General features: G+C 49.9%; 3 protein-coding genes and 1 pseudogene across 7 annotated transcripts in view; all 4 read right to left on the reverse strand.

Moving 5' to 3' along the window:
- LOC103629928 (uncharacterized) overlaps nt 1–834 on the reverse strand; it is a 12,741-nt gene extending 11,907 nt beyond the window's left edge. For 2 of the 3 annotated variants that reach the window (XR_004850284.1, XM_035960133.1), the window contains exons 1-2: nt 571–834; nt 416–469 (exon numbers count right to left, since the gene is read on the reverse strand). The gene's annotated coding sequence lies outside the window, so the exon portion shown is untranslated. The remainder of the gene's footprint in view (nt 1–415; nt 470–570) is intronic. The other variant, XR_004850283.1, reaches the window with a different exon arrangement.
- Nucleotides 835–5,340: 4,506 nt separating this feature from the next.
- Nucleotides 5,341–7,085, reverse strand: LOC100382065 (UDP-glycosyltransferase 73D1). Its single transcript, NM_001174828.1, has one exon. The coding sequence runs from the start codon at nt 7,060–7,062 to the stop codon at nt 5,572–5,574; it is 1,491 nt and encodes a 496-aa protein (NP_001168299.1). The 5' UTR covers nt 7,063–7,085; the 3' UTR covers nt 5,341–5,571.
- Nucleotides 7,086–7,667: 582 nt separating this feature from the next.
- Nucleotides 7,668–13,086, reverse strand: LOC103629930 (uncharacterized; annotated as a pseudogene). Of its 2 annotated transcripts, none has more exons than XR_554715.4 (8): nt 12,890–13,086; nt 12,778–12,805; nt 12,267–12,533; nt 10,923–12,121; nt 10,610–10,706; nt 8,791–10,393; nt 8,208–8,329; nt 7,668–8,009 (listed from the first exon to the last, which is right to left on the reverse strand). The product of XR_554715.4 is annotated as an uncharacterized protein, transcript variant X2 (transcript). The 2 variants fall into 2 exon arrangements; XR_554714.4 differs by having other exon boundaries at nt 12,778–12,809.
- Nucleotides 13,087–14,423: 1,337 nt separating this feature from the next.
- Nucleotides 14,424–16,397, reverse strand: LOC103629931 (E3 ubiquitin-protein ligase AIRP2). The gene is given in 4 exon segments (XM_023300441.1): nt 14,424–14,844; nt 14,846–14,913; nt 15,011–15,182; nt 15,731–16,397. Coding segments are annotated over 4 exon segments (750 nt in total). The 5' UTR covers nt 15,820–16,397.
- Between the last annotated feature and the right edge of the window lie 55,015 nt (nt 16,398–71,412).

The raw sequence follows: 71,412 nt of genomic DNA on the forward strand, positions 1-71,412 counted from the left end.
ACGATTGGAACGCCCAAGCATGGCAATCTAGCTCCCAACATGAGCTGTGTCTCCGTTGAATGACTGAAACATTCCCCTATAAACCTCTCTCTTGTCTCAACCAACTATAACGATAGCTATAGCGGGAGATTTGGAACCTGTCCAGATCTCCCAATAGGCCAATCCCAACAGATTACATCATTAAAACGCCAGCCGCTCATAATCGACAGCACACCATCACCTCACACACGAACACTAAATATAAGGACCCGCCCACAGACTACTCCGAGAGCACGAACATAAACCCGATAGGCTATAGGGAGAGATAAAATCCCCCAACTAAACTACACCCACAGCAATCCGAGGAAGAAGAAAAAAATCAAAGCAAATGACCACCATTCCACGCTACTACTCTCAAAAAATCAAACACACCAACCTTAAGAAGAACTCCGGAGCAACGGGTCCCAAACTAAACCCCGAAGTCCGCGAGCTGCGCGATTCAACAAACGGACCAAATCAAGATCAGATGGAAGAGGAATAAAACGAACGGAGCAAAGGGGTGGAGGAAGGAACAGGGAAGCGGGGGCGTACGCGAGTGGTAAAGCCGAGGATCCGAAGTCCGTTTGCTTCCGAGCAGGGTTTGACTGGGACTCTGGGAGGGAGGAAGGTGCGCAGGACTGCAGGAGAAGAGGTGAAGGAAACGGGGGAGCGGCGGCGAAGTGGGAACCCGAGTCGACCGGAGGGCTGTAGGAAGCGGGAACCGCGGGGCGAGCGGAGAAACTGACGAGAGAAACGGGAGAAAGAGTCACGTGGGTCTGCCTTCTGCAGTTCTGCGGATCGGGCCTGTCTGAGACTGAGTGCAGAGGATCGCGTGGACTTTTGACCTTGACGGCCCACATCAGGAGCGGTGGATTCTTCTGCCTGACTTGTAGTAATAATAAGGAACTAATCTAAAATGAATTATCGTGTCCACTAAACCTTGAAATGAAATATAAGTATTTGTATCAGTATTCATGATAAAGATACTAGACGGATGTGTTTGAACCTATTTAACGCTTACTATTCATTGCATATTAGGCCGGCCGAGTCCAGGCACGGGTCAGGACCGGTTAAAAGGTAGGCATGGTAACAACCCGCTTGAAGGACTGGTTTTTCTGTTTTTAGCTATAATACTGATGATTCTGTTATTATATGAGAGCATTCTGAATTATGATATGTGTATCTGAAATTCTTTGTCTAAGTATGTATCTAGAATTATAAATATAGTTAATTGAATCTAAAATAAATTTGAATATTGTCTTTAAATTCTGAATTTTGGAGTGTTTTTTTTGTTTACAGACCCGTGTAAGAATAACTGTGTTAGGCCTAGACCGCGTCAGCCAGCCCGGCCCGACACAATACTGAACTGTGCCGGATTTGGACTGGTAAACCTCGTGCCCGGGCCAGGCCGCAGTTGGACATGTATATTTTTGAGGGACTAAAAATTAGTTCATCTATTTTAGTCTCATTTAGTCCTTAAATTGCTAAATTGTGAGGCTAAAACAGAGAATACATTTTTGTCTCTAGTCTCTTAAGTGGTGACTAAAAGGAACTAAACCATATTAATTCCACATTTTGCCCCTTCTTTATTTCAGTTGCACTAATGGCGAAAGAATGTTAAGGAGTATTTTGGTCCTCTTATGATTCATTTAATGTGTTCTTAATATTTTTAGTCTATATAACCAAACAGGATATAAACTTATCTTTATTCCCCTAACTAAATTTTAGTCTCTGACTAAAGGAACTAAATAGTCCCTCAGTTTTACTTGATATTGAAGTAGTTGGTTACATGATAAGTTGGTGAGCACAAGTAAATTCATATAGTCTTGCAACGGAAGTGTTTCGGTATAATATTTTTATAAGTCACACACCATAAGATGTGTCACTTGTCACGTCCATTGTTACCCCGTCTCCATATATTGTTGCCTTACTTTGGGTTGATTGAATGTTTAAGAGCGTATAATAGTCAAAATCGACAATATTGCACCTAGAAAACTAAACATAGTATCTATCGTAAGTATATGAATATGAATATAATATGTAAGGGGTTGTTGGCATGGCTCCAACTCCAGACTTTAGATAAGAGTTGAGTATAGCCTCTCAAACACTAGGCTCTCTCTCCTATGGCTCCAACTCTAAACTCTAGACTCGGTTTGAGTGTAGCCGGCCAAACATTCTAGCTCCACCTTTTTTGGAGGAGTCTAACTCTATGGAGTTGGAGCTCTAGTTTATTTTGAGCTTGGAGTTTGGAGCACCTATTTAACAACTTCAAAACACTCCAAAATAGACGCAAACATGGAGTTCGGTGGTATTTACCCATCAATGGCATCGATTACACAAAAGGCAATGCATTTCTAATTCCTGGCAACCCTATTCTAATCGTGTTTCTTACTGTCGTGCGCATACATGATCGAGTTTATTTGTTGCCGCATGTGACAGAGCGATGTCGGGCCCACCCCCGTTGTGGCTGCTCCCAATCGATGGCCCGCCCAGCCACCACTGCTCTTCATCGGTGGCCCTTCGTGCCCCCACCCACGCCCGCCCCCGACCGTGTGCGCCTCGCTCCAGCCGCGGCTATAGCCCGCCAGCGTCCCCACGCTCTTCCCCAACAATATGCTACTCCCCGTCGGTAACCCCCTCCTCCCGCACCACTAGCCCCATCGCGAGTTCGGACTACCCAGCCATCCTTGCCTAGCCCCAACCATGGCTGCAATTAACGATATCCCTATGTCAGCCCAGTCCTCGTTGACCATAGCCCCGAGCGGCCAAACCCTCTTCCACGCCCTAACCCCACTACGACAGCAGCCATGTCGTCTACCCCAAAATCTCCCATAATCTACACTGATTGAAGGTATAAAACGTCGCCAACAGCTCCCGAAGTCATCGACCGTGCACACCCATGCCACCTAGGGCCACGGACACCTCGCCTCAAAACGCGCCAGCAACCCCATCCCCGTCGCTAGCCATGCACGCCCGCGACAACTGAGGCCACACGTGTCCGTGCCCCTAGCCACGACGTCAGCTCAACTACCAGACCCACCCCTAGCCCCACTATGCTAGTTATGTCTATGCGTGCGGGCGCCCCCACCCCATGTGGGCTCACCCTCAACCCTGCCCCAACTCCATTGCATTGGTCGCTCGTCGTCTGCTCGAAGCCTCCTGTCGCCCGCGTTGGTTGAAGGTATACAACATCCCCTCTACTGAAATTAGAATATAAATGTTATGAATGTGATTATTAGAAGATACATTGGAAGTCACCTAGAGGAGGTGAATAGGCGAAACCTGAAAATTATAAACTTTGAACACACACTTCACCCGGGGTTAGGGTTAGAAATAAATAATAGTGAATTCAAAGTGTGGAAGATAGTTCTTCTTGCTATGAGTTGCTCAATCAATGCAGATAACTTTGGGAGCAAACTCAAAACAATATGAGCAAGAGAACATTAGAGAGAGGAGAGGGAAGAAACAAATCGAATGGTGCAGATCAACACAAGTGGACACGGCGATTTGTTTCCCGAGGTTCGGTTCCAAAGAACCTACTTCCCGTTGAGGAGGCCACAAAGGCCTGGTCTATTTCAACCATTTCCCTCTCTCAATCGGTCACTTAGACCGGTCGAGTGCTTCTTCTTAATCTCACGGGTCACTAAGACCTTGCAAGGATCACCACACAATTAGGTGTCTCTTTCTTGCTTTTTAAAACATTTGGAAAACGTTTAGAAGGAGAAGAAGAAAGCAACCAAGCAACAAGAGCAACAATTGAAACACAAATCACCCTCTCTCAAGTCACTAAACACTTTTGATCACTTGACTTGATTATGGCATTTAGAGAGGATTGAAGGCTTTGAATGTGTCTTTGGAGTGTATTCTTTGCTCTTGTATTGAGTGTTGAGAGTAGAGAGCTTGGATTACTTGAATGGTGGTGGTTGGGGGTATTTATAGCCCCAACCAACATTCTAGCCGCTAGCTGAGTTCTCTGTCGATGGGCACACCAGACAGTCCGGTGCGCATGAGACACTCTACTTTTCACTGTCCGATGCGTGCCATGTCAGCCGACCGTTGGGGTTTGGAGCTGTTGACCGTTGAAGTCGTCTGTCCTTTTGGTGCATCGGAGAGTCTGGTGGCACACTGGACAGTCCGGTGTGATCTAACATCGCAGATTGTCTTCTGACTTCTGACGCTTCAGACTGTGGCACAGTCGACCGTTGGGCGAAGATGACCGTTGCTCACCAGACAGTCCGATGAATTTTACATTTCAATTCAAGTTTGAGTTTGGTTAATCCGTCTCTATCCAGTCGCTTCACTGTGAAAAATACGATACCCAGAATACTCCCAGTGAAGGGCTAGAATCGGTCTTTGTGCGCTTGCAGAGTAAAATCCAATTGGCATAAGAACTGCCAACAATCGTGGAAAAAGGCCCTCACCGTATAGAGTGAAATGCACTAACGATCCATGAACTTGGCTCGATGTTTCACATATGTCACCCAACTTTGAAAACCAGCAATACGAGTGCTCTAACTTTACTATTCTGTGCAAAACCGGGTCTATAGCAGACCGCTTGCCAACGTGGCTGCCACGGTTGACGCACTACATACCCCTTTTTTTATCCGTGCGGGTACTGGTCGTCCTAAATTTGCATGTGTTGGTAGTCTTCCGCAATTCCTACATGGAGGAAGAACCCTAGACTCCTCCCAAATCAAATTCTTACCGAATAGCTCTCCCTCCACCAAATCAAATCTGCAACGACGCTGAGCATGGATGGAACCTCCTCCACAAGTCAACCACGATGACAGAATGCAACTATTCTTCATGTATTTATCCGCGACCAATACAACGCAAGGAAGGTGACAACACTCAGGGCCAAAACAAGCGGGAACTATAGACGGTACTTCTATATAAAGATAGAGTTATAGAAGTATCTAAAGAGATACTTTTAGTTCCACTTCACGTTTTCCAACCAAACACGTGTAGCTCCACACAACTGTGCTCTAAAAAGATGTTACAAGAGTATCTAAAGAAATGTTATATAAACTCCAGATTTTTTATGGAGCTATTGCATGATGAAATTTATGAAGCAATGTTAAACACTCCTTTAGCATAGATAAGTAATTAGCATGATCATATAGGTGTATGTATTTTTTATCAGATATGGGCTGGTGAGCCTGAGTGGCTCCAAGAGTCTCCCTATCTCATCTCCTATCACACTCTCTGTTTCAAACTATATTATATAAAAAATGCAGTAAAAAATGTTTTACACTCATGTATACATGGTCTGCTCGATATAGCCTAAACCGATATGAACTAATTCAGAAAGGCTCTTCGTGTGCCGTGGAGGTGAGAAAGGCCCCCTCCGTGTGTATATATATATTACCCCAACATATAAATATCTGTAAAATAACAAAACGTAATCTTGAAACTTCAACACGAGGGGAGAATTGCAGACCGCAGCTAGCTCATAGTGGCAGGTAGATTATGCCGCTAGCAGATTTTGAAATGGGAAAACTTTGTCTTCTCAAACATGTTGCGAGATGCTCATGAAGTGCTCCCGAAGGTAGATTATGCCGTCTTGAAGCAGTTGATCAAATCCAACACGTTCGCATGCGACGATCCGCCTTTCTCCACGGCAGTCTTGGCCTTCGCCGCAAGAGCTCGTGCCCTCCTCCTCCGCTCCTCCCCCTCGTCTCCTCCGTGCATGATGTTCCTCACCGCCTTCTCCACCACATCTCTGGCCACCACGATCTCCTTCTGCTCAAGCTGGTACATGAGCGGCTCCGTGACCCCGACGTCCACGCCGATCCCCAACACCTCCACAGCGAACTTGGCGTTTAAGAACTGGTCTGAGAAGTGTGGCCACGTGACCACCGGCAGCCCGGCCGTGATGGCCTCCATGGTCGAGTTCCAGCCGCAGTGCGTGACGAAGCTGCCGGTGGCTGCGTGCGACAGGATCAGCACCTGGGGCGCCCACCCCCTGATCAGCAGGCCGCGGCTGGCGACGCGCGCCTCGAGGTCGTGTAGGAACTCGCCCACTTCCTCGCCATATTGCTCGGCGTTCTTGACCACCCAGACGAACGGGTGCCCCGACGCCTCCAGCCCGAGGCCGAGCTCCACGACCTGCTTCGGCTGTGCGTGCGCGATGCTCCCGAAGTTAACGTACACGACGGAGTCCGCCTCCTTGCCGTCGAGCCAGCGGAGGCACTCGTCAGCGCCGATGGCGGCGGTGTTCCCTCTCGACGCCAGTGTCGCGGCGCGCTGGTGGAACAGGGACACCGGCCCGACGGTCCACACCTTCATCGCCCTGGCTTCCTGGTAGCCGGCGACGTACTCCGGCTCCATCTCGACGAAGCTGTTCGTGACGATGCCGTCGGCCTCGGTCAGCACCTGCTCGACATCGTCCGCGAACTTCTCGAACCCGGGCATCCCTCGGAAGAAGCCAGGAGCCTGAGCCCTCGACACCTCGACCCTCTTCTCCAGTCCCGGGACGACGACCAGCTCGTGGTCGTCGGCCACGCCGTCGTAAGCGTGGAACCTCTCGACGTTGTGCTGGCAGAGGAGGCAGAAGGCGCACATGCTGAAGAAACAGAGCCGCGGGACCTGGAGGCTCGCCGCGAGCTCCCTGGCCCACGGGTGGCAGAAGTCCGCCACCACACACGTCGGGTACGGCGCGCGCTCGCGGAGGTGCCTCTCCAGAGGCTCCCGGAGGCGCGCCAGGGCGCGGAAGTAGTTGGTCCAGAGATCCGGCGGCACCTTGTCAACGTCGTCGGCGCCGTCGGGCAGCCCTTCCGCGGCGAGGTCGAGCGGGAGCTCCACGAGCCGGACCGCCAGGCCAGACTTTCGGGCGAAGTCCACGGTCGGCCGGATCCGCCCGGTATTGGACGGGGTGACGACGATGCTGGCGAGGGCGCCATGGGTCGCTAGCAGCAGCGCGGTGTCGACCGCCGGGATCAGGTGCCCCTGAAACATCAGCGGGATGAACACGAAGTGCGCCTTCACGTCGCAGCCGCTGCCGTTCGCCGTCGGGCGGCCATTCGCTACGTCTTCTATTGCCATTTGGCAGATTTTGAAGCTCTTGCTAGTGTGGTGTGTCTTGGACTTTCGATGGATTGTTGTCTGTCAGTCCGATGTCTTAAATAGGAGACAAGGTTTCGCGGGCGACGAAAACAAAGGTACTGGAGGTATCGGCCGGAACGACGGTTCCAAGGCCTGATGCACATCATCGACGAGGTTGTAGCATCTGACTAGCTAGACTCAGAGAGACGGTGCCACTACATTTGTACTGATCTACTGCATAGAGATAGGGCGCTGCTTACAAGTACGTTACCAGTGACGTAAACAATGATGTTGCAACTCATTCTAGAATAAGATCAGGCAGTGTAGATCTGCCATACAAGGCGTTGTTAACGCTCTTGAAATGAAATGGCCAATAGATCACTTTAAACCAATAGCTAAAAATATCGTTTGTGTCACTTTTTTAAAAAAAAGAACAAGGGAATTGCTGAAATCTCAGTTGGCCTTTTAGAGAGCAATGACACCGTACCTCAACTCTTACGCTATAGACTAGTACGGTGCCCGTGCGTTGCTACGGTTTTTCTTTGTTCATAGGTCATTGCCCGTGCGTTACGACGGTACACAATCACAACAATGGAGAGCTATATTTTTAGAAACCATAGGAAAACATTTGTTCTTTCATGGTCACGGCATACAAAATCGAGATGGAAACGAGAAAACAATGTGAGTTTCAACTACAAAACAAACATCAGGAATAAAGGACAGTGATTATAACACTATATACAATAGTTAACAACACACGTTTGTCGAGCGAGCGTATATGCAGAGCTAGCACTCTTCTAGCAGGCGCATCCACTCCCCGCCTGCTGCTGCTTGTTGGATTGGCTGGAAGTCAGCTTTAGCTTCAGGTTCACGTCTACCATGTCCTCCTGCTTCGCTAAGAGCATCTCCGTTCCTGATAGGGCCACGACGATCTTGCGAAATAGCGACTGTAGCAACACAAATGAGAAAAAAAATCGATGAGATGAAGTGTGCGCAACAGGGTACATCAAAATAGTCTAAGTGTCTATATCGTTGCCTCATTGGAGAATATATTATGCATCAATAAAGAATAAATAGATATAAACTTCAAGATTTTCTAGTTGTTGAACTTGTATTACCTAAAGTGTGGTATTTAGATAACGTACCTCACTGTATCAGCCCAGTTACTAAAAGGGTGGTGCATTAGAGTGTTCATATTCTTGTCACCCTTGCACGTTGCAAATACACTTTCTGATCCATTCATTGTAGCCATTGTGAAACCAAAAGTCTGTCATGGAAGGAACTTTATGTCCTACTAATGTGTCATGGAAGTCAACTTGAAAATTGTAAATACAATAGTTTTTGCACTCTATATGCATGAACTACCATACTATGGCTTGATCCACTTGAAGCTGCAATCAACTGAGCACATAGAGCTACTAAGCAACAGGTAACAACAACTCTTACCCCCCACATGTGAATAAACCTCATTTTAAATAGTAGTAATACTTCTAAGCATGTTGTATGTGAAACGTTCCAAGCGAACAAATGAACTAAAATGACATTTAAAATAAAGACGATTAACATATTAGGAATATAATAATTATTTGACTACACTCCTAATACTTGGTCGATTCTCTCAATCCTCATATCCGTGATGTTTGGGTATATACGGATTGAATCAACACACAATGTGTCTTTTGTATGCGTACGATCAAACTGCATCATAGAGAGCTTGAGTTTCGTCACCTCGTCTAAACTTGATGTCCCAACTGTGTCCATTTGATGTCCCAACCATGGATATTCTCAAAACAACATCCTTTGTGGCCCATCAGCTTATGCGATCGACCCAAATGGAGTCAGAAGAATAGGTTGTATGAACCAGCAGGAAAGCAGAAATCAATCTCCAACCTACCTCTAGTCACCAAATCGGCTTAAGATAGGCAACAACGTGAAATCTAAAATATAAACATGGCACTTTAGTTATGTACCAACAACCAATTCATTAACAAAAGAAATACATTAAATGTTCACCGAAAAAGAATAACGAGTATAAGATCAGATTATTGTCTTGTTGAAGAACATAAGAAAATTCCTACTCAAATAACTGTTTTTAGTTAGACCATCTCGCTCCTTCTAATGAGTACATTTACTACGGGAAAATGAAAACCAAAACAAAGTACCTTGTGGATAGGTGGCTCCAGTACCTCCGATCATCTCTCTCTGTGTTCGATACTCTCTCCATAAACCTCCCTTGTTATTCTCGATCCAAAATTCCTACTCAAATATGAAATTAGAACTCTCCAAATATGAGATCATGATGATCCTAAATATCCATAGAATGCAATCACTCCAAAAAAAGGACGGTGATGCAATATGCAAAAAGCAAGCAGAATATGAATAGTTTAACACTGCAATCACAATCTCACATGTTGAAAAGCAATAAACTGTGATGCAGTAAATTTGGAAAAGGTATAAACTTCACCGGAAGACAAACTCTAATTTGTCCTCAGCTACCAAAGATGGCGCCTCCATCAGTAGTGTCTCCTCGATGGCCATCTGGCCCGTGGGCACGCCGATGCAGAGTCTGGTGGATCCTCGTAATCCTTACCCTTTGTAAGGTGTCCAAATCTCTAAAAATATGTGAACACACATTGGATATATTTCTACAGAAGCTACAAACACACTATAAGTTGGAAGATCTAAGCAACCATATTCTAGAAATAATAGCCCAAATAGCTAATGAATTAACTGTTCTTCAGAACAAATACATGGTATGGCACAACACACATCATCCAGAATACATAATACACTAATCAATGTCTCATGAGAGAGAGCATGTTGATAAGAATATAATGAAACTAATTAATAAACTGGTCTTGAGAAATAAATAATCCCAAAACCACTTAATCTTGTGGTAAGTTACAGCTGAAAAATAATGCAAGGAAAGTTTCCATCTAGATTACACTAATTAATGTCTTAGTAACGCTGAAATCTCATGGCTATCAACTGCCAATTTGCTCTAGGAAAGATAATAATCATTGGTGCTATTCCCAAACGCCAACTGCTCCATCAAAAATTGAGAAGGGCCCATGCCAATTGCTAAAGCAAAAGAAATGGATGCATTTGACAAGAAAGTGGCTGGACATGGCTGTTACCGTCAAGACAGGGAGCAGGTATCAGTGATGCTGGTGTCTTGTCTACCGAGGAGCGCCTTCGCTCTGAACCCGTCGCGTAGGCTTGGATCCACCACCTCCTGCTGCTGCAATGGTGGCGCTAGCTTCTTCCTCCCACCAAGGATGGGGCTAGCGGGGTCCTTCTCTCCTGTTCCCCAGTTCGACTCCTTCCACGCCTTGGGATTCACATAAACAAGCAAAAAAAAAGGCTTATTATTTAAACCAAATTTGTAGAATGAACTCATGATGATGCACCACCTCATTCTAGAATGGATTTATTATTTAAACCAAACACCCTTAGATAATGAAATGAGTATCCTTTTTATGGTTGTTCAATGAAACAACTTTCTTCCCCAATAAGTAATGAGATGGGTTTGAAGTTGGCAACTTACAAGAAGATAGATCGCTATAGTAAGCATGAAGATAAGCATAGGATAATCTGGTATGAAACAAAGAAGCCATTTTGGCTGTCCATTTGGCATGCTAGACCTGAAAAAAAGCTTGGTCACAGTGTAGAAAAGCAAAGGTATTTGAGCAGCATTTTTAGTTCAGTTGAATTAACTATTGCTATATGAGAAAAAAATATCAGAGTTGACCTTATATCCAGCATGCTATACAGTTATAGGAATATATTACCGCAAGGCTAAATGGAAGTACCTCCAATAATTAGGAAAAATATATGTAGCAGTGACACAAGAATCATACCTAAGCCAAATATGGATCTGAGAAATACAAGTCTCTAGTATAATCTTGCCAAGCCATCTGTCAGAAATAGAGATTAATACTTCGCGATCGAGTAAGCCAAGAAAACACATGAAGAATGTAGGTAGTAAACGTTAATGCTTACACGAAAAGAGCCAAAGAGGCACTCCTCAACTGCTAGGTGCAATTGCGCAGGCAGATATAAACACTGTAAGAAACATTTCAGCGGAAAATGCAAAATATTCCTGCCAAACAGTCGATTACGAACGTGTCTACATCAGAAAATGAACATGACTGGGTGATTTCCAAAACACAGCCTCAGAGCCGTGATCGCTTAATCGCGGTCGCATGTTGGCCGGTCATAGAAACAAACAGGCCTTAGAATAATAGGAATTTGCAACCATGCTTTTGCAGTGACTCCACAAGGATGACGAGTTTATGAAATAGTGCATTTCATAAAATGATCCTCTAAATATGGTGAGGTAGTAGATCACAGAAACACATGACTTTTTGTGATTTTTATAAATACACTCAAAAAAGTGTCTCGGCTGATATATCACAAGGAAAACAAAGTCCAATACAAATGATGGACATAAAACAGCCACTAAAAAATAAGAGTACATTAAAACTAAATTGGTCGTGACACAGAACTGTGTTTTGACAGGGCAACAGAGCTACTACCGATTTTAAATTAACATAAAATAGCATCAAGTTTCCCTATCAGATAGAACTCGGCAACAAAATGCACTGGCTGAGAAGCACACGACATAAAAAAATCCATACATAGGAGTGACTTACTTATCAAGCAGTTGTCAAAGATTTCCAATTTGTGCATCCACATCATCAATCTCCTTTTCTAATTCTTGGAGCATAGCACCAACCTAAATGCAGCAAAGGTCATAGCTATATGTGATTCATGTGAACAACAAACCCATGAATAATAGATAATAGAAGAGTCTTCGAGACCAAGCAGAAGCAAGGACCGATTGATCTGCAGCAGCTGCTGCTTTATGGGCGAGGGTTGCTGCTTTCTCTTTGGATTCCACTATACGTGCTCCCTTTGGATCCACCAAAAGGGATTTCTGGAAGGACTGTGGAAATCCTATCGCAATGATTGTCACATGTATCTCACCAGTGTAACGGTCATCAACGACGGCACCAAAAATTATGTTCACATATGGGTCAGCTAGGCTTGTCACAATCTGCAAGAGGTGAATACATATGGTCAAAACTATCTAAAACAACTATGTATTTGGTTCTTCTATTTGAGACACCCAACGTTTCATAACTTCTCTTAAAACACCATTGTAGAATCAATAAAGAATTTCTAAGGAATCCTACACGCACCTGGGACACCTTGTTCACTTCTTGCAAAGTGATGTCCTTCCCACCAGAGTAATATTATACACAACGCCAGTAGCTGCCTCGATGGATGACCCAATCAAAGGAGCATGTGTTGCCTGTTCAGCAACTTCTTGGGCCCGATTTTTATGTTGCAGAAGTTGACATAAAGATTACTAAACCAGACAGAGGCCATCATACCACAGTAATATACTTTTTAGCAAGCCATAATAATCTTGAACTCCAACAGCCTTAGTAGAAAGCCTGACACACCTGCAATTTGAAAATAAAATAGCATCACATATCAACCATGGTACAGAGCTTGCACAAGTAGAGAACCATTTTACAGATAGCACATGAAACCAACACAAGTTAATAAACCAGCAGAACGAGGAATGGATTGATAAGGTAAAATGCTTGAAGAATGAAGCCATTACAAGATACACAGAAACAGGATTGGCCTGAAAAATATCTGAAATGGTAATAATAGATATTTATCAAGAAGTAAAAACATCACCTTGTACATTGGATGCAACGAGTCATCACTGTCTAAGCCAAGGACATTTCAATATTAGAACAACGTCCAAGAACATGAAAACCACTAACTGAATGCAGAGGAGCCCACTAACCTGGGAGCACAGATTTGGAACCAATTTACCTACAGTACAGTGCACTCCATATTTCAATGTACCATGACCGAGCAGCATCTTGCGGTGAGGGTGAGTCGATTTGCATCGTCTCAGGGCCATCATTCACCAAAGAAACCTGCAAGACTTTCCAATTTACACTTTTCCAATTCACCAGATGCACCTTCATCATCACTCAGAAACACCATCTGCCAGTCAAAGTATAGGAACGTCATCACATTTATTTTCATGTGATACAGTGACTCATGACAGAAATCTTTAGATGTAGATGGAATGTAGTGCAAAAGAAATAGTAGCAGTAGAGCAATAATGTTCTATGATCTAACCCTAGGAAAAAATAAAGCTTTCTACACGATTACCTGCCTTAAGCACGAACTGAAGGCCATAGGTCAACTTCACAGAAGCCCAAGCTATTTGGAGTTAAGGATACTAATTTGATCTCAACAAATTATTAATCAACGTATAGTTATTTTTTTAGAATAAAAACACTTTCAAGTTATTATGCATGTAGCCAGATCTGAACACGTATAGTGCATCTCCAACAAATTACTCAAATCATTCCCAATAGCAAAAAAACATGGACGAGAGGGATCCAATAGATTAATCATTCAATTCAATACCCAATACCAAAATTATCTACTTAGGTAAATACTCAGACTCACCCCCATCTCCCTCAAATGAAGGAATTCATCAGGAGGACATGTTCCTAAGGTTGCTCACAACGAAGATCTCATCGTCGAAACCAAGCCTGATGTCGATGCAGTGTAGATGCTTGCTGGTGCACGGGGCGGAAAGTGCAGACCCGGTGCATGGGCATGTCTATTGGCGGGTAAAGACCAATCCATACAAGTAGTGTTGCACGATTTTGCAAGGGAGGGAGTACTATATCAGAAAAAACAAATATCACACAAAAGGATTCCTATTTAGGAATGAAGCACAAAATAAAATAGTCAGTATGGTTTAGGAGGCAAAAATTCAAGAAACATGCTAAAGGGTTGACACCAGCTTGCCTATATAATCGAGTAGTCTCTAGTTGTATCCTTTCCTAACACGAATTATATAGAAGCAGAAAATCAAAATATGCAAACAAGTGAATTTGAAAAAGGTAAGGTTAAAGTAAGCTTGTAAGGAACGGTCAATGATAGAAATACCCCTTTTGAGACGGACAACAACATCCGCCCTCTGCAGTTCACCTTCTTGAGATTCAAGATGCACTTGCTTCAATCACACAAACCTAGAAATAACAAAAAGTTGATACATGGATCAGAACTAAGAGACTTTTTCTACCATGATGTGGGCACGGTAGAATTTTTTTTGAAAAAGGCCATTCACTTGACAATATTAATAAATATATCTCCTAACAACTTTATTGACAGATGCATTAATGTTTACATTAGCAGCCTATGAGTAAATAGACATGCATGTGATCAGAGTGAGAGGGGGGTTCATCTACAAAAAAAACCATGATTTCGTCTGCTTTTCCCAATTTATACATCTGATGTATGTTGCCTCGACGTTATAGTAGATACTCGTAATAGAAAAAGAAAATGCTATCAGGAAGTATTAGGGGCAAGCTATCAATGTAGCTATAGAAATGCCTCACGTTTTCCTTTTCTAAATGTGCAGGGTCAATGACATCGTTGGAATTTGTAAGCACCCAAAGGTCTGTCGAGCGGATTCTTTTGAGGCTTCCTCGACAGAAAGGGCATGACTCTGATCTCTTATACCAGTACCAACAACAAGATATCACTAAGCAAAGCTATACCAACAAAAAGTTATACCAACACATGGGCATACATTGTAGTATTAATTTATTGGCTACACATTAAATAACTATAATGTAGCACTTTAATTAGACTCGAAATCCATATCCAAGTTGCATAGCCTGTCCAATTTCACATACAGATAATGAAAATTGTGAGAGGTAATTACCAGTCCCCATAGAATTCCCTAAGGCTTGCCCGCCTTTCATATGTCGACACTGAGCTATCTCCATCAGCATAAACCTGTGAAAACAAAACATAACAGATTTTAATGCATGAAACCCAGGTCTCCTGTATAGAAAAAATGTATATAAAAGGTCCAAATTTCAGAACCACATACTGCAATTTTACCTTGCATGAGAATGTGAAATAGTCCTAAATAGCTAGGAAGGGCATAACAGCAGCCGCAGTCCAGCCATTGGATGAAGTACAAGAACAATGGAGCCAGAGAGCTGAACGACAGCCTCATCTGCACACATGATCCACCATAATTCCTCTGAATAACATCTGCCCTGGAATTGGTCCAACCTAACCAATCATCACAGCAGCAGTGAAACATACACAAGCCCTTTTGGATGCCCATGTATTCACCTTAATCCAACACAATCCACATGTGTTGGGAGTGTTTAAATTCCACACCAAACCACTCCAACACACGGATTGATACCAATACATGGGCACCCAAACGAGACCTAATAGAGAAAAGTCGTTAGGGCAAAGCAACATTGTTCATAAATGCAATGGATTATTGCTGGCCAACATACCGATTGGGTTTTCCCCCTAATCCCTAGCATAACCGCAGGTGAACTCCCTAAATTACTCATTTCGTTGATTAACAAGGGTGAATTTACTAAATTACCAACCCTAGGAGTCCACGCTACAAGGTTCCTTACTCAAGGACAAATTACGTCCTTTTCCAAACTGGGATACCTCCATCGCACTTTCCCCAATTTCAGCGCGTGTGGTCATTCGAAAAAAATCTAATTAAACGCGCAAGCAAAGGAGGAATTGCCCAAAATAGCGCACAATCCAAGGTGGAGTGAGTAGTATCCATGCTTACATGGCGTTAGCGTGGTGGATGTCTGCCTCTAGGGCTTTGAGGGGGCCTCTCAGCGGGAGCTGCCGCCCCAGCTCGCCCCGCTGTGCCATGGACCGACCGCTCTCCAAGAACCCTATTAGGTGCCCAGTCGAACCACACCCCCACAGGGGAGCCGAGGGGAACAAGATCCTGGAGGACGAGAGACGTACCTATGGAAGCTGGGCTTGGTGGCGACATGGAAGGAAGAGATGCCGAGGGTGGGAGCGGGCATCCAGATGGTGTCGAGGTACAACCCCACCTCGAAGTCTGACTCTGCATGTGCCGTCGTGTACTACGGTGTCTCTGCGGCGCCGCGAGCGGCCGACAGATCCAATCCAAGGCCTCCCCCAGCCCGGCGGATGGATTCCGCCGCCGTAGCCATCGTGACAGTGTCGTCCCGGCGCAGGGTCACCTGAGAGCTTTTTGGATGGCTGGTATCCCGAATACTCGGCTTCATAAATATAGTCACCCGAATGTGTCAATTGCAACTGTAGTATTATAACAGCAGCTCGTTCGTTCGTTTGGTACCGTGGACGAGTTTAGCTGTTCTGGGACGATTTGAATGTGATTAGGAAGATGAACAGGACGACGGCGTCCTCCTCGCTGCTCTCGGCCGCGGTCGCCTCCACACCGCTGCACGCACGCACCAGGGTGCTCGTCGTCCCGCGGATCGCGACGCAGCTCTCATCCACGGAGGAGGATGTCAGTGAGCCTTCGACGACACCACCAGCTCCGACGAGGACGCCGAACTGGCGGAGGAGGTGTCCAACGGCTTCTTCATCGTCGCCAGGCTGCCGCCGTCGCTGACGTTCGAGGACCCGAGCCCGGTCCCCGAGGGCGGGGACGACTTGGGCACTGTGGAGGAGTCGCTGGACAGGACTAGACTCTACCGCGTGCGCCATGGCGCTGCTGGTAGGCACGCAGCTGTCCTCGCTCTCCTCGGTGTCCTCCTCGCCGCTCTCGCCTGCCCATCGACGGCGGATTGAGGAACATGCAAACATCGGCCAGTGAAGGGACAGCAGCAAACACCGGACGACGCTGGGGAGACTCCCTCTCTACGGACTCCTCTGGCTGGCACGCACCTTCGATGTTGGCCGCGGACTCGTCGATTGCGAGGACCAGCGCCGGGACTGGTGGCGGCTCCATTGCCGATGAGCTCAGCTGCAGCCGAGCGTGGGAAGAAGCCGAACGAAGAAGAATGGGGAGTCCCGAGTTTGATCTGTTATGAGTAACGAAGAGCAGTTCTTCAACGAAACAAAACGGCCACCCTGTACTTTAGTTTTCGGTTGATGACACTCGGCAGCGAGTAAACCTCTGCACGATATCAAATTTGCAAACAAATGGCAGTTATAATACCGCAAATCCAATTGCAAGGTTGAGGATAATAATTTTACGAAGCCCTTGGTTCGGGATACCGAAGATCCAATAAACTCGTCACCTGAACCAGCTGCTGCACCTGTCCCTGCTCCTCACATCGCGGGGGCTTCCTGTCCACTTCGCCGCGCCGGAGCCGCACCTCAGGGAGGTCCGCACGCGCCTGCACGGCTGGGGGCCCGACGCAGCGGCGGTGTACTTCCACGCGCTGGATGTGCCCGCGCACGACTCCCCCTCCCCGGACCCATCCTCCCCATTCCTGGAGCACATGCAGCCCCTGTTCGAGGTCTTCTGCACCGGCACGCGGGCCTCGCGAGCCGCGCTGGAGAGGAGGTGGAGGAAATGGAGAGGAGAGGAGGCAAGCGGTGGCCGGTGGGTGCTGGAGATTAGGGTTTTTGGCAAGCGGCCGAGACGCTGCGTGCCTGATGGCTGTGCGAGATCGGACGTCGGGATTGGATGGTTGAGATTGTTTACATGATAGAATGGACGGCTAAGATCGCAGAACGGCAGAATGGCAGGCTACCCTTACCGTCTTAATAAGTAGTAGAGATTTCGCGAGTACTGAGTCCACAAGCCTTTCTTCTTCACATCGTTTTTTTCAATGCCAGATTATAAGAGCATCTGTATTAGTTCTCTAAACATGTTCCTAAATATAAATTTAAGAAATTATCATTAGAAATGGTCCTCCAATAGTTCTCTAAAAGATGTTGCTACATTTACAAAGTCCCTATCCAATCTTTTATTGTTGGTAAATGTAGCAACCTCTTGTTCACTCTCGAAACCTAGCTGGACGAGACACGCATAATGAGACAATACAATTTCCTACTAAACATTTTGTTGTACACAACCTCCCCTTTGTCTCCGAGTGTCTGGGTCCACCTGTAGGAACCCAACAACATGGTTGCAAGAAATGGTTGAGCAGGTGGTGTCGTGATACTCGTGCCTATAACAATATGGTTGAGCAGTGTTGCTACGATGCACTTCAACAAAGGGTTTGATAGTCGCCTAGAGGGGGGTGAATAGGGCGAAACTGAAATTCTCAAAAATAAACACAACTACAAGCCGGGTTAGCGTTAGAAATATAATCGAGTCCGAGAGAGGGCGTGAAAACAAATCGCAAGTGAATAATGAAGTGAGACACGCGGATTTGTTTTACCGAGGTTCGGTTCTCTCAAACCTACTCCCCGTTGAGGAGGCCACAAAGGCCGGGTCTTTTTCAACCCTTTCCCTCTCTCAAACGGTCCCTCGGACCGAGTGAGCTTTCTCTTCTCAAATCAACCGGGAGCAAAACCTCCCCGCAAGGACCACCACACAATTGGTGTCTCTTGCCTTGGTTACAAGTGAGTATTGAACACAAGAAAGAATGAAAGAGAGAAAGCAATCCAAGCGCAAGAGCTCAAATGAACACGGCAAATCACTCTCACTAGTCACTAGGGCTTTGTGTGGAATTGGAGAGGATTTGATCTCTTTGGTGTGTCTAGAATTGAATGCTAGAGCTCTTGTAGTAGTTGAGAAGTGAAAAACTTGGATGCAATGAATGGTGGGGTGGTTGGGGTATTTATAGCCCCAACCACCAAATGTGGCCGTTGGGAGGCTGTCTGCTCGATGGCGCACCGGACAGTCCGGTGCACACCGGACAGTCCGGTGCCCCCTGCCACGTCATCACTGCCGTTGGATTCTGACCGTTGGAGCTTCTGACTTGTGGGCCCGCCTGGGTGTCCGGTGCACACCGGACAGGTACTGTTTGCTGTCCGGTGTGCCAGCATGGACGCTCCTGACAACTGCGCGCGCTGCGCGCGCATTTATTGCTCTGCAGGTAGCCGTTGGCGCGGAGTTAGCCGTTGCTCCGGAGTCGCACCGGACAGTCCGGTGCACAACGGACAGTCCGGTGAATTATAGTGGACTAGCCGTTGGAGTTTCCCGAAGCTGGCGAGTTCCTGAGGCCGACCTCCCTTGGCGCACCGGACACTGTCCGGTGTACACCGGACAGTCCGGTGAATTATAGCGCGAGTGCCTCTGGAGATTCCCGAAGGTGGCGAGTTCGCGTTGGAGTCCTCTGGTGCACCGGACATGTCCGGTGGTGCACCGGACACTGTCCGGTGGCACACCGGACAGTCCGGTGCGCCAAACCAGAGGTGCCTTCGGTTGCCCCTTTGCTCCTTTGTTGAATCCAAAACTTGGTCTTTTTATTGGCTGAGTGTGAACCTTTTACACCTGTATAATCTATACACTTGGGCAAACTAGTTAGTCCAATTATTTGTGTTGGGCAATTCAACCACCAAAATTAATTAGGGACTAGGTGTAAGCCTAATTCCCTTTCAATCTCCCCCTTTTTGGTGATTGATGCCAACACAAACCAAAGCAAATATAGAAGTGCATAATTGAACTAGTTTGCATAATGTAAGTGTAAAGGTTGCTTGGAATTGAGCCAATATAAATACTTACAAGATATGCATGGATTGTTTCTTTTATTTTTAACATTTTGGACCACTTTTGCACCACATGTTTTGTTTTTGCAAATTCTTTTGTAAATCCATTTCAAAGATCTTTTGCAAATGGTCAAAGGTAAATGAATAAGAGTTTGCAAAGCATTTTCAAGATTTGAATTTTTCTCCCCTGTTACAAATGCTTTTTCTTTGACTAAACAAAACTCCCTCTAAAAGAGATCCACCTCTTAGTGTTCAAGAGGGTTTTGATATATCATTTTTGAAATACTACTTTCTCCCCCTTCTTGAACATAATAGAATACCAATTGAAAATACTCTTTGAAAAACTAAGTTTTTGAAATTGGTGGTGGTGCGGTCCTTTTGCTTTGGGCTCATAGCTCATAATTTCTCCCCCTTTGGCATGAATCGCCAAAAACGGAATCATTAGAGCCCTTCGAAGTACTATCTTCCCCTTTGGTCATAAGTAAATAAGTTAAGATTATACCAAAGACGAAGTCCGGTCCTTTTGCTTTGGGCTTTTACTCTCTCCCCAAAGACAAGGTCCTTTTCTTGGAGTGATGACGAAGGATGAGTTACGGAGTGGAAGCCTTTGTCTTCGCCGAAGACTCCAATTCCCTTTCAATACCCCTATGACTTGGTGTGAAATAGACTTGAAAAACACATTAGTCATAGCATATGAAAGAGATATGATCAAAGGTATATAAATGAGCTACGTGTGCAATCTAGCAAAAGAAATTGCGCGAATCAAGAATATTGAGCTCATGCCTAAGTTTGGTAAAAGTTTGTTCATCAAGAGGCTTGGTAAAGATATCGGCTAATTGATCTTTAGTGTTAATGTAAGAAATCTCGATATCCCCCTTTTGTTGGTGATCCCTAAGAAAATGATACCGAATGGCTATGTGCTTAGTGCGGCTATGCTCGACGGGATTGTCGGCCATTTTGATTGCACTCTCATTATCACATAGCAAAGGGACTTTGGTTAATTTGTAACCGTAGTCCCGCAGGGTTTGCCTCATCCAAAGTAATTGCGCGCAACAATGACCTGCGGCAATGTACTCGGCTTCGGCGGTGGAAAGAGCGACCGAGTTTTGCTTCTTTGAAGCCCAAGACACCAAGGATCTTCCCAAGAACTGGCAAGTCCCCGATGTGCTCTTCCTATTAATCTTACACCCCGCCCAATCGGCATCCGAATAACCAATCAAATCAAATGTGGATCCCCGAGGGTACCAAAGCCCAAACTTAGGAGTATAAGCCAAATATCTCAAGATTCGTTTTACGGCCGTAAGGTGGGATTCCTTAGGGTCGGATTGGAATCTTGCACACATGCATACGGAAAGCATAATGTCCGGTCGAGATGCACATAAATAAAGCAATGAACCAATCATCGACCGGTATACCTTTTGATCCACGGACTTACCTCCCGTGTCGAGATCGAGATGCCCATTTGTTCCCATGGGAGTCTTGATGGGCTTGGCATCCTTCATTCCAAACTTGGTTAGAATGTCTTGAGTGTACTTAGTTTGACAAATGAAGGTGCCTTCTTGGAGTTGCTTGACTTGGAATCCTAGAAAATACTTCAACTCCCCCATCATAGACATCTCGAATTTCTGTGTCATGATCCTACTAAATTCTTCACAAGTAGATTCATTAGTAGACCCAAATATGATATCATCAACATAGATTTGGCATACAAACAAATCATTGTCAAGAGTTTTAGTGAATAAAGTAGGATCGGCCTTGCCGACTTTGAAGCCATTTGCAATAAGAAAATCTCTAAGGCATTCATACCATGCTCTTGGGGCTTGCTTAAGCCCATAAAGCGCCTTAGAGAGCCTATAAACATGGTTAGGATGCTCACTGTCTTCAAAGCCGGGAGGTTGCTCAACATAGACCTCTTCCTTGATTGGTCCGTTGAGGAAGGCACTTTTCACGTCCATTTGATAAAGCTTAAAGCCATGGTAAGTAGCATAGGCCAATAATATGCGAATTGACTCAAGCCTAGCTACGGGTGCATAGGTTTCACCGAAATCCAAACCTTCGACTTGGGAGTATCCCTTGGCTACAAGTTGTGCTTTGTTCCTTGTCACCACACCATGCTCATCTTGCTTGTTGCGGAAGACCCATTTGGTTCCTACAACATTTTGGTTAGGACGTGGAACCAAATGCCATACCTCATTCCTCGTGAAGTTGTTGAGCTCCTCTTGCATCGCCATCACCCAATCCGAATCTTGAAGTGCTTCCTCTACCCTGTGTGGCTCAATAGAGGAAACAAAAGAGTAATGTTCACAAAAATGTGCAACACGAGATCGAGTGGTTACCCCCTTATGAATGTCGTCGAGGATGGTGTCGACGGGGTGATCTCGTTGGATTGCTTGGTGGACTCTTGGGTGTGACGGCCTTGGTTCTTTCTCATCCTCCTTTTCTTGATCATTTGCATCTCCCCCTTGATCATTGCCATCATCTTGAGGTGGCTCATCTTCTTGATTTTGCCCTTCATCAACGTGAGCCTTATCCTCATTTTGAGTTGGTGGAGATGCTTGCGTGGTGGAGGATGGTTGATCTTGTGCACTTGGAGGCTCTTCGGATTCCTTAGGACACACATCCCCAATGGACATGTTCCTTAGCGCTATGCATGGAGCCTCTTCATTACCTATCTCATCAAGATCAACTTGCTCTACTTGAGAGCCGTTAGTTTCATCAAACACAATGTCACATGAGACTTCAACTAGTCCAGTGGACTTGTTAAAGACCCTATATGCCCTTGTGTTTGAGTCATAACCAAGTAAAAAGCCTTCTACAGTTTTAGGAGCAAATTTAGATTTTCTACCTCGTTTAACAAGAATAAAGCATTTGCTACCAAAAACTCTAAAGTATGAAATGTTGGGCTTTTTACCGGTTAGGAGTTCATATGATGTCTTCTTGAGGATTCGGTGAAGGTATAACCGGTTGATGGCGTAGCAGGCGGTGTTGACCGCTTCGGCCCAAAACCGGTCCGGTGTCTTGTACTCATCAAGCATGGTTCTTGCCATGTCCAATAGAGTTCGATTCTTCCTTTCCACTACACCATTTTGTTGTGGGGTGTAGGGAGAAGAAAACTCATGCTTGATGCCCTCCTCCTCAAGAAAGCCTTCGATTTGAGAGTTCTTGAACTCCGTCCCGTTGTCGCTTCTTATTTTCTTGATCCTTAAGCCGAACTCATTTTGAACTCGTCTCAAGAATCCCTTTAAGGTCTCTTGGGTTTGAGATTTTTCCTGTAAAAAGAATACCCAAGTGAAGAGAGAATAATCATCCACAATAACTAGACAGTACTTACTCCCGCCGATACTTATGTAAGCAATCGGGCCGAATAGATCCATGTGTAGGAGCTCCAGTGGCCTGTCGGTCGTCATGATGTTCTTGTGTGGATGATGGGTTCCAACTTGCTTTCCCGCCTGGCATGCGCTACAAACCCTGTCTTTCTCAAAATGAACATTTGTTAATCCTAAAATGTGTTCTTCCTTTAGAAGCTTGTGAAGATTCTTCATCCCAACATGGGCTAGTCGGCGGTGCCAGAGCCAACCCATGTTAGTCTTAGCAATTAAGCAAGTGTCGAGTTCAGCTCTATCAAAATCTACCAAGTATAGCTGACCCTTTAACACTCCCTTAAATGCTATTGAATCATCACTTCTTCTAAAGACAGTGACACCTACATCAGTGAATAGACAGTTGTAGCCCATTTGACATAATTGGGATACGGAAAGCAAATTGTAATCTAAAGAATCTACAAGAAAAACATTGGAAATAGAATGGTCAGAAGATATAGCAATTTTACCAAGACCTTTGACCAAACCTTGATTTCCATCCCCGAATGTGATAGCTCGTTGGGGATCTTGGTTTTTCTCGTAGGAGGAGAACATCCTTTTCTCCCCAGTCATGTGGTTTGTGCACCCGCTGTCGAGTATCCAACTTGAGCCCCCGGATGCATAAACCTACAAAACAATTTTAGTTCTTGACTTTAGGTACCCAAATGGTTTTGGGTCCTTTGGCATTAGACACAAGAACTTTGGGTACCCAAACACAAGTCCTTGACCCCTTGTGCTTGCCCCCAACATTTACTTTGCCGGATTTGTTAGTCAACACATAAGAAGCATCAAAAGTTTTAAATGAAATAGCATGATCATTTGATGCATTAGGAATTTTCTTCTTAGGCAACTTAGCACGGGTTGATTGCCTAGAACTAGATGTCTCACCCTTATACATAAAAGCATGATTAGGGCCAGAGTGAGACTTCCTAGAATGAATTTTCTTAATTTTGTCCTCGGGATAACCGACAGGGTATAAAATGTAACCCTCGTTATCCTGAGGCATGGGAGCCTTGCCCTTAACAAAATTTGACAATCTTTTAGGAGGGGCACTAAGTTTGACATTGTCTCCCCTTTGGTAGCCAATGCCATCCTTAATGCCAGGGCGTCTCCCATTATAAAGCATGCTACGAGCAAATTTAAATTTCTCATTCTCTAGGTTGTGCTCGGCAATTTTAGCATCTAATTTAGCTATATGATCATTTTGTTGTTTAATTAAAGACATGTGATCATGAATAGCATTAATATCAACATCTCTACATCTAACACAAATAGAAGTGTGCTCAACGGTAGATGTAGAGGGTTTGCAAGATTTTAGTTCAACAACCTTAGCATGCAATATTTCATTCTTACTTCTAAGGTCGGAAATAGTAACATCAAAATCTTTAGTCTTAGCAATCAAATTTTCATTTTCTAATCTAAGACTAGCAAGAGAAATGTTCAATTCTTCAATCCTAGCAAGCAAATCATCATTATCATTTCTAGGGTAGGGAATTGAAACATTGCAAACATGAGAATCAACCCTAGCTAACAAATTAGCATTTTCATTTCTAAGGTTGTCTATTGTTTCATGGCAAGTACTTAGCTCACTAGATAATTTTTCACATTTTTCAACTTGTAGAGCGTAAGCATTTTTAACCTTAACATGTTTTTTATTTTCCTTGATTAGGAAGTCCTCTTGGGAGTCCAAGAGATCATCCTTCTCATGGATGGCACTAATTAGTTCATTTAATTTCTCTTTTTGTTCCATGTTAAGGTTGGCAAAAAGAGTATGCAAATTATCTTCCTCACCACTAGCATTATCATCACTAGAAGACTCATATTTAGTGGAGGAGTTGGATTTAACCTTCTTCTTTTTGCCGTCCTTTGCCATGAGGCACTTGTGGCCGACGTTGGGGAAGAGGAGTCCCTTGGTGACGGCGATGTTGGCGGCGTCCTCGTCGTCGGAGGAGTCGCTTGAGCTTTCGTCGGAGTCCCACTCCCGACAAACATGGGCATCACCGCCCTTCTTCTTGTAGTACCTCTTCTTCTCCTTTCGCCTCCCCTTCTTGTCGTCACCTCGGTCACTGTCACTAGATATAGGACATTTAGCAATAAAATGACCGGGCTTACCACACTTGTAGCAAACCTTCTTGGAGCGGGATTTGTAATCCTTCCCCCTCCTTTGCTTGAGGATTTGGCGGAAGCTCTTGATGACGAGCGTCATTTCCTCATTGTCGAGCTTGGAGGCGTCTATTGGTTGTCGACTTGGTGTAGACTCCTCCTTCTTCTCCTCCGTTGCCTTGAATGCAACGGGTTGAGCTTCGGATGTGGTGGCATCATCAAGCTCGTTGATCTTCCTTGAGCCTTCGATCATGCACTCAAAACTCACAAAATTCCCGATAACTTCCTCGGGGGTCATTTTAGTATATCTAGGATTACCACGGATTAATTGAACTTGAGTAGGGTTAAGGAAAATAAGAGATCTTAGAATAACCTTAACCATCTCGTGGTCATCCCACTTTACGCTCCCGAGGTTGCGTACTTGATTCACCAAGGTTTTGAGCCGGTTGTACATGTGTTGTGGCTCCTCCCCTTTGCGAAGCCGGAACCGACCGAGCTCCCCCTCGATCGTTTCCCGCTTGGTGATCTTGGTGAGCTCGTCTCCCTCGTGCGCGGTTTTGAGCACATCCCAAATCTCCTTGGCGCTCTTCAACCCTTGTACTTTGTTATACTCCTCTCTACTTAGAGAGGCGAGGAGTATTGTTGTTGCTTGAGAGTTGAAGTGCTCGATTTGGGCTACCTCATCCTCATCATAGTCCTCATCCCCTACTGACGGTACCTGTGCACCAAACTCAACAACATCCCATATACTTTTGTGGAGCGAGGTTAGATGAAATCGCATTAAATCGCTCCACCTAGCGTAATCTTCACCATCAAAAGTTGGTGGTTTGCCTAATGGGACGGAAAGTAAAGGTGTATGTTTGGAAATGCGAGGGTAGCGTAGGGGGATCTTACTGTACTTCTTGCGCTCTTGGCGCTTAGAAGTGACGGAGGGCGCATAGGAGTCGGAGGTCGATGTTGATGAAGTGTCGGTCTCGTAGTAGACCACCTTCCTCATCCTTTTGTGCTTGTCGCCTTTCCGATGCGGCTTGTGGGAAGAAGACTTTTCCTTCTTCTCTTTGTGGTGAGAAGAGGAAGACTTTTTCTCCTTCCGTTTGGAGGGGTCCTTTTTCTTCTCCTTCCTCTTGGTGCGGGACTCTTCCGATGAAGTGCTCCCGTGGCTTGTAGTGGGCTTTTCGCCGGTCTCCATCTCCTTCTTGGCGTGATCTCCCGACATCACTTCGAGCGGTTAGGCTCTAATGAAGCACCAGGCTCTGATACCAATTGATAGTCGCCTAGAGGGGGGGGGGTGAATAGGGCGAAACTGAAATTCTCAAAAATAAACACAACTACAAGCCGGGTTAGCGTTAGAAATATAATCGAGTCCGAGAGAGGGCGTGAAAACAAATCGCAAGTGAATAATGAAGTGAGACACGCGGATTTGTTTTACCGAGGTTCGGTTCTCTCAAACCTACTCCCCGTTGAGGAGGCCACAAAGGCCGGGTCTTTTTCAACCCTTTCCCTCTCTCAAACGGTCCCTCGGACCGAGTGAGCTTTCTCTTCTCAAATCAACCGGGAGCAAAACCTCCCCGCAAGGACCACCACACAATTGGTGTCTCTTGCCTTGGTTACAAGTGAGTATTGAACACAAGAAAGAATGAAAGAGAGAAAGCAATCCAAGCGCAAGAGCTCAAATGAACACGGCAAATCACTCTCACTAGTCACTAGGGCTTTGTGTGGAATTGGAGAGGATTTGATCTCTTTGGTGTGTCTAGAATTGAATGCTAGAGCTCTTGTAGTAGTTGAGAAGTGAAAAACTTGGATGCAATGAATGGTGGGGTGGTTGGGGTATTTATAGCCCCAACCACCAAATGTGGCCGTTGGGAGGCTGTCTGCTCGATGGCGCACCGGACAGTCCGGTGCACACCGGACAGTCCGGTGCCCCCTGCCACGTCATCACTGCCGTTGGATTCTGACCGTTGGAGCTTCTGACTTGTGGGCCCGCCTGGGTGTCCGGTGCACACCGGACAGGTACTGTTTGCTGTCCGGTGTGCCAGCATGGACGCTCCTGACAACTGCGCGCGCTGCGTGCGCATTTATTGCTCTGCAGGTAGCCGTTGGCGCGGAGTTAGCCGTTGCTCCAGAGTCGCACCGGACAGTCCGGTGCACACCGGACAGTCCGGTGAATTATAGTGGACTAGCCGTTGGAGTTTCCCGAAGCTGGCGAGTTCCTGAGGCCGACCTCCCTTGGCGCACCGGACACTGTCCGGTGTACACCGGACAGTCCGGTGAATTATAGCGCGAGTGCCTCTGGAGATTCCCGAAGGTGGCGAGTTCGCGTTGGAGTCCTCTGGTGCACCGGACATGTCCGGTGGTGCACCGGACACTGTCCGGTGGCACACCGGACAGTCCGGTGCGCCAAACCAGAGGTGCCTTCGGTTGCCCCTTTGCTCCTTTGTTGAATCCAAAACTTGGTCTTTTTATTGGCTGAGTGTGAACCTTTTACACCTGTATAATCTATACACTTGGGCAAACTAGTTAGTCCAATTATTTGTGTTGGGCAATTCAACCACCAAAATTAATTAGGGACTAGGTGTAAGCCTAATTCCCTTTCAGGGTTGACCAATCAAACTGATAAATATAATAACAACGCAAACTAAAAAAATAATTTTTAACCTATTGAATTCATGCACATTATTGCACGATTTGCTTGGCGCCCAAACGATGCTCAATACCTCTCTTCCATAGCTTCATAGTATGGCTCATAGACTTAATTTCTGGGTGATTAGTACAACTTTAAGTATCTCTTTTATTCTTGTATATCAATACCAATATAACTCTCCACTTGTTAGGCATCATGACTCATCGAAAGATATGGTTGAACAACTTGGCTATCGATACTATAGCTATGTCTAATAACCATCTATAATTAGGAGGGGCAAGCTAAACCATTCAACTATCTCTCTAGCATGTAATCTTCATTTCTCACTCTCATTTTGTTAGGAGATCCTTAGATGATTTGAACATATAACATCTAAGCTCTCGTGATTTTGAAAAGGTCTGGCCGTCACCACATCATGATCTCTAGGCTTTTAATTCATGCTAAAGTCTGATGGGTTTTGTTTTTGAGTTGATTTTTTGGCTTTGCTAGTTTGAGAAGTGTTTTGGGGTTGATCTCTGGCTTGGAAATTGTTTAGGAATCATTGCAGCCTCTGGTATGAGCTGATCCAACCCGTGCCTTAGTTTTCTAACATAATTGTGCTTTTGACAAAAACTCAAATCGAGTTTAAGTTTTATGACATGAGTTGAAGTTTTCATGTTTATATGCTCAAACTTCTCTAGTCACTTCTCCTTCTTTTCTTCTTGTTATTCACTAAGTTTGGAGGCAATCAAAGCAAATTTGCTCAAGCGACGTTGTTGTTCCTCTTAGCGGCACTATCGCACCCCAGTAGTGCCGGACATTTTAGCGGCACTGTCACCCTGCTCAAGGGGTCTCCCATTTGGTTTTTCCTTGACTTTTCAAAGTCCAAATCAAGTTCCTTTTGGTCTAATGGGTCCATTATCTTTCCAAGAACTTGTTTGGAACATCCAGTTGATATTTGATTGACGTGTTCTCGATTTTACCCCTTTTGAGCTTTTGGTGTCGTTGGAGTTTTGGTTGACCTTTGGGAATCAAACCAAGAGTGCTTCAGCACAAGAATTTTTGTTGGTCTCCATTCATCCCGCTCTGGTCGTCTATTCAATCCTTCAATTGGTATCAAAGTGGGTTAATGATCATTCCACCTTAGCCAGTTCTTGATATGAGAATGTGACAATGGAATGTGGTGTTGGCAAACCACCGTTCTTTGATGGGGCAAACAACCCATACTGAAAGATTTGCATGTCGACATATCTTATAGCATTGGCTCGCAGATCTATGAAATTTGCCTCAATTACTTACTAGATTCAGACTCCTCTTTCGGTGGAGAACCATTGTTGGAGCGAAGACCAAACTCGACCTCGATCAAAGTTTTACCCGACCAAGATTAACCATGTTTGAATGCAGGGCCCACAACACCCGAAGACTTCGCCCAGGACCATTGGCAAAGCCACCGGCCTCGCAGCCTTATAGAAAGACGAGGGCTCACCTGCCAATGAGTCGAAGTCAACAGCGGGCGAAGGCTCAAATCCCCCATGACGTGCAAAATCGAGGGGCTGGTGAAGTCACCCCTGACAGCTTTTGAGGGGGGTGAAGGGTCCAGTACATGCATGAAAACTTCGGACCTTGATGGGGCCAAATTCCACCCGACCAAGGCCTGGTCCCACTTGTAAGCCCCTTCATGGGGTAGTCTTTTGAGTGCGCTTGGGTCAGTGTACTTTACCACATTGTAGTGACCATGTAGCGGGGAATATTCCGGGAATGTAGCAGGTAACCGAGGGTATAATGGTACTTGGGACCACCTAACTGCCAGGTTACCTATAAATACCCTTGTTCTGTTCTTTGATGTTACACGCATAAAAAGACGCTACAGTTCCCTACTGATTATTTTGTTGTGCACATGAGCCCTGTTTGTTTCTGAGTGTTTGGGCCCACCTAAACACGTGTCAGTCGTCACAACATTTGGCGCTCATCGTTCATGCTTCGTTAACAAGTCCCACGATGGCTCCCAAGAAAGTGACTACCATGGCCACCTCCTATTCGGGATACGATCCCTGGTCCCTGAGGCCCATCGGCCAGCGAGCACACTGGAGGAAGGCCTCTAGCAACATGGGCCCGCTCATCAGTCAGAGGAGATAGGTAACGTCTACCCTAAAAGAACCCGCCACGGACGAACCCCGCAGCATCGAGCCTAAGGTCGGGCCTGGCAGAACCGAATAGGGGGCATGCCGAAGGGGAACCACTCGAGTGGATCCCGCGCCTGGCTCGAGACTGACCTGTCATAAATGACCAACCACATTAACTGTGCCTAGCGTCGAGTCACAGCAGAGGCACCAGTCTACCTCCCACTCATGACCTACGAATCCCTCGGGATGTAGAGCACTCATGGCCTACAAACCCCTCGGACTGCGACACATTTATAGCCTGCGCGTTGCCCGGCCAGCGGCACACTCATAACCTATCGGGACGAGGCCTGAGTGTGCAAGCCGATGGCAGGGCGCAACACGACGAGGCGCGTCGATCCCTAGGCTACAAAGGCCAGGGGTCGGCATAGCCCGAATCATGGCGCTCGGGCCTCACACTGCACGTGTCATCTGTAATAAAGAATACAAGACAACTAGGCGACCACAAGCACACGTGGCCTTACCCCATGGCAGGACACCTAATTTTACCATCACCCAGTGGCTCCTTCCTAAGGAAGCTACCACTGTTCGACCCCTTCCTTAGCCTATAAAAGGAGGAGGACAACCCCGGACATACGAGGTCTTTTTGAGGAGAGTTCTCGGACGGACGATGCACACAAGGACGGATCTCAGGCAAGATGATGCCTAGAAGGACCGACGAATAGGAGGAGGACCTAGAGGCCGGAGCCTCACCGCCAAGCCAAGACTTAGCTAGGACTCCACCTTGTAACCATCTTCACCACAAATAAGAGATTTGGGAGCCTCTCCTCCCTCTCTCACCTTCTTGTAACCCCTGCCATGATATTTGACCATCAATGGTGCCAGTAGCAGAAGCCACCGATGACTGGATGTAGGGACATTCGAACTAGTACACATCTTGCGTCCACCGTGCACACCGTCTGGAACCAGGAACACGCATAATAAATTTACTTGTCGGAGCGAGGTTCGAAACACCGACAGTTGGCTCTCCAAGTAGGGGACTTGCACGTTCCCAACGAAGCTCTTCAAGCTTTGGATCCAATCGCACCGCTCCTTTAGGTATGGCTCCATCACGTCGCCTTCGTTCTGCTCGATCCGATCAATGGCTGGTGTTTCTTTAATTGCTGATGCAGCTGAGGAACTAGAGCACAACACGATTAACTCGGGAATTTTATATAGTTGATGCAAGACTTCCTACTATTGATGGTATGGATTCTAGCAGCTGGATTTTAGTTTTTGTATTTGGTGAACTTTGTTCAACACACTCGTTGAATTTAACAGTAGCAGATACAAGTCTATTATCCTGATGTTTTTAATATGCATTTGCAGGCATTAGCACAAATCATATGAAGGAAGCAGATTCATAGGCACCATGAAGCAGAAGCTACAATTATTTCCAATAAATGAAGCTACTCTTAGCCATTGGAGAAGGTAAAACATGGTGTCTTGCTACTAGCAAGCTGCATATGAATCACAATTTTCCTTAGTCTCTATATTTTTATCTTGACAATTATTACTAGTGAATTATTGACCAAGCACCCAGGTTCTTTTTGTTCAATTCATGCATGTTGTAGATGAAAGATGACTTATCCATATATTTTAGAAATTAAGTTTGTCAGCAATTATACTATTGTGCTTTCAATACATGTTATTTTTGCTCCAAAAGACCATGCTTTAAATTAGTGCTTTTGGTTTGTTAGAAATGGACGAAGTTGAGATGCTAACTCTCCATGCTTCTCTCCTATTAAGACCAACTCAGAACACAGTCAATCTGGCATGGCAAATTGTGCATGTTAACAACAGTGCACTGTTAAGTAGTACACAATCTTTATATAATGCATTGGACGACTTACGATAGTTTGGTTACTTCATGCCTATAGGTTGATTTATTAGACAACCCTATTGATAGACTAGCTGACATAGAGACTACAACCCTTGGGAGCTACATACGTTGCTAGATTAGCTACAGGAGTTTGGACCAAGGAACAAGTATTTGCATGTTTGCATAAGGAGAACACAGCAGTCTTCCACCCAAAACTGGATGAGGTGCACAAGAATAGGGTTGATTCATGGTACAAGGCAGTTTCAAGATCATTCGATTTTGCTGATCTTTCTGTGTAAATGTATCTGATCTATCTGTTTTTGGAAGCTGCAAATGCATAAATTGGTCTTTGTTGGTACTATTCTTAACTACTTGTTATTTATATGTAACATCACAGTCTTTACAAAAGCGAGTACATGAATATCCTCAAATTTTCAGCAGGAAGTGTTTTTCTAGAATATTTATGTGTGCTTCCATAGACCTGAATGGTTTGCATAGACTATCCCATCAACATAGATAATTAGAGAAGCTCAATTTCTGATCTGCAGCTTTGCTACAGAATTTTGCTTAGTATGCATTAGTTATTGCATCCAAGAAAAAGAGTTAGGACACATAAGCCTTGTGTAACACCCCTAGTGTTACGAGAACTAAAACATTGCCATGTTACCATATGCACTAGCATTACATTGTTTGTGTTACACCTATACTACATTCACTAGGCTAAAATTTCAAAAGAACATGTGATGTGATGCTTGTTTGTGTATAGGACCTAGCTTAAGTGTGTTACTTAAGTTAGTAGGAGAGAGTCACTCCATGAGTTAGTAGCATGTTGACCATGTGGCTTAGGTGTGAGAGAATAGTTGTGCTAAGTGGAGCTCATGCCTCAAGGGGTGTGAATTAGGAGAGGTTAAGAACTTGAAGCACTTTGGTCCACTCAAAACCCTAGTTTGAAGCTCAAAAGTGGAAGTGGTGATCTAACCACTTTTTGTAAAAAGTGCATGTATCAAAGTGGTAGAGTTTTGTGAGCCCAACATTTTCTTATTTGGAGATTTCCAAGTGTTGTGGAACAATTTGGAGTAAAGTGCAAAAGTTTGCAAGTGCCCTTGAATTGGAACCCTAAGCAAAAGTGATATTGAGCAAAGTTTAAGCCCTTGTAGCTTTTAATCTATAAGGGTTTTGTAATAAGTCACCATATCAAAGTTGTAGAGCTACTCAAGTAGTACTAAATTGGTTAAGTGGCTCACCCTTGAAAGTATATGGAACCTAGTGCAAAACACCCTCAAACTAGGGCTGTGAGACATGGGGTGTTCTAAAACTAAAAGTTTAGTGACATTTCTCCAACTTGGGAGCTGTTTTGTGATTGATCCATGGAGCTAAGGACCATGATCCTTATAACAAAGTTGTAGCCCTTATATTAGTGAACAAATCTCTTATATAGAGTTGGGTTGGTGCTATGTGAATCCTGGAGTAAATGCTCCCAAACTTGGTTTGTTAGGCAGTTTCGAATAGGTATTCAGTGTGAATAGTAACTGAAGCAGATTGCTAGGTTCAGAGCACCTGCCGCCGGTGATCGTGTGCCGTGATTCAAGCTCGCCTAGGAGATTCATGCTTAGTAAGAAGCGGATAACACTGGGGAGCGGTGAAAAGATCTGTGGAGGGGTGGATTTGGTCGCTGGCCAGCTCGACCACCATACCCACTTGCCCGCGCGGTCGGCCGAGCTGTCGCCGCCAGGGACCACCGTTTCTCCTTAGGGCATGTACAGTGGTGTTTAATATGGGGGCTCTTAAGGTGTTTTAGGGGGTTATTTGCAAAAAAATCTTAGAGCCGTCTCTCCGTGAAGAGACGCCTCTGGCTCGTAAACCAAGTAACAACAGACGCCTCACTTCCCACTGTACGAATTTGTCGTCTGTTCTATCGATCTGATGCTATACAAATACATTTAATTCTGTATTTATTAATAGACTACGTTTATAAACACTCCATTGTACAATAGAGTCTCTTAGTTGTCTCATGTGCTTGGAGAACCGTTTTGGTGTCTCTCCACTGTACATGCCCTTACCACGACACGCAAGTGCATGCTCACCACATCACTGTAAATGTGGTCAACGGTGAAACATGTCCCAGCGTCCTTCGATTGCCCACGCGCCACTAGTGCTGAGAATCTGGGCCGGACTTTTTGAGCCAGCACGAGTACGACCTGAAAATAAGAGCCCAAAACACGGTCCGACACGAAATAATATGGGCCGGGCTAGCATGGCTCGAAGGCGGGCTTAGGCCGGGCCTCAAATTCCGACCCGTCGGCCCCCAACACGGCCCGCATAGATGGGTCGGGCTTGAGCCGGCACGGCCCAATTAAGCCCAATTTATTTAATTTCTTTAATTTAGTAAGATATCGACTTTATATTGTTGTTATATTTGGAGTTTATGTGGTTAAATGATGTTATAATTGTTTAATATCTTTAATTTAGTAAGCTATAAACTTTATATGGTTATAATATTTTGATTTTATGTGGTCAAATATATAGGCCGGGCTTGGACCGGCACGGCCCAACGAAGGCACGACGTGGTTTAGGACCGAGCTGGGCCACAGTTTTTACACTTCGGACTGACACAACACGGCTCAAAAATTGTTTGAGCTTTCCTGGCCCGAACCCGTTTGGCACGAAGCACGATGGGCTTGGGCCACGCTAACCCGGCCCGACCCAATTCCCAGCGCTACGCGCCACGACGACCGAGCGCCAGTAAAAATATCCCGCAGTCGCTCAAACCTCCTCATCCAAACTTCATGGCATACGTGACTGGTTCCTTTAAATTGAAGGTTCCCTCTGCTCCGCCACTTTGTTACGCGCTCAGTCCGCCCTAAACCACCTCCCTCCGTTCACCGTAGCTCAAGCTCACCGCATTTTCCTAAAACCAGTCACCAGCACCGCCGTGAGGAGCTTCGCCATGGCCATCGCTCCCCCGGTTAGTTCATGTCGTTCTTATTCACGTTTTGGTACCTCCCAAACCCCTAGTTGCTCACGGTGTTTTCCAATTAAACACTACCGCAGTGAAACTCCGAGGATGATGTCTCGCCGTCACTGGACACCACCGCAGACCGCCCTTCACGTCGACCGGATCTCCCGTGCTTCCTCCGTCCAAATTCATGTGAACACCGCAACCCTGGTGAGCCCCTAGTACTTCCCAAGTCGGTTGATCAAACTCTACTGCATTGTTTGGCTCGAAACAAGCTTGTCGGGCCTCAGTGTCTGCCATTATCGCGCACAGGAGTGCTCTTGGGTCGGACCGTCCCATTTTTCCTTGGGAACGTGCTTAGTTGGTTGCGGGGATGATGTTTGTATGCTCGCTACCGTCGGTAATGGTCGCCGGTGACGAATAAATGTGAATTTAGTTATTGTAATTCTTTTCGTTTTTACTCCGATTATGTGTAATGTCTGTGAGATGGGATATTCGGTCTTGGGAAATGTTGAGAAGGATGCAAGATCTTGGTCCTCTCAAGTTGTTGGGTGCATCTGTATGGCTGTCTAAGGTCCTTGGGACGAGGACAGATGTAGGTGGGCCTAATATCTTGGGAGGTACCGAAGCTCCTCCTCAAACTGGACATCTCCAAGGCGTTCGACTCCCTCGCTTGGAGTTTCTTGCTTGAGATCCTACTGAAGCTCGGCTTCAGTACTCGTTGGTGCAATTGGATTTCAATCTTGCTGTCTACAGCTTCCTCCAGGATACTGCTAAATGGCGTTCCTGGGGCACCGATCACACATCGCAGAGGGGTGCGCCAGGGGGATGCCCTCTCTCCACTTCTCTTCATCATCGCCATGGAGGTTCTTAACAAGCTGTTCTGCAAGGCGGACGATGCCGGGATCCTTAGACCACTTGGTCCGTCAGCTGTCAAATCCAGATGCAGCTTCTATGCAGATGACGTGATTTTATTCATGGAACCAGTCGTGGAAGAAGTCGAAGCCATCAAGAGCCTCCTGCTGCTATTTGGAGATTCCGCTGGCCTGAAGATCAATCTGGCCAAGTGCTCTGTGTCTCCTTTGTCAGGCCGTGAGACAGATCTCGCCGGCGTTGTGTGCTCCTTGGGTTGCAAGATCGTCGAGCTGTCTGTCACTTACTTGGGCCTGCCGTTGCACTCGGGGGCCATCCCCAAGAACAAAGTACAAGGACTCGTGGACAAGGTGGTGGCCAGACTGCCAGCGTGGCGAGGATCGATGATGTCCCGTGGTGGTCGCCTTGTGTGGATTAAATCAGTCATGACGGCGGTGCCGATCTACGCGATGATGGCCAACGGTATTCCAACTTGGGCGCGAGAGGAGATTGAGGCCTGCTGCAGACGCTTCTTGTGGGCGGGCGCGGACGCTTCTGTACGCGGCAAATGCGTCGTGGCCTGGCCCGTGGTCGCACGACCGTATGAGTTCGGCGGCCTTGGAGTATTGGATTTGCGCCTCATGGGCTTGGCTCTTCAGGTTCGCTGGCTTTGGCTTCAACGCAATCCCGCGGACGATGGCCGGGCCTGGACGGAGCTACCTCTGAAGGTCGCTCCAGAAGTCCGGTGCCTGTTCCATGCGTCTACGAACTTTGAGGTCGGCAACGGGCAACGGACGTTGTTCTGGAAGGACAGGTGGATCATCGGTTCGTCGGTCGAAGACATCGCTCCCGCGCTGATTAGCCTCGTGGCCAAACGGACAAGATCGTCTCAGTCCGTAGCCGTGGCCTTGCAAGGGAATCAATGGATCAGAGAACTGAGGGGAGGATTTTCGGTTCAGGCGATCTCTCAATACCTGAAGCTGTGGGACGCTGTGCGAGAGATCAACCTTTCTCCTTCGACCCCGGACAGGTTGTTGTGGCGTTGGTCGTCTGACGGCCATTTCAGTGTGCGATCGGCGTACCAGCTGCTCCATGAAGGCTCTCTCCACCTACCCGAGATCGCGATCGTGTGGAAGACGTGGGCGCCGTTGAGGGTCAAAATCTTCTTGTGGCTTGCCTGGAGGAGGCGGCTCTGGACCGCAGACAGACGACGGCGTCACGGACTCGATGCGAGAACCACTTGCCACCTCTGCAATACAGCGGAAGAAACTTGCGACCATCTACTGGCCACTTGCAGCTTCTCCCTTCGAGTTTGGGATGGCATTTTGTCGCAATTGGGGCTTCACAGACCGTCGCTAACGGACTGCAATTCAGTCCTTGGTTGGTGGCAAAGAGTGCGGGAGCTGTGGCCACCGGGCGCCAGGAAGGGCGGTGATTCTCTCTTTGCGTTGGTGACTTGGGAAGTTTGGAAAGAGAGAAATGCAAGGTGCTTCCGGAGTGAGGCATCCTCAGTTGACGCCGTAGTTTCTTCCGCTCTTGGTGTTGCTAGCGAGTGGGTGAGAGCGGGCGCGAAAGCCCTTGGTTGTATTCTGAGCGAGTAGTCGGCTCTGTGTTGAGCTGGTTGGCCAGCTCTTGTTTTTGTATTTGTGTTCGTACTCTTCTTCTATTAACAAAGATGCGCAGCTCTCCTGCGTATTCGACAAAAAAAAATATCTTGGGAGGTTCCATCATACCTTCTACTTTGTCAATATTAAAAGTAGGCCTTGGATGAACAATACGACATAAGCGACATTTGTGACCCAATTTTATTGATCCTGTTTTTGTCTTGTAGGGAAAACAAGTTTGGCTCTTTGGACCGACACAATTAGCTCGAGCAGCCCACACAACACACCTCCATCAGGCTACACAGAGCCACCTCTCTCCTCTCGAGTCACGCTGCTAGCCCACACAACACATTTCCATCAGGCTACACAGAGACACCTCTCTCCTCTCGAGTCACGCTGCTGTTGTCCCTCCCCTTCCTCGTTGCCACCTAATCTTATCAAAAGAAACCATATATTAAATAGTGAGATGAAGTTTAAATAGCTGTTGTAAAATTGGGAGTATTTGTTATTGACAAAGAAATTACGAGATATTTATTCATTTTTATGTAATTGGTGCTCACCAACATTTTATTGATAATTTATGTGTCGTCACAACACACGAGTATTGTACTATTTAATGTTATCTCTGTCATCCATGCAAGAGGATCGCCATCGTGTTTCGCAAGATAGACATGTTCGTCACAGTTCGTAATATGGGAGTCGCCAAGCTATCGTTCGATTTTAGTGTAGAACCTTACACTCCTTCCTGTCCTTATCCTGATGATGGTGCCCAACAACAATGATAGTTAGGGATGGAAGTAGGATGGAAAAATCCCAAACCGACCGTTATCGTATAACCGATTTTGTTAGTTTGGTCCCGATCGATTTCGAACCCGATGTAAAAAACGAAAACGAAACGAAAACGGGATATACAAAACGGTAAACGGTAGAGTTGTTTTCCCGACCGTTTAACCGGGATCCTGTTTTTAATCAGGATGATCCTGTTTTGTTACCGTATTTTGTAATTCGGGATCACTTCAATATGGCATGCTCCAATCCTGACATCACTTTGGGGCCCAACCTATCTAAGCAAAAACCTAACCTAGTGACGCGTCTCTCCTGCTCTCTCCCAGCCAGCCAGCCGTACCACACGCCGGACGCCGCTGGCCACTGCTCGTCTGCTCCAGCCTCTAGAGGCCACGGCTCGGTGGCTCCCTCCACGCCGACCAGCCTCTGCAGCCATCCCTCCACTGCTCCACCACACGCCGCCGTCCCTCCAATGCTCCAGCCTCCAGAGGCCACGACTCGGCAGCTCCCTCCACGCCGGCCAGAGCCTCTACAGCCGTCCCTCCACTGCTCCACCACATGCCACCGTCCTCCACTTCTCCACAGGACAGGACATGGCTCCCTCGGTCCCTCCCAGCCAGCCAGCCTCCACAGTGCACCACACGCCGCCGTCCCAGACTCCCACAGTCCACACGCTGTCGTCGCTCTCTCCCAGCCGTACCAGAGTCCACATGCTGCCGCTCTCTCCCAGCATCCACAGGCCACGGATCCTCGCAGCACCAACGAGAAATTTGGAATTATGCCACTATGAGATGTGGGTTTCGCTGAATTGCCATTAAAAATAGGGGTTTCGTCCGGTTGCCATTATCAATCGAGACACATACGGTGGAATGCCATTTAGCCATTTAAAAAATAAAAACCAACTTAACTTGAGCTGAAGCAAGCGAGCTGACAGATCTACCCTTTCTTTCTCCGTTCCTCCTCTCCTCATCACCGACGACGGATGTCGCGAAGTTGGACCCGGTGCCGCAGCGGCCGAGGCACTTACTGGAGGCCACGTCGTCCCGCAGCGTCGCGAGACCAGCGAGTGCAGCCAGGAACTCGCACCTGCCCTGCTACACGCCTGCCCTCCTCTGCGTCCAACGGCACCATCCATCGCCTTCACCTTCGAGCAGACGACATTGCCGTCTACATCCCTGCAGGACTCATCGACGGCGGCCGCGCCAAGCTCATGTCTTCTGTCTTCGCTGTTCCCGCCATCTCCGTCGCCGCACAGCCGCTGCTCATCGTGGTCCGCTAGTGCTAGTGTTTAAGGGCAGAGTCAACGTCCTGTGCGTCCTCACGCACAGCGTCCAGGCTGCCAAGATCTACTGCGTCGGGGTCTTGCCGCTCGATGGCATGGTGCTCGGATTCTGCTGCTGACTTGTAGTAGATATACCCATAGCTTACTCTCCCTGTTACTTTTACTTATTTCCTCGTTTTATTTCTTGTTGCAACTTAGTTAGGACCTTGCAAATGAGGTTAGTCAATCGCGCGCATCACCGCGTGGCCTCTGGCCTCAGGAACCGGTGAGGAGAGGAGGAATGTAGAAATAAAGGGTAAATCTGTCAGCTCGCCTGCTTCAGCCCAGTTAATTTAGTTTTTTCTTTTTTTTAATGGCTAAATGGCATTCCAGTGTATATGTCTCAGTTGATAATGGCACCTGAACGAAGCCCCTATATTTAATGGCAATTCGGCAAAGCCCATGTCGCATAGTGGCATAATTCCAAATTTCTCCAGCACCAACACGACATGGCAGCCGACATGAACTCTCTCCAGGGGCTCCCAACATCCGTCAGTCCGTCGTCCAGGGGCTGCTGACCACCTGCTGGCCACGGCTCTGCTCTCCACTGCGGCTACGACTCCATTCCTGAGATGGCGCCTCCGGTTGGAAATAATCCTCCCTCAGGCTCAGCCATGAGATTGGCCAAGTTGATGTCTACCACAAGAGCGCCTTCTACTCGCAAAACAAATTTGGTATTCTCTGCATATGCTCAAGGTATATATTAGAAACACAGTAGCAATAGCATTAGCATTACTAATTGGTTGTAGATTGGGAAGCATCATATTGACTGTAGAATAATACGAAAAATCTGTTTATAACAGGGTTGAAAAGAAAAGATGAAGCCTCTTCTAGTCAGATTCAGAATGTACGTGCACGCACACGTGGGCATGGATGTGGCCGCACATCACCATCATCCTCAACATCTGAGGTCGAGAGGCATTTTATTCCGAGTCAAGATCATATGGCTATTGTTCATGAACCACAACCACAACCATAACCACAACCTGAAGCCGAAGAAGAAGCACCACAAAAGAGGGTAAAGAAGTGCCCATCGGATGTGTGGCAGCATTTCACCAAGAAGGATATTGAGTGGAGGTCAATGGAAAGAAATACGTTCAAATATGGGGACATTGCAACTTCCCTAATTGCAAGGCTAAGTATAGGGCTGAGGGTCATCATGGAACAAGCGGATTTCGAAATCACTTGAGAACATCACATAATTTAGTTAAAGGTCAGTTTTGTCTAAAAAGTGAAAAGGATCATGGCAAAGACATAAATCTCATTGAGCCTTATAAGTACGATGAAGTGGTTAGCCTAAAGAAGCTTCATTTGGCAATAATCATGCATGAATATCCTTTCAATATAGTAGAACATGATTACTTTGTTGAGTTTGTTAAGTCTCTGCGCCCTCACTTTCCAATAAAGTCTCGTGTCACTGCTAGAAAATATATCATGGATTTGTATTTGGAAGAAAAAAAGTTGTATGGAAAACTAAAAGATGTTCAGTGTCGCTTCAGTGCAACTATGGATATGTAGACATCTTGTCAAAAAAAGTCATACATGTGTGTCACCATCCATTGGATTGATGATGATTGGTGTCTCCAAAAAAGAATTGTTGGCTTTTTTCATGTTGAAGGGCGCCACACTAGCCAAAGGTTATCACAAACCTTCACTGCAATCATGGTTAAGTGGAATATTGAGAAAAAAATGTTTGCCTTGTTGTCAGTACCCTTGAAAAGGGGTACACGCTACTACAGTATGAAGGTGCGGCGTCCATGCGGCTATCTTTAGTCGTGTGGTGAACAACATCTGACCCTACCACGTGGACGGCTCCAGGACCACCATGTGGTCAGGAAAGACAATATACTCCAAGGTGGCGACTGAAAGTCGCCTAGAGGGGGGGTGAATAGGGCGAAACTGAAATTCTCAAAAATAATCACAACTACAAGTCGGGTTAGCGTTAGAAATATAATCGAGTCCGCGAGAGAGGGTGCAAAACAACTCGCAAGCGAATAAGGAGTGAGACACGTGGATTTGTTTTACCGAGGTTCGGTTCTCGCAAACCTACTCCCCGTTGAGGTGGTCACAAAGACCGGGTCTCTTTCAACCCTTTCCCTCTCTCAAACGGTCCCTCGGACCGAGTGAGCTTTCTCTTCTCAAATGCTTGGAACACAAAGTTCCCACAAGGACCACCACAAGATTGGTGTCTCTTGCCTCAATTACAAGTGAGTTTGATCGCAATGAAGATTGAAAGAAAGCACGATTGCAAAAGCCAAGCGACAAGAGCAACAAATAACACACGGATCACTTTCTCTCTCAAGTCACTGATCACTAATGATCTCTTTTCTCAATTGTGAAACTTGGAGAGATGGAGGCTTTGAATGTGTCTTGGAATGGATTGCTAGCTCTTGTATTGAATGTTGAAGGTTGGAATGCTTGGGTGTCATGAATGGAGGTGGTTGGGGTTGTATTTATAGCCACCAACCACTTCTTAGCCGTTGCTCCATTCTGCCGACCGCGGACGGTCCGCCCGCCTGGTCCGGACGGTCCGCGCCTGTAGATCAACGGCTGAAAACACAACGGTCAGCAGTAACGGCTATATCAACGGCTATATTGCATTTAATGCGTCGTCAGATGTCAGATAAAGCCAGTCGTGGACGGTCCGGTCGTGCACCCCGGACGGTCCGCGAGGCCGCTATAATTCATTTTTCCGAACCCGTTACCTTCGGGTTTTTCGGTTTCTCACCTACCGGATGGTCCGCGCCTGAGCCCGGACGGTCCGCGCTTGGCCTGTTTTTTCCAAAAAGCTTCTCCTGTCCGGAATAATCTACGGTATTCCGGATAGTCGATTTAGTATAGTTGTAGATGAACCTTTGACACCTGTAGAACATATAATCTAGAGCAAACTAGTTAGTTCAATTATTTGTGTTGGGCAATTCAACCACCAAAATTAATTAGGAAATAGGTGTAAGCCTAATTCCCTTTCAATCTCCCCCTTTTTGGTGATTGATGCCAACACAAACCAAAGCAAGTATAGAAGTGCATAATTGAATTAGTTTGCATAATGTCAGTGTAAAGGTTGCTTGGAATTGAGTCAATATAAATACCCATAAAGTATGCATGGATTGTTTCTTTATTTTGTTTTAACATTTTGGACCACGCTTGCACCACTTGTTTTGTTTTTGCAAATTCTTTTGTAAATTCTTTTCAAAGTCCTTTTGCAAATAGTCAAAGGTAAATGAATAAGATTTCGAGAAGCATTTTCAAGATTTGAAATTCTCCCCCTGTTTCAAATGCTTTTCCCTTGACTAAACAAAACTCCCCCTAAATGAAATTCTCCTCTTAGTGTTCAAGAGGGTTTTGATATATCAATTTTGAAATACTACTTTCTCCCCCCTTTTGAACATAATAAGATACCAATTTTAAATTTCCAATTGAAAATCATTTTAAATTTAGGTGGTGGTGCGGTCCTTTTGCTTTGGGCTAATTATTCTCTCCCCCTTTGGCATGAATCGCCAAAAACGGAGTCATTAGAGCCCTTTGAATTACTTTCTCCCCCTTTGGTCATAAATAAATGAGTGAAGGTTATACCAAAGACGGAGTCCTTTTCTCCCCCAAAGATGGAGAGTTGCTCGGAGTGACGGCGAAGGATGAGTTACGGAGTGGAAGCCTTTGTCTTCGCCGAAGACTCCAATTTCCTTTCAATACACCTATGACTTGGTTTGAAATAGACTTGAAAACACATTAGTCATAGCATATGAAAGAAACATGATCAAAGGTATATAAAAGAGCTATGTGTGCAAATCAACAAAAGAAGTTCCTAGAATCAAGAATATTTAGCTCATGCCTAAGTTTGTTAAAAGTTTGTTCATCTAGTGGCTTGGTAAAGATATCAGCTAATTGATCTTTAGTATTAATGTATGAAATCTCGATATCTCCCTTTCGTTGGTGATCCCTAAGAAAATGATACCGAATGGCTATGTGTTTAGTGCGGCTATGCTCGACGGGATTATCCGCCATTTTGATTGCACTCTCATTATCACATAGCAAAGGAACTTTGGTTAATTTGTAACTGTAGTCCCGTAGGGTTTGCCTCATCCAAAGTAATTGTGCGCAACAGTGGCCTGCGGCAATATACTCGGCTTCGGCGGTAGAAAGAGCTACTGAATTTTGCTTCTTTGAAGCCCAAGACACCAAGGATCTCCCCAAGAACTGGCAAGTCCCCGATGTGCTCTTTCTATTAATCTTACACCCCGCCCAATCGGCATCCGAATAACCAATCAAATCAAATGTGGATCCCTTAGGATACCAAAGCCCAAACTTAGGAGTATAAGCCAAATATCTCAAGATTCGTTTTACGGCCGTAAGGTGGGATTCCTTAGGGTCGGATTGGAATCTTGCACACATGCAAACAGAAAGCATAATGTCCGGTCGAGATGCACATAAATAAAGCAATGAACCAATCATCGACCGGTATACCTTTTGATCCACGGACTTACCTCCCGTGTCGAGGTCGAGATGCCCATTGGTTCCCATGGGTGTCTTGATGGGCTTGGCATCCTTCATTCCAAACTTGGTTAGAATGTCTTGAGTGTACTTCGTTTGGCTAATGAAGGTGCCCTCTTGGAGTTGCTTTACTTGAAATCCTAAGAAATACTTCAACTCTCCCATCATAGACATCTCGAATTTCTGTGTCATGATCCTACTAAACTCTTCACATGTAGATTCGTTAGTAGACCCAAATATGATATCATCAACATAAATTTGGCATACAAACAAATCATTTTCAAGTGTTTTGGTAAAGAGTGTAGGATCGGCTTTTCCGACTTTGAATCCATTTGCAATAAGGAAATCTCTAAGGCATTCATACCATGCTCTTGGGGCTTGCTTGAGCCCATAAAGCGCCTTAGAGAGCCTATAGACATGGTTAGGATACTCACTATCTTCAAAGCCGGGAGGTTGCTCAACGTAGACCTCCTCCTTGATTGGTCCATTGAGGAAGGCACTCTTTACGTCCATTTGATAAAGCTTGAAGCCATGGTAAGTAGCATAGGCCAATAATATACGAATTGACTCAAGCCTAGCTACGGGTGCATAGGTTTCACCAAAATCCAAACCTTCGACTTGTGAATACCCTTTGGCCACGAGTCGAGCTTTGTTCCTAGTCACCACACCATGCTCGTCTTGCTTGTTGCGGAAGACCCACTTGGTTCCTACAATATTTTGGTTAGGACATGGAACTAAATGCCATACCTCGTTCCTAGTGAAGTTGTTGAGCTCCTCTTGCATCGCCATCACCCAATCCGAATCTTGTAGTGCTTCCTCTACCCTGTGTGGCTCAATAGAGGAAACAAAAGAGTAATGCTCACAAAAATGTGCAACCCGAGATCGAGTGGTTACCCCCATATGAATGTCGCCGAGGATGGTGTCGACGGGGTGATCTCGTTGGATTGCTTGGTGGACTATTGGGTGTGGCGGCCTTGGTTGTTCATCCTCCTTGTCTTGATTATTCGCATCTCCCCCTTGATCATTGCCGTCATCTTGAGGTGGCTCATCTCTTTGATCTTCTCCTTCATCAACTTGAGCCTCGTCCTCATTTTGGGTTGGTGGAGATGCTTGCGTGGAGGAGGATGGTATATCTTGTGCATGTGGAGGCTCTTCGGATTCCTTAGGACACACATCCCCAATGAACATGTTCCTTAGCGCGATGCACGGAGCCTGTTCTTCACCTATCTCATCAAGATCAACTTGCTCTACTTGAGAGCCGTTAGTCTCATCAAACACAACGTCACAAGAAACTTCAACTTGTCCAGTGGACTTGTTAAAGACTCTATATGCCCTTGTGTTTGAATCATATCCTAGTAAAAAGCCTTCTACAGTTTTAGGAGCAAATTTAGATTTTCTACCTCTTTTAACAAGAATAAAGCATTTGCTACCAAAAACTCTAAAGTATGAAATATTGGGCTTTTTACCGGTGAGGAGTTCGTATGATGTCTTCTTGAGGATTCGGTGTAGATATAACCGGTTGATGGCGTAGCAAGCGGTGTTGACCGCCTCGGCCCAAAACCGATCCGGTGTCTTGTACTCATCAAGCATGGTTCTTGCCATGTCCAATAGAGTTCGATTCTTCCTCTCCACTACACTATTTTGTTGTGGGGTGTAGGGAGAAGAGAACTCATGCTTGATTCCCTCCTCCTCAAGGAAGCCTTCAATTTGAGAGTTCTTGAACTCCGTCCCGTTGTCGCTTCTAATTTTCTTGATCCTTAAGCCGAACTCATTTTGAGCCCGTCTCAAGAATCCCTTTAAGGTCTCTTGGGTATGGGATTTTTCCTGCAAAAAGAACACCCAAGTGAAGCGAGAATAATCATCCACAATAACTAGACAGTACTTACTCCCGCCGATGCTTATGTAAGCGATCGGGCCGAATAGGTCCATGTGTAGGAGCTCCAGTGGCCTGTCACTAGTCATGATGTTCTTGTGTGGATGATGAGACCCAACTTGCTTTCCTGCTTGGCATGCGCTACAAATCCTGTCTTTCTCAAAATGAACATTTGTTAGTCCTAAAATGTGCTCTCCCTTTAGAAGCTTATGCAGATTCTTCATCCCAACGTGGGCTAGTCGGCGATGCCAGAGCCAACCCATGTTAGTCTTAGCAATTAAGCATGTGTCGAGTTCAGCTCTATCAAAATCTACCAAGTATAGCTGACCCTCTAACACACCCTTAAATGCTATTGAATCATCACTTCTTCTAAAGACAGTGACACCTACATCAGTAAAGAGACAGTTGTAGCCCATTTGACATAATTGAGATACAGAAAGCAAATTGTAATCTAAAGAATCTACAAGAAAAACATTGGAAATAGTATGGTCAGGTGATATAGCAATTTTACCCAATCCTTTGACCAAACCTTGATTTCCATCCCTGAATGTGATAGCTCGTTGGGGATCTTGGTTTTTCTCATATGAGGAGAACATCTTCTTCTCCCCTGTCATGTGGTTTGTGCATCCGCTGTCGAGTATCCAACTTGAGCCCCCGGATGCATAAACCTACAAAACAATTTTAGTTCTTGACTTTAGGTACCCAAATGGTTTTGGGTCCTTTGGCATTAGAAACAAGAACTTTGGGTACCCAAACACAAGTCTTGGAGCCCTTGTGTTTGCCCCCAACAAACTTGGCAACTACCTTGCCGGATTTGTTAGTCAAAACATAAGATGCATCAAAAGTTTTAAATGAAATATCATGATCATTTGATGCATTTGGAGTTTTCTTTCTAGGCAACTTGGCACGGGTTGGTTGCCTAGAGCTAGATGTCTCACCCTTATACATGAAAGCATGGTTAGGGCCAGAGTGAGACTTCCTAGAATGAGTTCTCCTAATTTTGCTCTCAGGATAACCGGCAGGGTATAAAATGTAACCCTCGTTATCCTGAGGCATGGGAGCCTTGCCTTTAACAAAATTTGACAATCTTTTAGGAGGGGCACTAAGTTTGACATTGTCTCCCCTTTGGTAGCCAATGCCATCCTTGATGCCAGGGCGTCTCCCATTATAGAGCATACTTCTAGCAAATTTAAACTTTTCATTTTCTAAGTTATGCTCGACAATTTTAGCATCTAATTTTGCTATATGATCATTTTGTTGTTTAATTAAGACCATGTGATCATGAATAGCATTGATATCAACATCTCTACATCTATCACAAATAGACACATGCTCAATAGTAGATGTAGAGGGTTTGCAAGATTTTAATTCTACAACCTTAGCATGTAGTATATCATTCTCATTTCTAAGGTTAGAAATAGTAACATTGCAAACATCAAAATCTTTAGCCTTAGCAATTAATTTTTCATTTTCAATCCTAAGGCTACCAAGAGAGATGTTTAATTCTTCAATCTTAGCAAGCAAATCATCATTATCATTTCTAAGATTGGGATTTGAAACATCACAAACATGAGAATCAACCTTATCAATTAAACTAGCATTTTCATTTCTAAGGTTATCAATGGTCTCATGGCAAGTGCTTAGCCCACTAGACAATTTTTCACATTTTTCAACTTGTAGAGCATAAGCATTTTTAACCTTAACATGCTTTTTATTTTCCTTGATTAGGAAGTCCTCTTGGGAGTCCAAGAGATCATCCTTCTCATGGATGGCACTAATTAGCTCATTTAATTTTTCCTTTTGTTCCATGTTAAGGTTGGCAAAAAGGGTACGCAAATTATTCTCCTCATCACTAGTATTATCATCACTAGAGGATTCATATTTAGTGGAGGATTTAGATTTAACCTTCTTTCTTTTGCCGTCTTTTGCCATGAGGCACTTGTGGCCGACGTTAGGGAAGAGGAGTCCCTTGGTGACGGCGATGTTGGCGGCGTCCTCGTCGGAGGAGGAGTCGGTGGAGCTCTCGTCCGAGTCCCACTCCCGGCAAACATGGGCATCGCCGCCCTTCTTCTTGTAGTACCTCTTCTTTTCTCTCCTCTTTCCCTTCTTGTCGTCACCCCTGTCACTGTCACTAGATATAGGGCATTTTGCAATGAAATGACCGGGCTTACCACACTTGTAGCAAACTTTCTTGGAACGGGATTTGTAATCCTTCCCCTTCCGTTGCTTGAGGATTTGGCGAAAGCTTTTGATGATTAAAGCCATCTCCTCATTGTCGAGTTTGGAGGCGTCAATTGGTTGTCTACTCGGTGTAGACTCCTCCTTCTTCTCCTCCGTCGCCTTAAAAGCCACCGGTTGTGCTTCGGACGTGGAGGGTTCGTCAAGCTCGTTGATCTTCTTTGATCCTTTAATCATACATTCAAAGCTCACAAAATTCCCGATTACTTCCTCGGGAGTCATTAGTGTGTATCTAGGATTACCACGAATTAATTGAACTTGAGTGGGGTTAAGGAAAATGAGAGATCTTAGAATAACCTTAACCACCTCGTGGTCGTCCCACTTCTTGCTCCCGAGGTTGCGCACTTGGTTCACCAAGGTTTTGAGCCGGTTGTACATATCTTGTGGCTCCTCCCCTTGGCGAAGACGGAAGCGACCGAGCTCCCCCTCGATCGTTTCCCGCTTGGTGATCTTGGTGAGTTCATCACCCTCGTGCGCGGTCTTGAGAAGGTCCCAAATCTCCTTTGCATTCTTCAACCCTTGCACCTTGTTGTATTCCTCCTTGCTTAGAGAGGCGAGGAGTATGGTTGTAGCTTGAGAGTTGAAGTGCTCGATTTGGGCCACTTCGTCCGTATCATAGTCTTCATCCCCTACGGATGGTACCTGTGCTCCAAACTCAACAACATTCCATATACTTTTGTGGAGTGAGGTTAGGTGAAATTTCATTAAATCACTCCACCTAGCATAATATTCACCATCAAAGGTTGGCGGTTTGCCTAATGGAACGGAAAGTAATGGAGTAGGTCTAGATGTACGAGGATAGTGTAAGGGGGTCTTACTAAACTTCTTGCGCTCTTGGCGCTTAGAAGTTACGGACGGCGCGTCGGAGTCGGAGGTCGATGTTGATGAAGTGTCGATCTCGTAGTAGACCACTTTCCTCATCCTCTTGTGCTTGTCGCCTTTCCGATGCGACTTGTGGGAAGAAGATTTTTCCTTCTTCTCTTTGTGGTGAGAAGAAGAAGATCTTTTCTCCTTCCGTTTGGAGGAGTCCTTCTTCTTCTCCTTCCTCTTGGTGCGGGACTCTTCCGATGAAGTGCTCCCGTGGCTCGTAGTGGGCTTGTCGCCAGTCTCTATCTCCCTCTTGGTGTGATCTCCCGACATCACTTCGAGCGGTTAGGCTCTAATGAAGCACCGGGTTCTGATACCAATTGAAAGTCGCCTAGGGGGGGGGTGAATAGGGCGAAACTGAAATTCTCAAAAATAATCACAACTACAAGTCGGGTTAGTGTTAGAAATATAATCGAGTCCGCGAGAGAGGGTGCAAAACAACTCGCAAGCGAATAAGGAGTGAGACACGTGGATTTGTTTTACCGAGGTTCGGTTCTCGCAAACCTACTCCCCGTTGAGGTGGTCACAAAGACCGGGTCTCTTTCAACCCTTTCCCTCTCTCAAACGGTCCCTCGGACCGAGTGAGCTTTCTCTTCTCAAATGCTTGGAACACAAAGTTCCCACAAGGACCACCACAAGATTGGTGTCTCTTGCCTCAATTACAAGTGAGTTTGATCGCAATGAAGATTGAAAGTGTCGGCGTTTCGAGACAGGGGGGTCCCTAAGCCGACGAGTGAGTGTGCTGCATGCCCCAGCCCAGATGGGTCGAGCGCGTGGGCGAGCGCGAAGGGGGGAGAGGCGAGGTGGCCGGAGTCGAGCGTGAGAGAGGTGGAAGTCCCGCGGCCTTCGTGTTCGTCCCGCGCCCAGGTCAGGTGCGCTTGCAGTAGGGGGGTTACAAACGTCCACGTGGGTGAGGGAAGCGAGCGGCCCCAAGAGAGCGCCTGTCCCGTCCTCGGTCCCGCGCGGCCAACCCTCTCTAAGAAGGCCCTGGTCCTCCCTTTTATAGTCGTAAGGAGAGGATCCAGGTGTACAATGGGGGTGTAGCAGAGTGCTACGTGTCTAGCGGAGGGAGAGCTAGCGCCCTAGGTACATGCCAATGTGGCAGCCGGAGAGATCTGGGCACCCTGCTGGCGTGATGTCGTGGCCGTCGGAGGTGCGGCGGAGCCTGGCGGAGGGACAGCTGTTTGGAGCGGTCGAGTCCCTGCTGACGTCGTCCTGCTTCCGTAAGAGAGCTGGGGGCCGCCGTCGTCATAGAGCTTGTGGAGCACCATCATTGCCCCTCCGGCGGAGCTGGCCGGATGGGACGCCGGTCTTGTTCTCCGTGACCCGAGTCGATTCGGGGTAGGATGATGATGGCGCTTCCTGTTGACGTGGCGGTCTGTGCCCTAGGCGGGGCGACGTGGGGCTTCCTCCGAAGCCGAGGTTGAGTCTGCCTTCCGTTGCCGTGGCCGAGCCCGAGCCATGGGGTCGGGCGAGGCGGAAGTCGTTCGGCCGAGGCCAGGGCGGAGTCCGAGCCCTGGGGTCGGGCGAGGCGGAGTTTCGTCGTCTTCCGGGTCTTAGCCCGAGTCCGAGCCCTGGGGTTGGGCGGAGCGGAGTTCGCCGTCTTCCGGGTCTTAGCCCGAGTCCGAGCCCTGGGGTCGGGCGGAGCGGAGTTCGCCGTCTTCCGGGTCTTAGCCCGAGTCCGAGCCCTGGGGTCGGGCGGAGCGGAGTTCGCCGTCTTCCGGGTCTTAGCCCGAGTCCGAGCCCTGGGGTCGGGCGGAGCGGAGTTTGCCGTCTTCCGGGTCTTAGCCCGAGTCCGAGCCCTGGGGTCGGGCGGGGCGGAGTTCGCCGTGGCGCCTTTGGCAAGGCCTGACTGCCTGTCAGACTCACTCTGTCGAGTGGCACTGCAGTCGGAGTGGCGCAGGCGGCGCTGTCCTTCTGTCAGACTGGCCAGTGGAGCGGTGGAGTGACGGCGGTCACTTCGGCTCTGCCGGGGGCGCGTGTCAGGATAAAGGTGTCAGGCCACCTTTGCGTTAAATGCCCCTGCAATTTGGTCAGTCAGTGCGGCGATTTAGTCAAGGTTGCTTCTGAGCGAAGCCAAGGCCTCGGGCGAGCCGGTGATGTGTCCGCCATAAAAAGGGGGCCTCGGGCGAGACGGAAGTCTCTCGAGGTCGGCTGCCCTTGGCCGAGGCTAGGCTCGGGTGAAGCGTGATCGAGTCACTCGTGTGGACTGATCCCTGACTTAATCGTACCCATCAGGCCTTTGCAGCTTTATGCTGATGGGGGTTACCAGCTGAGAATTAGGCGTCTTGAGGGTACCCCTAATTATGGTCCCCGACAGTAGCCCCCGAGCCTCGAAGGGAGTGTCAGCACTCGCTTGGAGGCTTTTGTCGCACTTTTTTGCAAGGGGACCAGCCTTTCTCGGTTGCATTTCGTTCCGGTGGGTGCGCGCGAGCGCACCCGCCGGGTGTAGCCCCCGAGGCCTCGGAGGAGTGGTTACACTCCTTCGAGGTCTTAATACCTTGCGTAACGCTTCGGCTGGTCTGGTCGTTCCCTCATGCGAACTGGCCGTAGCCCGGGTGCACGGTCGGGGCCCAAGCTCTCGGGCTGGTATGTTGACGCTGTCAACGATTTGGCCGGAGCCGGTTTTTGCGAGAGCAGCCCCCGAGCCTCTGCACAGGGCGAGAGGGCGATCGGGGACAGACTCGACTTTTTACATACGCCCCTATGTCGCCTTTCCGCAAGGAGGAGGGGGGGAGTGCACCATGTTACCCTCGATGGGCACCGAACATGGTGTCTCCGGTGAGCTGCAAGCGGGTAATCCGAGTGGACGTCCGTGCCCCGTTCGTTGGGGGTCGGCTAGGGGCCCAGAGGCACGCCCAAATGTACCTGCGGGTGATTTGCCGGACCCGGTCCCCTGGCGACGGGGTCCGAGGGCTCGATGCCTCCCTCCGATGGGATTCCGTTACAAGATCGTTCCCGCTGGTCTCGGAAATGTCCTAGGGTACCTCGGGAGCGCAGCCCGAGCCTCGGTTATGTATCGAACGTACCCCTGGTCATCCCTCGCTCGGTGTCTGAGGCGACTGTGAACCCTTCGGGGGCCAGCCTTCGAACCCCTGATCAGTAATGGGCGCGGAGCCCGAGTAGCCTGAGGCGGCCATGGAACCCTTCGGGGGGCTGGCCTTCGAACCCCTGACCAGTAGTGGGTGTCGGGCCCACGTGATCTGAGGCGGCTGTTGAACCCTTCGGAGGGCCAGCCTTCGAACCCCTGATCAGTAGTGGGGGGCTCGGAGCCCGGTTCCTTCGCGGAGAAGGATCCCTTTCGGGGTATCCCCCTTTCCCGGTCCCTGTTGCAAGAGATAGAGAAAGAGGAAAACGGAAAAGGATACGAAATCGGACGACGTGGCATACCTTTTCTGACGCGGTTATTATGGCGAAGGTGAAGCGTCGCGCGCTCCTCCCGTCAGAGGCGCCGCCTGTCCCGCCGCGGAGTTAATGCGACGGGGCGAGTGGTTGGCGGGGCGGCCGTTGCGCGCGTGCGATTCGTTCGAGGAACGGGTCACGGGTGCACCGTCTCCACGCCGTGAGAGGAGGCTCTCTTGCTGTCCCAGGATGGGACGTGAGCCTGGCTGACGATGTGACCGCTGCGCCCGCCCGCCTGCCACCGCTATTACTGCCGGCCCACTTTCGGTCGCTTTGACCGACGCGCCAGGCTGGCGCTGTTGGGTCGCCTCGAGTCGCGGCATTGGCTCCGCAACCGAAGAGGCGCGATGGTGGCACAAGTGGCGGTGCGGTTGCTTGCATGCAGCAACTGGCGCGCCGGTTGCTCGACGCGTGGGCCTGGGTTCCCAAGCTGGCGTGTCAGAAGTTGGAGAAGCGCGTCCATCTGGCGCGGTTGCATGCCGCCTGCATGGCTGCCCGCCCCTTCTGCCCGTTGGTCTGGGCGAAAATGGGGGGTCGCTTGTAACCGCTGGACGGTCGTGCGCACCACGCGCGGCGGTTTGGCTTCTTCTGCCCTGAGCCGGCTTGCATGACATGCGGGACCCAGCCCCCGAGTCGCAGGGGAGGGCCTTGGAGCGTGTTGGAGAAGACTCAGCCCGTGGCGCCTGGGGGCGCACGTAGGGAGAGTTGCCTTTAAAAGGAGGGAGACTCCTTTCGGAAGGCAACCATGTCTTCTTCCTCCCTTAAGCGTCGTGTCTTCCCATCTTCCAAGCCCCCGGATGGGGGGTATCCGCCGCCTTTCCGCCTCCTCGTTGGAGGAACGCAACTCCATGGGAGTTGGTACCTGTCAGCCATCGTTCGGCTTCAAGGATTTTCATCACGCAGCCTGGCCACACCCCGCCACCGGCGGTCACCCAAGATAGTGACCTCTAGTTCGACGGTGGGGAAAGCGGGCCAGGCCGCGGCCTCTACTCCTCCCTCGGCCTCAAGGATTTTCGTCATCCAGGCCAAGATGGAAGATGAGGCGAGTCGGGGGGCCGCCCCCGCGTGGGTCGGCTGCCCTTTTCTTCCCCCCGCGCCCGGGGGTGAAGGGCGTCCTTGAGCCCCACGGAGACTTCCTCCAGCCATGCAGGGATAGGTAGGGCGCTAGTGGCCCTGGGTCTCCGTCTCCCTGCCTGAATGGCTGGTTCTCGTCCTCAGCGGGGGAGAGCCCTCCTGCCGTGACACCTGCCCCAAAGCTGCTGCCTAAGCCGCTTCGCTGTCTAGGGCAGGGGTGGTTGTCGTCGCGGTTGGAACGGGCGGCAGCGGGCCGCTCATCGTTCTTCTGTTACTCCGCAGGCCTTCCCCTTCGGAGTGGGGTTGTTCGTTCCTGCGGAGGGGGGAACCGGAGTTCCGTTGGTAGTGGCATCTCGAATGCCAGTGTTTTTTGTTCATTGTGGCTGTCGGGGCCTGAACATGTATGTAATTTCGGCACGGAGCCGTGTTTTTTTCCTCATTTTCGAGCACTAAGTCTCGCCTGTTGATTATCTGAACCGCTTTACTAAGCATGAGTCGCCCCGTGTCAAGGTGACGGGTGAGGTATCCGTATCCCGGAGGCGTAGGAGTCCCTCGGCCCGTTCGGCCTTGTTGTCTGGGGCTCCCCTAGCTTAGTTAAAGAGACCCCTCGGCCGCCCTTCGGTGGACCGAGGCTAGGGGTAGCGATATCAGTATGAACAGAGGCGGAGTTGGCTCGAGAATGGGAATCTGGTTGGCCGGAGCCTAGTCGTGTTGTCCGTCAGCGGAGCCGACGCCAAAGCCGATCAGTCGAGGCCTCGGGTCGGGCTGGCGCCCTTGGAAGCCGGTTGACCGAGGCCCCAGGGGTAACCGGTCGAGCCGCCTGCTCGGGCCGGATTCCCGGAGGAGTCCCTGGGCCGCGTCGCCGCCCGAGGCTGGGTCGGGCTTTGCTGAAGACGTCGTCGATGCCGAGGGTGCTACGGCTCCCTTCAGCGTGAAGACCCGAGCCTGCAGGATCAGATCATGTTGTAGCGTGTGCTTTCTGCGGCCGCCGAGGCCAGAAAAAACACACCCTCGCCACGCTTGCGAAGCTGCGCCTTTTTTCCTCTTGTTTCGAGCATCTGGACTCTGTCGGTAACAGGGATGTTTGTGTGAGCGAGAGTTGCTTTTCGCGGAAGGGACGAGTGAGGTATCCGCATCCCAGAGGCGTGGGAATCCCTCGGCTCGGTCGGCCTTGCCGCTTACGCGTACTTTCACCCGTCCATGAGGCCCTGTCCCCGACTTAGTCGAGAAAGCTTGAAGGACTGCTTCGGCAGGAGAGCTTCCGAACGTGAAGACTTGTTCGGTCCACGGAGTCGCTTTATCCGAGCGCAAGTTACTTATCGCAGAAGGTGATGAGTGAGGTATCCGTATCCCGGAGGCGTAGGAGTCCCTCGGCTCGGTCAGCCTTGGCTGCTTACGTGTACTCCGTCGTTTCCAGGATCCGCTTTCCGAGGTAGTCAAGAAGCACGAAAGAAATCCTGCTAAAAAGAGATCCTTTTTCGAGGAAAAATTCGACGCAGAGGGGGTCTCCCCCCTTTTAGCCCCCGAGGGAGGGTCGGGCTTTGCCGAGGCTAGGCCGACCCTTCCTTGACGACTAAACTTTGCGTAGGTGCGAGGTATATGAACAACTTGAAAACATCTTAAGGGTAGAATCGACGTAGCTGTTTGATGTTCCAAGCGTTGCCATAGATTTCGCCTTGATTGTTGGCCAGCTTGTATGTTCCGGGCTTCAGAACTTTGGCGATGACGAATGGCCCTTCCCAGGGGGGGCGTGAGCTTGTGCCTCCCTCGGGCGTCTTGCCGCAGCCGAAGCACCAGATCGCCCACCTGGAGTTCTCGGGACCGGACCCCTCGGGCGTGGTAGCGTCGCAGGGACTGTTGGTACCGCGCCGAGTGTAGTAAGGCCCTGTCCCGAGCTTCCTCCAGCTGGTCCAGCGATTCCTCTCGGCTAGCTTGGTTGCTTTGTTCGGTGTAGGCCCTCGCCCTCGGGGAGCCGTATTCCAGGTCAGTGGGCAAGATAGCTTCAGCCCCGTAGACCAGGAAAAACGGCGTGAAGCCCGTGGCACGACTCGGCGTCGTCCTTAGGCTCCAGACCACCGAGGGGAGTTCCTTCATCCATCGCTTGCCGAATTTGTTGAGGTCGTGTAGATCCGAGGCTTGAGCCCTTGTAGAATCATGCCGTTGGCACGCTCTACTTGCCCATTCGACATGGGATGAGCCACGGCGGCCCAGTCCACCCGGATATGGTGATCCTCGCAAAAATCCAAGAATTTTTTGCCGGTGAACTGGGTGCCGTTGTCGGTGATGATGGAGTTCGGGACCCCGAAGCGATGGATGATGTTGGTGAAGAACGCCACCGCCTGCTCGGACCTGATGCTGTTCAGAGGTCGGGCCTCGATCCACTTGGAGAATTTGTCGATGGCGACCAGCAGGTGCGTGTAGCCCCCGGGCGCCTTCTGCAAGGGACCGACGAGGTCCAGACCCCATACAGCGAAGGGCCAGGTGATGGGTATTGTCTGCAGAGCCTGAGCGGGCAGGTGCGTCCGCTTCGCATAGAATTGGCACCCTTCGCAGGTGCGGACAATTCTAGTGGCGTCAGCCACCGCCGTTGGCCAGTAGAAGCCTTGCCGGAAAGCATTTCCAACAAGGGCTCGGGGCGCTGCGTGGTGGCCGCAAGCCCCCGAGTGTATTTCTTGCAGCAGTTCCCGACCTTCGGCGATGGAGATGCATCGCTGGAGGATGCCCGAGGGGCTGCGATGGTAGAGCTCCTCTTCGTCGCCCAGTAAGACGAATGACTTGGCGTGTCGCGCTACCCGCCGAGCCTCGACTTGGTCGAGGGGTAGCTCTCCTTGGCGGAGATATTGCAGGTACGGGGCCTGCCAATCTTGATCTGGCGTGGCCCCGCTCTGCCCTTCCTCGACGTTCAGTGCCCCGCCCTCGGGGGTCGAGGGTACCTCGGGCTGTGCCGAGGGTACCTCGGGCTGAGCCGAGGGTACCTCGGGCTCGGGCGCGTCGTCGAGCTTGACGGAGGGTTGATGCAGATCCCGGGAGAAGACGTCTGGGGGGACTGTCGTTCGCCCCGAGGCTATCTTAGCCAGCTCGTCTGCGGTTTCGTTGTAGCGCCGAGCGATGTGGTTGAGCTCGAGCCCGAAGAACTTGTCTTCCAGGCGCCGAACCTCGTCGCAGTAGGCCTCCATCTTCGGGTCGCGGCAGTGGGAGTTCTTCATGACTTGGTCGATGACGAGCTGCGAATCACCGCGGGCGTCGAGGCGTCTGACCCCTAGCTCGATGACGATCCACAACCCGTTGACCAGAGCTTCGTACTCGGCCACATTGTTGGACGCCGGGAAATGGAGGCGCAGCACGTAGCGTAAGTGCTTTCCGAGGGGCGAGATGAAGAGCAGGCCCGCGCCGGCCCCCGTCTTCATCAGCGACCCGTCGAAAAACATGGTCCAGAGCTCCGGTTGGATCGGAGTCGTTGGCAGCTGGGTGTCGACCCATTCGGCCACGAAATCCGCCAACACCTGGGACTTGATGGCCTTCCAAGGGGCGAACGAGATCGTTTCGCCCATGATTTCCACCGCCCACTTTGCGATCCTGCCCGAGGCCTCTCGGCACTGGATGATCTCCCCCAGGGGGAAGGATGACACCACAGTTACCGGATGAGACTCGAAGTAGTGTCGCAGCTTCCGCCTTGTCAGGATCACAGCATACAGCAGCTTTTGAACTTGTGGGTAGCGGATCTTAGTCTCGGACAGCACTTCGCTGATGAAGTAGACCGGCCTCTGAACGGGCAATGCATGCCCTTCCTCTTGCCTTTCGACCACAATCGCGGCGCTAACCACCTGAGTGGTCGCGGCGACGTAGACCAAGAGGGCTTCTCCGTCCGCCAGGGGCACCAAGACAGGCGCCTTTGTAAGGAGCGCCTTCAGGTCGCCGAGGGCTTCCTCGGCCTCAGGGGTCCAAGCGAAACACTCGGCCTTCCTTAAGAGGCGGTACAGAGGCAGACCTCTTTCGCCGAGGCGTGAGATGAAGCGGCTCAGGGCCGCGAGGCATCCCATGACCCTCTGTACCCCTTTTAAGTCCTTGATGGGTCCCATGCTGGTGATGGCCGTGATCTTCTCCGGGTTGGCTTCGATGCCTCGCTCGGAGACGATGAACCCTAGGAGCATGCCTTGGGGCACCCCGAAGACACACTTCTCAGGATTAAGCTTGACTCCCTTCGCCTTGAGACATCGGAATGTCACTTCAAGGTCGGAGAGGAGGTCGGAAGCCTTCCTTGTCTTGACTACGATGTCATCGACGTAGGCCTCGACTGTGCGACCGATGTGTTCGCCGAACACATGGTTCATGCACCGCTGGTACGTCGCGCCCGCATTCCTCAAACCGAATGGCATGGTGACATAGCAGTACATGCCGAACGGCGTGATGAAAGAAGTCGCGAGCTGGTCGGACTCTTTCATCCGGATCTGGTGATACCCTGAGTAGGCATCGAGGAAGGACAGGGTTTCGCACCCAGCGGTGGAATCCACGATTTGGTCGATGCGAGGCAGAGGGTAGGGAACCTTCGGACATGCTTTGTTGAGACCAGTGTAGTCTACACACATCCGCCATTTCCCCCCTTTCTTCCTCACAAGCACAGGGTTGGCAAGCCACTCGGGATGGAATACCTCTTTGATGAACCCTGCTGCCATTAGCTTGTGGATCTCTTCGCCAATCACTCTGCGCTTCTCCTCGTCGAATCGGCGCAGAGGCTGCCTGACGGGTCGGGCTCCGGCCCGAATATCCAGCGAGTGCTCGGCGACATCCCTCGGTATGCCGGGCATGTCCGAGGGACTCCACGCAAAGACGTCGGCGTTTGCGCGGAGAAAGTCGACGAGCACTGCTTCCTATTTGGGGTCGAGCCCGGAACCGATCCGGACCTGCTTGGTGGTGTCACCGCTGGGGTCGAGAGGGACGGCCTTGACCGTCTCCGCTGGCTCGAAGTTGCCGGCATGGCGCTTCACGTCTGGCACCTCCTTGGAGAGGTTCTCCAGGTCGGCGATGAGGGCCTCGGACTCGGCGAGGGCCTCGGCGTACTCCACGCACTCCACGTCGCATTCGAACGCGTGTTTGTACGTGGGGCCGACGGTGATGACCCCGTTGGGGCCCGGCATCTTGAGCTTCAAGTAGGTGTAGTTGGGGACGGCCATGAACTTCACGTAGCATGGCCTCCCTAGCACGGCGTGGTAGGTTCCTCGGAACCCGACCACTTCGAACGTCAGGGTCTCCCTTCGGAAGTTGGAGGGTGTCCCGAAGCAGACGGGGAGGTCGAGTCGCCCGAGGGGCTAGACGCGCTTCCCAGGGATGATCCCGTGGAAGGGCGCAGCGCCTGCTCGGACGGAAGACAGATCGACGCGCAGGAGCTTGAGGGTCTCGGCGTAGATGATGTTGAGGCAGCTGCCCCCATCCATCAGGACCTTGGTGAGCCTGACATCGCCGACAACGGGGTCGACGACGAGCGGGTATTTCCCCGGGCTCGGCACATGATCGGGGTGGTCGGCCTGGTCGAAAGTGATGGGCTTGTCGGACCAGTCTAGGTAGACTGGCGCCGCCACCTTCACCGAGCAGACCTCCCGGCGCTCTTGCTTGCGGTGCCGAGCCGAGGTATTCGCCGCATGCCCTCCATAGATCATGAAGCAGTCGCGGACCTCGGGGAACTCTCCTGCTAGGTGATCTTCGTTCTTGTCGTCGTCGCGGGCCCTGCCACCCTCGGCGGGTGGCCCGGCCCTGTGGAAGTGACGCCGAAGCATAACGCACTCCTCGAGGGTGTGCTTGACGGGCCCCTGATGGTAGGGGCACGGCTCCTTGAGCATCTTGTCGAAGAGGTTTGCACCTCCGGGGGGCTTCCGAGGGTTCTTATACTCGGCGGCGGCGACAAGGTCCGCGTCAGCGGCGTCGCGTTTCGATTGCGACTTCTTCTTGCCTTTCTTCTTGGCGCCGCGCGGAGCAGATGCCTCGGGAGCTTCTTCCGATGGGCGGCCCTGGGGCTGCTTGTCCTTTCGGAAGATAGCCTCGACCGCCTCCTGGCCAGAGGCGAACTTGGTGGCGATGTCCATCAGCTCGCTCGCCCTGGTGGGGGTTTTGCGACCCAGCTTGCTCACCAGGTCGCGGCAAGTGGTGCCGGCGAGGAACGCGCCGATGACATCTGAGTCGGTGATGTTGGGCAGCTCGGTGCGCTGCTTCGAGAATCGCCGGATGTAGTCCCGGAGCGACTCCCCGGCTGTTGCCGGCAGCTTCGAAGGTCCCAGGAATTCCCGGGGCGCACGTATGTGCCCTGGAAATTGCCAGCGAAGGCTTGGACCAAGTCGTCCCAGTTGGAGATCTGCCCCGGAGGCAGGTGCTCCAACCAGGCGCGAGCAGTGTCGGAGAGGAACAGGGGGAGGTTACGGATGATGAGGTTGTCGTCGTCCGTTCCACCCAGTTGGCAGGCAAGGCGGTAGTCCACGAGCCACAGTTCCGGTCTCGTTTCCCCCGAGTACTTCGTGATAGTAGTCGGGGGTCGGAACCGGGTCGGGAATGGCGCCCGTCGGATGGCCCGACTGAAGGCCTGCGGACCGGGTGGTTCGGGCGAGGGACTCCGATCCTCCCCGCTGTCGTAGCGCCCCCCACGCCTGGGGTGGTAGCCTCGGCGCACCCTTTCGACGAGGTGAGCCCGACGGTCGCGTCGATGGTGCTCGTTGCCGAGGTGGCCCGGGGCCGCAGGCGCGGTGTTGCGCGTGCGCCCGGTGTAGACCGAGGCTTCCCGCATGAATCGGGAAGTCGCGGCATGAGGTTCCGAGGGATAACCTTGCCTTCGGGAGGCAGTGCTCTCGGCCCGCCGGGCCGCAGCGCCTTCCAGGAGATTCTTGAGTTCTCCCTGGATTCGCCGACCCTCGGTGGTTGACGGCTCCGGCATCGCGCGGATGAGCATTGCTGCGGTTGCCAGGTTCTGACCAACCCCGCTGGATGCGGGCGGCGGCCTGATCCTGACATCGTTGGCGACGCGGTGCTGGAGACCTTGGGGCAGGTGACGTATTTCTCCGGCCAGGGGTTGGCCCACCCATGCTTGTCCGACGTCCCGACGGATCGGCTCAAGCGCTCCTGTTCCCTCGTTGAGCCTGGCCTGCGCCTCGCGGACTTGCTCGAGTTGTGGGTCGTAACCCCCCGCCGGAGCGGGGACCACAGCTAGCTCCCGTGGGATGTCGGCGCGAGGCACCGGCCTAGGGAGATCACCGTCCTCCGGCATGCCAAGATGGTTGCCTTCGGAGGGATCCCCTAGCTCGATGTGGAAACATTCGCGGCTTGGGCCGCAGCTCTCGTCGCCAAGGCTGCGGCTTCCATCGGAACAGTCGGATAGGCAGTAGTCACATGCGGTCATGAAGTCCCGCACGGCACTGGGGTTGCCAAGTCCGGAGAAATCCCAACCGATGCTGGGATCGTCATCTTCCTCGGACCCAGAGGGCCCGTAGGTCGAGACGTCCGTCAGTCGGCCCCAAGGCGACCGCATATGGAACCTCAGTGGGGTTGCACTCGCCTCAATGAGGGCGCCCGCCAAAACGAGGTCGTTTGGCGGGTTGAGGCCGAGTCGAAATGACGCAAGATGGGAGTTAGTCGGTACCTTTTGGTCGACGAGGAGCGACGTAGTCACATCGGGGACTGGTTGCACCGTCATCTCTGGTTCGAGGGCGACGTCCTGCAGGCTTTCCGCGAGCGCGCCGGCGTCGTCTTCTTGCTCGGGGTCAGCGTGCCGCGGGGGGACGGCGCTTGCCTCCGTCTTGAACGCGAGGTCGACGTCCGGCGTGCCTTCCGTCGGGGCGTCGGGGGCGTCGATTCGCTCGACGGCCGATGAAGCGCGGCCTCCCACCTGGCCTTGACGGCCCCGCCTCCTCCTCCGTTGGCGGGGGAGAGAACGGAGCGAGCCCGAATGTTGCCCTTCCACCACGCGGGGAAGACGTCGTCGATTCCGCCGCCGGCGGGCGGGTTGTCGGCCGCCATTGTCGTAGTCGCGCGGCGGTGGAAGAAGTATCATGTCGTAGCTGCCGTCGAAGGACATGAACTCAAGAGTCCCGAAACGAAGCACCGTCCCGGGCCGGAGAGGTTGCTGGAGACTGCCCATCTGGAGCTTGACGGGGAGCTGTTCGTCAGCACGCAGCAGGCCCCTACCTGGCACGCCAACTGTCGGCATTTCGAGACAGGGGGGTCCCTAAGCCGACGAGTGAGTGTGCTGCGTGCCCCAGCCCAGATGGGTCGAGCGCGTGGGCGAGCATGAAGGGGGGAGAGGCGAGGTGGCCGGAGTCGAGCGTGAGAGAGGTGGAAGTCCCGCGGCCTTCGTGTTCGTCCCGCGCCCAGGTCAGGTGCGCTTGCAGTAGGGGGGTTACAAGCGTCCACGCGGGTGAGGGAAGCGAGCGGCCCCAAGAGAGCGCCTGTCCCGTCCTCGGTCCCGCGCGGCCAACCCTCTCTAAGAAGGCCCTGGTCCTCCCTTTTATAGTCGTAAGGAGAGGATCCAGGTGTACAATGGGGGGTGTAGCAGAGTGCTACGTGTCTAGCGGAGGGAGAGCTAGCGCCCTAGGTACATGCCAATGTGGCAGCCGGAGAGATCTGGGCACCCTGCTGGCGTGATGTCGTGGCCGTCGGAGGTGCGGCGGAGCCTGGCGGAGGGACAGCTGTTTGGAGCGGTCGAGTCCCTGCTGACGTCGTCCTGCTTCCGTAAGAGAGCTGGGGGCCGCCGTCGTCATAGAGCTTGTGGAGCGCCATCATTGCCCCTCCGGCGGAGCTGGCCGGATGGGACGCCGGTCTTGTTCTCCGTGACCCGAGTCGATTCGGGGTAGGATGATGATGGCGCTTCCTGTTGACGTGGCGGTCTGTGCCCTAGGCGGGGCGACGTGGGGCTTCCTCCGAAGCCGAGGTTGAGTCTGCCTTCCGTTGCCGTGGCCGAGCCCGAGCCATGGGGTCGGGCGAGGCGGAAGTCGTTCGGCCGAGGCCAGGGCGGAGTCCGAGCCCTGGGGTCGGGCGAGGCGGAGTTTCGTCGTCTTCCGGGTCTTAGCCCGAGTCCGAGCCCTGGGGTTGGGCGGAGCGGAGTTCGCCGTCTTCCGGGTCTTAGCCCGAGTCCGAGCCCTGGGGTCGGGCGGAGCGGAGTTCGCCGTCTTCCGGGTCTTAGCCCGAGTCCGAGCCCTGGGGTCGGGCGGAGCGGAGTTCGCCGTCTTCCGGGTCTTAGCCCGAGTCCGAGCCCTGGGGTCGGGCGGAGCGGAGTTCGCCGTCTTCCGGGTCTTAGCCCGAGTCCGAGCCCTGGGGTCGGGCGGGGCGGAGTTCGCCGTGGCGCCTTTGGCAAGGCCTGACTGCCTGTCAGACTCACTCTGTCGAGTGGCACTGCAGTCGGAGTGGCGCAGGCGGCGCTGTCCTTCTGTCAGACTGGCCAGTGGAGCGGTGGAGTGACGGCGGTCACTTCGGCTCTGCCGGGGGCGCGTGTCAGGATAAAGGTGTCAGGCCACCTTTGCGTTAAATGCCCCTGCAATTTGGTCAGTCGGTGCGGCGATTTAGTCAAGGTTGCTTCTGAGCGAAGCCAAGGCCTCGGGCGAGCCGGTGATGTGTCCGCCATAAAAAGGGGGCCTCGGGCGAGACGGAAGTCTCTCGAGGTCGGCTGCCCTTGGCCGAGGCTAGGCTCGGGTGAAGCGTGATCGAGTCACTCGTGTGGACTGATCCCTGACTTAATCGTACCCATCAGGCCTTTGCAGCTTTATGCTGATGGGGGTTACCAGCTGAGAATTAGGCGTCTTGAGGGTACCCCTAATTATGGTCCCCGACAGAAAGAAAGCACGATTGCAAAAGCCAAGCGACAAGAGCGACAAATAACACACGGATCACTTTCTCTCTCAAGTCACTGATCACTAATGATCTCTTTTCTCAATTGTGAAACTTGGAGAGATGGAGGCTTTGAATGTGTCTTGGAATGGATTGCTAGCTCTTGTATTGAATGTTGAAGGTTGGAATGCTTGGGTGTCATGAATGGAGGTGGTTGGGGTTGTATTTATAGCCACCAACCACTTCCTAGCCGTTGCTCCATTCTGCCGACCGCGGACGGTCCGCCCGCCTGGTCCGGACGGTCCGCGCCTGTAGATCAACGGCTGAAAACGCAACGGTCAGCAGTAACGGCTATATCAACGGCTATATTGCATTTAATACGTCGTCAGATGTCAGATAAAGCCAGTCGCGGACGGTCCGGTCGTGCACCCCGGACGGTCCGCGAGGCCGCTATAATTCATTTTTCCGAACCCGTTACCTTCGGGTTTTTCGGTTTCTCACCTACCGGACGGTCCGCGCGTGAGCCCGGACGGTCCGCGCTTGGCCTGTTTTTCCAAAAAGCTTCTCCTGTCCGGAATAATCTACGGTATTCCGGACAGTCGATTTAGTATAGTTGTAGATGAACTTTTGACACCTGTAGAACATATAATCTAGAGCAAACTAGTTAGTTCAATTATTTGTGTTGGGCAATTCAACCACCAAAATTAATTAGGAAATAGGTGTAAGCCTAATTCCCTTTCAGCGACAGTAGGTCCGGACCCCCACGGGAAAGCGTCGGACCCCTGGATGCACAAACCAGACCCATGGGACGGGTCCTAGACCCCTCAGGAGGGGTTCGGGCTACTCACAGTGGGGTCCCAGGATCCCAAGGTAAAGAATACCCAAGCCTTAACCAAGGCCGGGCGGGGGTCCGGTGCTGACTCGTGTCCTACTGCCCGTGACGTAAGCCAGCGCGCGGAGAGTGACGTAGGGCTTCTGGGCCGCGCATTTATTGTGGAGAAGGTGCGCCGCCTGTCAAGCTGGCAGGCGATGTGCCCTGTCCACTCTGCTGACACATGGTGGCCCGGCCATCCTGCAGGCGGCGTGCCGTCCACTCCAGTGGCAGACAGTAAGCTCGTGCTGTGGCATACACTGTGCTCATCATCACTCGTACGTTGTCAGTGAAGCTTCCGCTGCACGCCGATACTACGCAGGCTGCGGATATCAGGGCGCAAGGAGATTGCACTGGCGACCAGCATTAGTTGCTCCAAGTATTACATCCGTTATATCCCTAGGCCCGCATGTCGGGGCTCAGCACCCTTGTATGTGCCCCCCTTCAGCTATAAAAGGGGAGGCACACAACGTTACAACGGGGGCAGACTCAGACTCACTTAGACTCTCACGCTCACAAGTTCATACAAGCTCTCGAGCTCAATACATCACACAGTGGAGTAGGGTATTACGCTCCGGCGGCCCAAACCACTCTAAACCCTTGTGTGTTCTTGTGTTCTCCCCATTTTCCAACTAACAAGCAAAACGCCTAGGCCCCTCCTTATTTTAGGATTTAGGGCGAGTGCATTCCGCCACCCGACCGGAGATTTCCTCTCTAAAATTTTGGCGCGCCAGGTAGGGGCTTAGGCTTTAGGTTTTTGCTTATTTTCTTGATCAACATGATGGTGCAAATCGTGGAGCACCGCGCCGAGACTTCAGTGGATTTTCTGGTGGAGGAAGAAGCTGCTTCTTCCACACCACAGGTTCCCAACCGCCCAGTGCCGGGCAGTGCTGCTGTGCCCGCTGCGCAGCAGCATACAGCTGCATAGACATTCCAGACTCTATCAAGGGCAGCTCCGGGGGCGTTGTCTACGGCCAGGGAGTTGTTGTGCCACCCCCAAGCTCCACGGCCTCGCTAGGGGCCATGAAGCAGTGGCGCGACGACGTTGACCGACTGCTCGGTATGACGCACTTTGGCTCGACCAGGTCGAGGCCGCGGTCATCCCACCGCCAACATGAGGCGACGGCGTCTGTGCGCTCACCCTCGGTGAGGGGTGCACAGACCGACGACCTCCGGGCAGAGCTCAACCGCAGGCGTGTGAGAGAGGATGCCCGGGTCTCCCTAGAGAGGGCGCGGGAGCATCGACGAAACATCGAGGGTCGCAACCTTGATCAAGATTTTGTTGCGGTAGCACCACAGACCCCAGAGGGCGCCCGGATCCAGTGTGGGCTGCGCCGCGCTCGCGGATCATCTCCACGCGGCGACCTGGCCACCCAAGTTCCGGCCGCACCTACCGGAAAAGTACGACGGTACGACCAACCCGTCGGAATTCTTGCAGGTGTATGTCACCGCCATTACGGCAGCAGGTGGAGACACCACCGTAATGGCAACATATTTTCATGTTGCCCTATCTGGCCCTGCCCGGACTTGGCTCATGAATCTTACCCCAGGATCAATATACTCCTGGGAAGAGCTCTGCGCGCGATTCGCAGCGAACTTCGTCAGTGCTTATCAGCGGCATGGCGTGGAGGCTCACCTCCATGCAGTGAGGCAGGAGCCCGGGGAAACTCTCCGAACCTTCATCTCCCGCTTCACTAGGGTACGAGGGACTATACCTCGTATCTCCGACGCTTCCATCATCACCGCCTTCCACCAGGGGGTGCGTGATGAAAAAATGCTGGAGAAGTTGGCCACACATGACGTGGAAACTGTCACCACGCTTTTTGCTCTGGCCGACAAGTGCACCAGGGCCGCCGAGGGCCGTGCATGGCACTCAGCACCACAGACCGGGGGTTGCCCTAACGGGTGGCTCGGATGCCGTCTCTCAGGACGGCAAAAAGAAAAAGAAGAAGAACCGCGGCTCCGAGAGGCCGCCGTCTGCTGCTCTGGTCGTCGCAGTTGTGACTGGGGGCCGAAACGAGCGCAACAAGCGCCCACGGTCGTAGAGGGGTAACAGCGGCTCATGCCCTGTACACCCCAACAGTCGCCATAGCGCCGCGGAGTGTCGCGAGACCATCGAACTCGCGAAGCGCGTCAGCGAGCGGCGCGAGCAGACCACCAAGGACGGCTCCCCGCCTCGTCGTCGGCCTGGCAAGGAAAGGGTCGACAGCGGCGAGGTGGCCGTGGGAGAACCGGACCTTGGGTATCAGTCACCCGAGGGGGTCCTAAAAGACGTTTTCACCGGAGACTCCAACTCCGATGATGACAACTAGTCGGGCCATCGGGGAGACCCCGTCCTCCCTGGTCTACGGGGCCGAAGCATGTCTTCCCCCGGAAACCTTTATGGGCTTTCACGGGTCCAGTATTCTAACGAATCTATGCAGGAGCGACCACAGTGTAAGGATGTGGACTCTTTCATTGCACACAGGGGGCAAGCAACGACCTGAAATGCATGTTGCAACCAGGCGCTCAGGCGCTACTAACGGTTCGTGCATAGTAGGGAACCCTAGGTCGGGACCTAGCCCTATGGCGAGTACTGAACCAAGAAGGGTCCCGTAAACTCTCCCCCAGCAGGGAGGGACCTTTCAAGGTGACGGAAATGTGCCGACTCGAGGGTAACCACCTTGCTATAGCTGGAGTACCACTTCCAAACCCCTGGAGCATCTCTGTAAGTTCTATCCATAGAAGCAAGTCTGAGGGGTTGAATTTCTCTCCCTTTTGTAACTAGGTTGTGCATACGTGTATGCCAGCCCAGTGAGGTCCGCCCTCATAAGCCCGGCCTGTTGGCCTGTACCCATGCATGTCGAGTTATAAAGAGAAGATTTACCCCCTCAGATGTGCTCCTATGACAGTTTTATCCTCCTGCCTCCATGGTTTTATCCTGCAGTTTCCGGATATAATTTTTTACCTAACCCACCCGAACAGTTCCCATCTATCTTGGCATGATGACATCCGAATTGAGTAGCTAGACCTGCAGTTTAGGACCCCTCTACGAAAGCAGGGGGTTTGGTAGCCTGGGGGCTGGTTCTAAAGAATAGGAGCTCGTTCCATGGGGTGGTCCGGAGCTGTGTAGCCGCTTAGCCTGGTTCTGCACCCAAAGCCTGCACACTCCACCACTCTGTGACGGGCACCCTAGTATTTGGAGCTATAGTCCTGTGGGTCCGACAACCTAGGGTCCGGCTCTAGAGAATGGATACTTGTCTCCTGGGGTGGTCTGGAGCCATGTAGCCGCTTAGCCTGGTCCCGTACCGTAAGCCTGCACGCTCCACCACCCTGCGACGAGTGTCCTAGTATTTGGAACCACGATCCAGGGGGTCCGGACACACAACTTGGCCTCCCAGACTAAAACCTGCAGGTCCCGTGCATGTATCAAAGGATGGCTAGTATCAGGTGATGGGTCCTATGGGTGTGCTACTAACGCTCCCTAGCCAAAGCTGTGTTCAGGTCCAGGTCCCAGTCGAGGCTGCCTCTTAGGGCCCACTGCCAACTCTTTCAGGTATACTGGTATCCAGCCTCGACACGTCGAGCCTCATCCCAGGGGGCCAGGTACCAGAGAGGAGTCGGCAACGCCACACACAACAGGGGCAAATAGTATGCAGATAAGTCCTAATACTGCTCGATAAGTACTACTCAAAAATACCTTACAAAAGCAAAGTTATTACATCCGCCTTCAAGCGGGGCCCTAGCCTTATGTCTACAGGTATGACCTACTCGACATCAGTAGGGTTGTGCTGGAAGCGCGCGACTGCCATCTCCATGGCGTACGACGTCTTGTACGACCCCCCAGGAGGCGTCGGTGCGGCGTGGCTTGCGGTGTCCGGCGGCGCAGGGAGCGCTACGGGTGCAGCAGACCTGCGCACGGTGCGACCGTCGCCTGTGTGGTGGACGGGCAGTCGTGCTCCGCTTGGCGGTGGGAGGCAGCGTTGGAGGCGACACCAAAGCCGTCAAAGCCAAAGAGATGGAGCCGCAGCACATCTTGCTTCCCACCCCAAGGAGTTGGGGGCGCGAGGGATGGAGCTGTGGCTCAGCCCTCGGTCCACCTTCACGATGCTGGTGAACATCCTTTCCCCCGAATGCTGGAGGAAGAAGCGGGAAGGAGTGTCGCCTCCATGGACATCCTGCGGAGGTAGGCAATGATGGTCGCCTGAAGGATAAAGCAGTGGACCAGCCTCTGGCACGAGGGCCCGGGCCCACGAGTCATGCTCCTTGGGCGTCGACCTCTGTGTGCGGAGAAGGCGAACCGCCGCGTGAGGAGCATGCCATCGCCCGCGGTAGTGTGTCTCTTCACCTCCGTCGAAAGCAGTTGACCAGTCCACCGCGTGAGGAGCATGCCACCGCCTGCAGTAGTGTGCCTCTCCACCCCCGCCGAAAGCAGCGGACCAGTCTCTGACACAAGGGCTCGGGCCCACGAGTCATCCTCCTTGGGCGCCGGTTCCTGGGTGCAGAGAAGTCGAACCGTCGTTCGCGCCAGAACCGCGCCTCCTCGGGGCCGCCGCAGAGGACAGAGAAGGTGAATTTTCAAAACCAATGCAGTGGTATCGAGGCACCCCGCGCATGGCCCAGCAAAGCCATTAAGTGCGGAGGTCACGGGTCAGTCAGCCGCGGGGACAGGCGTGGCAGTTGGCGTGACCAAGGGCGGACTGGCAGTAATTACGCCAGCGAGCGCACGGAAGCAGCGCACCATTCGACAATCCAGCTTTGGCCCCACCTGCAGGCTCGTATCCTCCCTGAGGCGGGCCAGGGGGCCACTGTCAGTACCCTGGAAAAGCGGTACCCGCTACTACAATATAAAGGTGCGGCGTCCATGCGGCTATATTTAGTCGCGTGGCGAACAACATCTGACCCTACCATGTGGACGGCTCTAGGACCGTCATGTGGTCAGGAAAGACAATATACTCCAAGGTGGCGACAGTAGGTCCGGACCCCCACGGGAAAGCGACAGACCCCTGGATGCACAAACCAGACCCCTAGGATGGGTCCCGGACCCCTCAGGAGGGGTCTGGGCTACTCACAGTGGGGTCCCGGGATCCCAAGGCAAAGAATACCCAAGCCTTAATCAAGGTCGGGCGGGGGTCTGGTGCTGACACGTGCCCTACTGCCCGTGACGTAAGCCAGCGCGCGGAGAGTGACGTAGGAATTCTGGGCCGCACATTTATTGCGGAGAAGGCGCATCACCTGTCAAGCTGGCAGTCGATGTGCCGTCTCAGCATTAAATACGCCCTGTCTACTCTGCTGACAAGCGATGTGTCGTCTCAGCATTTAATGTGCCTTGTCCACTCTGCTGACGGACGGTGGCCAGGCCATCCTGCAGGCGGCGTGCCCGTCCACTCCGGTGGCAGACAGTAAGCCCGTGCTGCGGCATACACTGTGCTCATCATCACTCGTACGTTGCCAGTGAAGCTTCCGCTGCACGCCGATACTACGCAGGCTGCGGATATCAGGGCGCAAGGAGATTGCACTGGCGACCAGCATTAGTTGCTCCAAGTATTACATCTGTTATGTCCCTGGGCCCGCATGTCAGGGCTTAGCACCCTTGTACGTGCCCCCCCTTCAGCTATAAAAGGGGAGGCACGCAACGTTACAACGGGGGCAGACTCAGACTCACTTAGACTCTCACACTCACAAGTTCATACAAGCTCTCGAGCTCAATACATCACACAGTGGAGTAGGGTATTACGCTCCGGCGGCCCGAACCACTCTAAACCCTTGTGTGTTCTTGTGTTCTCCCTATTTTCCAACTAATAAGCAAAATGCTTAGGCCCCTCCTCATCTTAGGATTTAGGGCGGGTGCATTCCGCCACCCGGCCGGAGATTTCCTCTCCGACACTTGTCTTTGGATAATGCTAGTGCAAATGAAGTAGTTGTGCACGATATAATTGAGGATTTGCAGGACACTGATTCAAATCTAGTTTGTGATGGTGCTTTCTTTCATGTGAGGTGTGGTTGTCACATACTGAACTTGGTTGCAAAGGATGGCTTGGCTGTAATTGTAGGAACAATTGAGAAAATCAAAGTGATTGTTCTTGCTGTAAAATCTTCTCCTTTGCAGTGGGAAGAATTAATGAAGTGTGCTAGTGAATGCGAATTGTATAAATCTAAAGGAATCTCATATGATGTCTCAACTAGATGGAATTCTACCTATTTGATGTTGAGGGATGCCTTATATTATAAGCCTACACTAATAAGGCTTAAAACAAGTGATCCTCGCAGGTACGTTTGTCTCAATTGTTGTACATGTCATCATTATAAATTCTCAATTAGTCAAATGTCAATTCTTGTAGGTACGATGCAATTTGTCCTAAAGCCGAGGAGTGGAAGATGGCATTAACTCTTTTTAAGTGTTTGAAGAAGTTTTTTGATCTCACTGAACTCCTATCTGGTACTCAATATTCCACTGCAAATTTATTTTACAAAGGTTTTTGTGAGATAAAGGATTTGATTGACCAATGGTGTGTTCATGAAAAATTTGTCATTAGGAGAATGTCCGTTGCAATGAGTGAAAAGATTGAGAAATATTGGAAAGTGTCTAATATTGCACTAGTTGTATCATGCTTCCTTGACCCTAGGTACGAGAAAATATTGATTGAGTTCTATATGAAAAAATTCCATGGTGACTCATACAAAGTTCATGTAGATGACTTTGTTAGAGGCATTAGAAAATTGTATCAATTCTATTCTAGTTGTACTCCTTTAGCTCCAAAGACAAAGACAACTACTAATGATAGTACAGATGATACCTTGATGGAAAATGAAGATGATGAATTTCAAAACTATTTGCTTGAGTTGAAGGATTATGATCAAGTAGAGTCAAATGAATTGGATAAATATATGTCTGAACCCCTTTTGAAGCATAGTGGTCAGTTTTATATTTTATCATGGTGGAGGGGAAGGGTTGTAGAATATCCTATTCTCACCCAAATTGCAAGGGATGTGCTATCAATACAAGTGTCAACTGTTGCTTCTGAGTCTGCGTTCAGTGTTGGTGGTCGTGCTGTTGATCCTTACCGCAATCGTCTTGGTTCGGAGATTGTTGAAGCTTTGATATGCACAAAATATTGGGTAGCAGCATCTAGGAAAAGTGAATGCATATATGCTATGATGAAGTTCCAATTTATAGTTATCCAACAATTATTTTAATTATATTGATGAATATTTGTGTCATTCAAGGTGCTACAAATTTTCCAACAATGATTGGTGATCTCGAGGTGGTAGACTCTGTTATCACTGCTGCAACGAATCATGAGAATGAGATGGATGAGGTATTTAAAGATTATCATTTACTTCGTGCATGGGCTATTAATTTGCTATTGTTCACTATTGTTTTGATATTTTGATGGCGTGCATGGGCTGCTTGCTGCCTTGCTTTGTACTGCTGTTGTTGTACTTCTGTGGTGCATAATGCTTGCTATCTTGCTGTTTTACATTACTGTTGGTGCATACTGCTTGTTGCTGGGACATACTGCTTGCTGCCTTGCTGTTCACTTGACTGTTGGTGTATAGCTGTTGTTGTTTGATACTCCCTGCATACCAATTCATGTTGTATATGTATTTATTTATCCAAAAATGACTTATTTTTGTGCATTAACATGACGAAGACACATTAGAATTTTCTAAGAATAATGAAGATGT

Source organism: Zea mays, chromosome 6 (genome assembly GCF_902167145.1).
Source record: "Zea mays cultivar B73 chromosome 6, Zm-B73-REFERENCE-NAM-5.0, whole genome shotgun sequence".
NCBI lineage: Eukaryota > Viridiplantae > Streptophyta > Magnoliopsida > Poales > Poaceae > Zea > Zea mays.

Coding starts and splice junctions, on each gene's coding strand:
- LOC100382065 (NM_001174828.1), bottom strand. CDS start 7,062: ATGGCAATAGAAGACGTAGCGAATGGCCGCCCGACGGCGAACGGCAGC.